At 39.1% G+C, this 72,089-nt stretch overlaps 1 protein-coding gene and 1 pseudogene across 1 annotated transcript; both read right to left on the bottom strand.

Moving 5' to 3' along the window:
* Positions 1-8,380: 8,380 nt before the first annotated feature.
* On the bottom strand, positions 8,381-8,480 carry LOC113362394 (annotated as a pseudogene).
* Positions 8,481-38,090: 29,610 nt separating this feature from the next.
* LOC113360602 (uncharacterized protein Mb2253c-like) lies at positions 38,091-38,531 on the bottom strand. The gene has a single exon (XM_026604098.1). It carries the CDS (start codon positions 38,529-38,531, stop codon positions 38,091-38,093), a length of 441 nt encoding a protein of 146 aa, XP_026459883.1.
* Positions 38,532-72,089: the final 33,558 nt, after the last annotated feature.

Genomic DNA, 72,089 nt, shown 5'->3' on the forward strand with positions numbered 1-72,089 from the left:
TTCTTAGTTTGTCTACGGAATGTCAACTGATAGTGCATGACTTTTCACGAAATCTCAAGGATGTGGTGCAGCAGCAACAAGTAACAACTTCTGTAACTGAACGATTATTGGTGCACAACATTTTGCAGCAGCTGTTGTTGCTTAAATGGTTTTTTCCGTAAACTAAGCATCTCCTCTTGATGGTGATGGGCACGAAAGGTTTGTGTTTGCCTGGGATTCTCATCACTGATACCAGCAAGTCAATGGTGAGCAGTTACACGATTCCAAATTCGAATCAGCACAGTTGCATACTAGGGTGAATGTTCTCATATACATCTTAATCTTTTTAGAGTGTGTTTTGGAAACTCCACTTTTGTAACAAACATCTATATCACTGCCATTTTTTGAATATGTTTAAGACTAGCAGGTTAACTTGAATGAATGTAAATGTGTTACACTGGTACGTTAATGCGAATGCGAATTCGGTTTCGGCCCTAAATTTTTTTCTTCAAAATAGTATTATGCACACAACTCCAAACAAAAGTTGTATTTTCGTATTCATCTACTGAAAACAGAAGTTGTTACTTTAAATATTACAATCCTTAAAGGTGTTGTGTTAGACATTATGACTATACTGGTAATTGTTGTTGCATATGTTTCTACGATATGCTACTTATGTTGTCCACGATTGTTCTACAATACAAGCAAGAGTTGTGTTAGGTTATCAAAAAAAATCGAAAGAGAATCACAACATTGACAAACTATTGTCGAACCATGAATCACATCACCCTTTACAACACTTGTCAACCATTGTAGAAAAACTTGGACTTTCTACAATACCCCCGTTCCACAATGCATGAAATGGAGTTGTCGTAGGGGTACTGCAACTCTTATCATGTGTCGTCAATGATGATTTTTCCCGTAGTGATAGCATCATCACCTTGAGTTCTACCTGCAATTCGCGTCCCTCATCACCAGACCATCATCAGGCAGCTGCAGTCCGCCAACAGTCCTCTACAAAGTCATTATCACCAGCAAGTGCATCTTTTCTACAATACCAGCGTAATACCACCAGCACTTCATACCAACCACCAACTGGAACCATACAACCACAGTCCACCTGCTCTATGTTTCGGTTTGCTTAAGTGGTTTTAAAAGCTTTGTTTCTCCTTTAATCATCCATATCATGAACTCCAGTAGCTAAGCATATTGATTAGGGACGATTTCGACGTCCGAACATGAATTTAAGTTGATATTTAAAAAGCCTGTTTTCTCGCAATTATTTCGTTATTGCCAATTTCTACAGCGCTAATATTATTTATGGATTATTTATTAACTGTTTAAGTTCGAAATTAAATTGTTAATTCATAATTTTATTGCTAGTTTTCGTTTTCTTCAACCGGTAATTATCTAGAGAATATAAACAGAAGTAGCAATATATGGGTATTGATGATGGGACTTTGTTAAGTACCCATATGTAGAAATTGACATTATCAGGTAATTCAAGCCTTTGATTTTATCATAGGAACAATCTTATTTCATAAAACTTAGAGCACTTGTTTAAGTCCACCTAGAGAGCGTACTTCTAGGAAACTTGATAAGTAGAATTTGGTAGTCGAGCGCTTCTGTATCAGGTGAACTTATGAGATAATAACGGAATAGTTGAGCATATTAATTATTTTAGGGTTGTTAGTAACAATATACTTTGCAGAAACTATCTATATCAATAAGATTTACGTTTTGTAACTGAGAAATAGTCCTTGATCATTCTCATCCTCATATTTGCATTTATTTGTGTTAATTGTCTTGCATTATTCTTATTACGAAATTGAATTGACAATTTTATCTCAACTCCCTTGGGACGAACCTGCTTATCTGTATACTTCTAGTTAGTTTAAAGAGAAGTAAGGAATATATTATTTGCGAGTTGACACCTCGTCAAAATTGGTGCCACCGTCAGGGAACAGTCAGTAGTTTGAGTTGTTAATTGATTTTCTGTTTTTGCATCTAGTTTTCCTAGCATTTTTAGGGGCGACCCCGAAGGAATTAGGGGAGACTTTTTTATTCCCATCCCATAGGTGTGGTTATGGGATGTTGATGAGAACGAAAGTGCGACACATTTTCACCCATAAATATATTAGCTGGGACTCATTTTATCACTAATAAACTTGTTTATGGGTATTTTTAGGAAATAAACGTTTTTGGAAGAATCGGCTCGAAAAACTGCTAAGGGTACCCCCGAAGGACATTTACTAAGCGGACTCCAATTTTGGCTAAGGGGCACCCAGTTACTAAGGGGCACCCCTAATTTCTATTCGTACACCGGACTCAGATAAGTGGCACCCATCTTCTTCTTCGTTTGAATCTGAAATTGGTGGGAATAATTGAGCTTCACGAACCAGAATTAAGGTTTGTAAGTTGGAGTTGTTAGAGGGAGACTAAAGCGCTAAAACTTTTTGGGTTTTCTTTCCTAAGCCAAACAGGGCTGGTAAGGTCGTTGGAATCGATTCAGTTTGGCTGGTTAGTCGTGTGAAAGAAAAACAGGGAACTTTGAAAACCCGAGACTACTGATGGACTTTTTGGAAGAGTTTCAGTGAGACTCAATCACTGATTCGATTGGATGAAATTGAGAGGCCCAAACAATGTTGGTATGGTTGTTCGAACGAGCCTAATTGGGATGGATAATGGTATGGAGGCAAAACAGAGGTAAGAAACTCGGATTCTTCTGAATTCAAGTCCTGAGGATTTGCCGAGTGTTTTTAGGGATTTTCTCATACATGTTGATTGTGTTGACCCTATTTCGTCTAAAAAGGGAAGGTATGTGGGTTAGTTTCGAAGAAAAAGGAATGAAACGTGCGATAATGAGAAAACAGATTGGAAGAGATACACGGGGTTCTGTTGGGGTTGTTTTGGAAAGTTTGAGCATGTTTACAGCGTGTTGACTCACTTTTGAATGTTAACCGAGTATAATGGAGTGCGTCTGCAGCAATTGAACGCATGAAGGAGGAAAGAAAGGGAAGAAAATATCTCGAGGATATATTCTTTTACTGCCGAGTAATGGAGGAATATTTGGAGTGATTGAGCGAGATATTTTGGTGCTGCTGGCTATATAAAGGGTGTTGGTGCTGTATAGAAGGGTATCGAGTGATAGGGGTAAAGAACAGAGGGTTGCATAGCATATTTCTCTACTGCTGCAGAGAAGAAGAAGAAGAAAAAGAAGAATAACAATTGACGTCCACTGACTGTCGCAGAGAACTGTCGTTAATAAACAATACTCGTAATTGTCAGTTTGGCACGCTTAATTTGAATTTGCAACAACTCTTGTAACGGTGATTTCTGTAACGATCTTACAGCGCTGCAGATTCATTGTACTATTAGTTTTCTTTAATAAAAGCATCATTTGATCTATGAATTATATTTTGAATGTGTTCTTATCATGAGAAGCTAAACCCCGACACTGGGTCGACGGAGGAAGATGAATTTCATACATGGGTGAGAATTTATTTTATTCTCTATTTGACTTTTACACTAATTAAAATAGAATTATGATTTTGATTAATTAGTTATCATTTTATTTGATGGGTCATGCTTGCTTAAATGTTTGATATCCCATGCTTATGATTTATAACTAATATTTTGAGAATCTACCTTGGAAAAATCAGAGTTGATGTTGTTTTATTTGTTGAGCAATAATTGTTGAGAATAAATAATTGATCCTTATGATATGAATTTGGTGGAATCCTTGACCCAGTAACTCTCCTTTTATTGTTAAATCTTTAAATTTAATCTTCACAAGTCTTAGAGTTCGATTCTTATTTACTACAACAACAAATCAAAAATTACATCATTTTGGCGCCGCCGACGCAGATTTGTTTTTAGATTAATTTTTAGGTTTATTTTTACTTATTTTGTACAATATTTTCATTTCATTTTAGATTTTATTATTCTTTTTATGCGTTTCTTTTAGTGTTTGTTTTTAGGGACTTTTTGAGGATGATGACTTCTTCCGAGGAGACGTCACCTAAGATGACGCTGGCGGAATATAAGCATAGAAAGTCAAATTATCGGGCAACCTCATCTGAGATAACGCTTGGTGAATATATGCATAGGCAACGGTATGGAGTTTTTGCTCCACAAATGGTAAGTGAAGAATCTCCTCTAATTATATATGAGAAGTATTACAAATACACACCACCTAGTTTGGAACAAAGATTGTGAATTCTGGAATGCCAAAAATTATTTAATGATGATGATGATCAGTCTTGTAGTGACACTCTGTTCCAGACAGAATTTGTAGATGAGCCTGTGGATGATTGCGTAGATGATTTTCCTAATTCGATAGATGAATCTATCTCACAAGATAATTCACCAAACTTAGAGGTTGTTTCTAGTCCCCTAGACTTCCAAAAGTTACCTAATTAGGGTTAGAATTATGTGCTTCTAAATTTTGTTGGAGTACTTTGCATCTAAATACCCAGAGGATTTGCCTATTTCTGAAATCGTGCATGAACCAATTGATGTTTACCTAGTCCCCATAGAATCCCTATATTATGTTCTTTACACACTTCCATGTGTTGTAAAAACTAGGTTCGGGGGTAATTCTCTATTTCTGACAGTTTCAGTGTCACCATATTTTCATAGCATAATTGTGAAGCTGTCGTCTGTAAATATTGTATTTTGGGTTGATCCCCAAATTTTCAGAATGTTAGTTTATGGGGATCCTTTTTGTACATTCCAGTAGGTGTATTTTTATTTTGTTTATTTTTATATTTTCGTTTACTTTTTGCATCTTATAAATTTCCCATCTTAAGTTTTGCGTTGGATGACTCAATTACATTGAGGAAAATGTAATGTTTAAGTGTGGGGGAGTGGTTAACTTTTTACTTTACTGTTTCAGGATTTTTTCTTGCAAATTATGATCAGCTATGTAGTGGGTCTAAAAAAAATAAAAATTTGTTGTTAGGGTTATGACCAGCTGTGTAGCGGGTCTTGGAAAAAAAAATTACTATGATTGTTAGGGTTATGACCAGCTGTGTAGCGGGTCTTTTCTCTTTTCTTGCATGTTATTGATAGACACATTTTTGTCTCTGATATAATCTCAATTGTATATATTGTTAGTGCTCGATTTTGTATTTATTTTGGCTTTTTATGTCTTTGTAGGTGTTTTTGGAAAAATAAGATTTTGCGGCGAAATTGGCTCGAAAAGTGTTTTTGCGTTCATGGGAAGACATTTGCTATTCAGACCCTCACTTTGGATAAGGGGTAACTTAATTTCTAAGGGGCATCCCATTTCCAGACAGCTGCTAATCGCGCCCCTACTCTGGATAGGGGGCGACCATCTTCGACATTTGAATTATCAGTTTTGGCGGGAAAATGAACCATCACACATGCAGATTAGGGTTCGAGATTCAAGCGATATTTAAAGAGATTCAAGGGCAGATTATTGTTGGGATGATCCTGCTAGAGTATAATGGAGCTGGTAAGGGTGTTTTGAATGACCATAATTGGCAGCATGATCGTGTTGGAGCAGAACGGAGAGGAACTATCACGGACATCCTGATTCGGTAGAAGGTGGAGTTATATTCAGATTTGGTTGTCGGGTTGGATTGGTAGGAACCTATTTTGATTAAACAGGGAAGGTAAGGCGGCCATATTTGAGAAAAGATGAGTAGTTATCGATTTGCATCAAAACAGAGAGTTGCATATATTCTCAGCAATTTTTAGATTATTCCGGGAAAGATACAGGTAGATAAGGAAATAGGATTCTATGTTGAAGTTAAGACTATCTTTGAGAGAGTCTGGGACGTTGGATTTGGTTTGGAAGACGCGTGAGAAGCAAAACAGGGAGTGTTTGAAGCCACGTATGAATATGGAAATAATAGATAAAACCCGTAACTTTGGAAAAAAGAAAAAGGAGATTTCTTGGAGATTAAATCGACCTGTGGGCTATAAAAGGAGTTGGGATAGCTCATAGAAGACTTACGAATCCTTTCAGAGAAGTTTAGAACACCACAGAGCTCCAGAGATCGAGTTGCAGGAAAATACCTTATTCTGCTGTTGCTGCTGAAGAGGAAGAACACGAAGAACATTGACGCACAAGCAACTATCGCAGAAAACTATCATTGTTTCACAGCAGAACCTATGTGTCGTTCATCACAGCAGTTGCATTAGATCTTTAGCTACTATTTTATCCCTGTAACAGTGATTCTGCAACACCAACAAACTGTTGCGAATCGTCTGTATTATCACTTTTCATCTTTTTAATCATCTTTTGAGCCATAAACAAATATTTTGAGATCATGATTAATATGAGGAGCTAAACCCCATTGCTGAGGCGATATAGGAAGCTATTTTTCCAACAAAAAGTGGTATATTCTTATTTATTTATTTATCGCAATTATTTTTATGATTGTTTTTCCTTGAGTGAAAATTGTTTGAATGATTCTTGTTAAGCAATTGTTATTTCTTTTGATAGAGCATGCTTGGACCTAGGTTTTTGATGTTCTATGCTTCGGATTTACACTTGTTATTTTGAGAATCTACTTGTTGCAATAGTTTAGAATCAAATTGAACGAAAAAAATTGCATGAATATAAATATTGGATTAAATCACTTCGAATTTGGAAAATAGCGGAATCTTAGCCTCGGTGTTCTTTTAATATTGATATCAACTTTGATTGAGTTTGCTATAATTTTTAGTGAGTTTTCTATTTTAATATTAGAATTTAAGTCTAATTGATATCCTTCACAAGTCTGAGAATCGAACCACTTTTACCACTATCTACAAATCACATAAATTTTTGGCGCCGCCGACGCGGACTTGTTTTTAGGGTTTTAGATTTTTTTTTTTTTTTTTGTTCTTTTTTATGTTTTTGGGTATTTATCTTGTGTCAACAGGTTCTGGATCATAAAGAAAATTGAGCCAAAGAGTTTGGTGATTTCATAAAGACTTGGAGCTAAAGATTAAAGCAAAAAGAACAGAAAAGAAGACAATTTTATTTTAGACAATTTTAGTTTAGGGTTTGTTTATTTTCTTTTAGGAAAAAAAAAAACTGTATTAGGGTTTATTATTTTTGTAATTTTTCTTTACTTTTTGGACTTTTGGACTTTGGGACATTATTTTTTTTATTACCCTATGGAAGGGTACTTTAAATATAAACTGTTTGCAGAGAAGGAGGACAATTACGATATTGTCTCTGCACCTTGGGTTCGTACACTAGACATCGGAGTCAGTGGCCCGAGTCGACTACAACCGATTCATCTCCCGTCTGGAACGGGAGGTAAGATTCTAAACACTCGTGAATCCCCTGTCAGCGAGTTACTGGACTCCTTCGTATGCATATATGTTGATGACTGAATACGGACATTTATTTTTCTAGCAAAGGGAAAGGCCTGGCCATACAGGATAAGGGTTCGGATTTCATCACCGTTCATTTCTTGCCCGCTTTAGGAACACGTAACCTACGCGAACCTAAGCCTAAAATTTTGACTAGAACGAGACCGATAGGGTAACGAGCTTAACAGGAAAGTCATTCGAAAAATATTGGTTACTCTTTTAAGCATACTTCGAAGTTCTTGACGGTTTCTGTAAGTTGAATGCGTGACTGCACCGCCTTGTAATACCGGTGAGGCCTTGGGTATCAAAGCTCCACCGAGATTCCCTCGCCTCTATTCAACATACGTTAACTCGGATTGATTCCATAGGGGTTTGCTTAAATTGTAATGAATTCCCGTTCGAAGGATTAGAAGCTGGTCTAGAAACAATCTAAGTGGAGCCATCATGCTTTTTGTTTGCTAGAAATCAATAGGTTTGATTTGGTTGAGTCGGCCTTGATCTGTGTTTGCTTACCCTTCCAATTTAGAAAATTCTATTGTATGCCTGAACGTAAAAGAGACGCACTAGGTAGATTTGTTAAAGAGAAACCTAGTAGTTCGAAGTGTCTCGATTACCTTAATCTAGAGAGTTCGAATTTTGAAGAGTCTGTTTTTGAACGTCCTTTGATTGAGGAGAGAATCCCTGTGCTCCGATAGCGCCAGAAATGGCAACTTTGAAAGCTTTGTTGAATCCAACTAGGACTACTCGTCCTTCGTGTATTAAGTTAGCTGAAACGGAGGCACCCTATGAACTGAAACCTGGGACCTTACAGATGCTCCCAATCTTTTTAGGGAAACAAAATGAAAACCCTTATTACCATGTTAGGGATTTTGAGGAAATTTATAGTACTCTAAGATTTAGAGGCTTAGATGATGATGCTTTGAAACTTAGGTTATTCCCATTTTCCCTGAAAGATAAGGCCAAGTCGTGGCTATATAGTTTGGACTCCGAGTCAATTGAGACATATGAACAACTTACATCTGCCTTTTCAATAAGTTTTTCCCTAGGCAAAAAACATCATCTATTAGGACGCAAATATGCACATTTTCACAACAAGAGGGAGAATCTTTATATAGGTATTTGGAAAGGTTCAATGATTTATTATCCCAGTGTCCTCATCATGGTTTAGAAAAGGTTAGGCTAGTTCAGATCCTTTATGAGGGTTTAGATTATTCCACAACGACCATGGTTGAGTCTCTATGCACTGGTGGATTTGAAAACCAAACTGTTGATGCGGCGATGGAATTTTTTAATGAAATCGCCGAAAAAACCCAGCAATGGGAAAATAGTAGGGCACCCCAGAAAACAATTCTTTTAAGTAGAGGAAACGTTAATAGGGTAGAAGGAGGCTATGAATCAGATGCCAAAATTGCTGCTATAACAAAAAGGTTAGAAGCTTTAGAAGTGGGCCAGACTAGTGGTAGAGTGGAGCCTTTTTTGGAAGGCCAGAATATTGAAGAGCAAGCCAATGCTCTTTATAATAACACTAGATTTGATAACCATCAAAATATTGACCCATATTCAGAAACCTATAGTCCTGGTTGGAGAAACCATCCGAACCTTTCGTGGTCTAAGGGCCAAAGTCAAGGTCAGTTTAGTAATTCTAATGCTCCCCCAGGTTTGGCTATACTAAGAATCCTTCAGGACTAGCTCAGTTTCAGAATCAGTCAGATAAGAAAATCCTAAGTTTAGAGGAATCTCTCGCCTTGTTAACTCAGCAAACTGCAAAATTTCAGTTATCCGTAGAACAATGTCTACACGCTAGTAACAGGATAGGACAAGAAAATAGTCAGGCTATTTCCGAGTTAAAAACCCAGGTTGGTCTGATAAGTGATTCTTTGAGAGAAAAATGTAAGTTTCCTAGTCAAACCCAACCCAACCCTAAAGGAGTTCATGAATTAGGTGCAAAACCATCGAATCAATTGAATGCTGTTAGAACCCTTAGGAGTGGTAGAGTTGTAGACAATAAGGTAACCATGCCCGATAGTGAACATAGTTCACCCCTCAGAATCTCACCTCTCAGGACCAGTAGCTGAGGAGACTGATAAAGTTTATGATGATGTGAATTTGGTTCCTGAAAGGTCTGATTTTATGCCTAGAGTCCCATTTCCTCAGCTATTAGTACCAACAAAGAAGGAATCGAACTTTAATGACATAGTGGAGGTTTTTAAGCAAGTTACCATAAACCGTCCTTTATTAGATGCAATTAGGCAAATTCCTGCTTATGCCAAGTTCCTTAAGGATATGTGTACGCGAAAGCGAAAACTTAGCGTCCATAAGAAAACCTTTTTAGCTAGTCACGTAAGTTCAATCATTCAGAACACCACAACTCCAAAGTACAAAGACCCAGGTTCTCCTACCATTGCTTGCACAATAGGTAACTTCCGGGTAGAAAAAGCTTTACTTGACTTAGGAGCCAGTGTGAACTTACTGCCATTCCATGTATACTTACAGCTAGGACTTGGTGAAATCAAACCTACTCAGATGACACTGCAGTTAGCTGATAGGTCTGTTAAAATCCCTCGAGGTGTTATCGAGGATGTTCTTATTGAGGTCGACAAGTTTATTTATTCAGTGGATTTCGTGGTCCTAGATACCCAACCTGTCACTGAACCATAGAACCAGATACCTGTGATTTTAGGTCGCCCATTTTTAGCTACGTCTAATGCGATCATTAACTGTCGAAATGGTGTGATGAGTTTATCTTTTGGTAATATGACTATGGAGATGAACATTTTTAATGTCAGTAAGCAACCTCATGAGCTAGATGACACATGTGTTGAAGAGGTGAACATGATAGAAGCCTTAGTTCAGGAGTCATTACCAAACATTTTGTCTGAAGACCCATTAGAAAGTTGTCTATCCCATTTTGGTTTAGATTTTGACGACGATGACATTATTGAACAGGTGAATGCTCTATTAGATTCTACCCCTGTGTTAGACACTGATAGATGGAAAGCTAGGTTCGAACCGTTACCAGTTTCTGAGACTACCCTAATTCCTTCTTTAGAAGAGCCCCCAAAGTTGGACCTTAAACCACTACTCGATACTCTAAAGTATGTGGTTTTAGGCCCATCTGAGACTTTACCTGTGATTGTAGCTTCCGATTTGGATAGTGATCAGGAAAGTAGGCTAGTAAATGTACTTCAATACAATGAGGAAGCTTTAGGGTGGACTATAGCAGACATTAAGGGTATAAGTCCTACTGTGTGTATGCATCAGATTCATTTAGAGGAAGACTCCAAACCTTCTAGGGAGATGCAACGTCGACCGAACCCTAACATGAAAGTGGTAGTTCGAAAAGAGGTGCTTAAGTTGTTAGATGCGGGTATTATTTACCCAATTTCAGACAGTAAGTGGGTCAGCCCTGTTCAGGTTGTCCCCAAGAAATCAGGTATCACTGTAGTCCAGAATGATAATAATGAATTAATCCCAACCCGAGTGACCATGGGATGGCGTGTGTGTATTGACTATAGGAAATTGAACAAGGTCACAAGGAAGGATCACTTTCCCCTTACTTTTATCGACCAAATGCTAGAGCGATTAGCTGGACATAGTCACTATTGCTTCTTAAATGGCTACTCCGGTTATAATCAGATCGTTATTTCCCCAGAAGACCAAGAGAAAACCACTTTTACCTGTCCCTTTGGTACCTTTGCGTATAGACGCATGCCTTTCGGGCTATGTAATGCCCCTGCAACTTTTCAGCGTTGTATGATGAGCATATTTTCTGATATGGTAGAACGGTTCTTAGAGGTCTTTATGGATGATTTTTCAGTGTTTGGTTCATCTTTCGATGAGTGCTTGCATCATTTGACATTAGTGTTGACTAGGTGTAAGGAAAAAAATTTAGTGCTTGATTGGGAAAAATGCCATTTCATGGTTAAACCAGGAATTGTCTTAGGGCACATCGTTTCTTCAAAGGGTATAGAGGTAGACAAAGCCAAAGTTGACCTTATTAAGACTCTACAGATCCTAAAAACCGTAAAAGATATTAGGTCATTCTAAGGGCATGCATGTTTTTACCGTCGATTCATTAAGGATTTTAGCTTGATTTCTAGACCTCTTTGCAATTTGCTTGCTAAGGATGTTAAGTTTGTCTTTGATGATGCTTGTTTAGAGGCTTTTGAGAAGCTTAAAACTTTACTCACTACTGCCTCGATAGTCCAGGCACCTAACTGGAACCTACCCTTTGAAATTATGTGTGATGCTTCATATTATGCTATAGGCGTTGTGCTAGGTCAGCGAGAAAACAAATTACTCCATGTGATTTACTATGCTAGCAAAACTCTGAATGATGCCCAAATGAACTATACAACTACCGAGAAGGAATTTCTAGCCATCGTGTTTGCCTTGGATAAGTTTAGATCCTATTTATTAGGTTCTAAGATCGTAATCTATACTGATCATGCTGCTTTGAAATACCTTTTGTCTAAGAAGGATACCAAACCTAGATTGATTAGATGGATCCTTTACAAGAATTTTGTCCAGACATTAGAGACAAAAGGGGTGCATAGAATGTAGTAGCAGACCACTTGTCTAGGCTAGTTGTTAGTTCCCCTAATAATTCCCTTCCTATAAGGGACAGTTTTCCTGATGAACAATTGTTCTCTGTTTCCCAATCACATTGGTATGCAAATATAGTGAATTATCTTGTTACTGGTCGAATGCCTCAACATTGGGGTAAGCAAGATCGTTCTAGGTTTTTAGACGAGGTTAAGCATTTCTTTTGGGACGATCCTTATCTGTTTAAGTATTGTCCGGACCAGATTATTAGGAGATGTGTATCTGAGAGTGACCAGTCTAGTATTATCTTCTTTTTTCATGAACATTCATGTGGGGGTCATTTTAGTGCTAAGAAGACTGTTGCTAAGATTTTACAGTGTGGATTTTACTAGCCTTCATTGTTTAAAGATTCCCATAGTCATTGTGTTTCTTGTGAGCGTTGCCAGAAGTTATGAACCATTTCCCGTAGAAATATGATACCTTTGAACCCTATTTTAGTGATTGATGTATTTGATGTGTGGGGCATTGATTTTATGGGTCCATTTCCTATTTCGTTTGGTTATCTTTACATACTTGTCGCTGTAGACTATGTGTCTTAGTGGGTTGAGGCGGTTCCGTGTAAAATGAATGACCACAGGGTCGTAGTACAGTTTTTGAAAGAGAATATACTTACACGTTTTGGTACGCCGCGAGCTATAATTAGTGATGGAGGTTCACACTTTTGTAATAGACCGTTTTCTCTTTTAATGAAACACTACGGTATTACCCATAAAGTAGCAACCCCATATCACCCTCAAACTAGTGGTCAGGTAGAGGTTTCCAATAGGGAAATTAAACGTATTCTAGAGAAAACAGTTAATCCAAACAGGAAAGACTGGACGTCGAGGCTTACTGATGCCTTATGGGCTTACCATACTGCGTTTAAGACACCCATTGGAATGTCACCTTATCGTTTAGTGTTTGGCAAGGCATGTCACCTGCCTGTTGAGTTAGAGCATCGAGCCTATTGGGCTATTAAGAACTTAAACTTTTCACTTGACAAGGCAGGATCTCAAAGAAAGCTCCAGCTCAATGAGTTGGACGAGATTCGTAGAGATGCATACGATAGTGCTAAGGAGTATAAGAACAAAATGAAACTTGTGCATGATAGGAATATTTTACGAAAGTCATTTTCTCCAGGTCAAAAAGTTCTTCTGTATGACACTCGTTTGCATCTATTCCCCGGGAAGTTGCGCTCTTGGTGGACCGGTCCTTTTGTGGTCCGTACTGTTTTTCCTCATGGTGCTGTTGAGATTGAGACACCAGATGGTAGTAGTTCTTCGAAGGTTAACGGTCAGTGATTGAAGCCCTTTGTAGAGCCTTTTCCTACAGCTGATGTTGAGGAGGTCCCTCTGGAGGACACTGTTTACCTTGATTGACCATCGAGGCGATTTTGTATGTTGTATAATATTTTTGTAGGTTTTTTGTTACACTTCACCCAGGTACTATCTTTCCGACTTTTCTCTTTCCTATTTCCTCATGTTACTTATATTTTTGGTACTGTTCTTTAGTTAGAAACATTGAGGACAATGTTAGATTTAAGTTTGGGGGTGGGGTAGAACTTTTTGTTACCTTTTCGTTGCAATAAATAAACTCCAAAGCCTAGAAATTTATCCCTATTAAGGATGGCACTAACTAATCTAAGTGGATGGAAGCATTTTGGTTGTAGGAGTTGAGGAACCAATCTGACTAGATGGAAACATCTAAAGAGTCTATTCATAAAAGCATGGAGCTCAGGTGTTAGAAATAACATGATAGTTTCACCATATCTCTTTGAGTCCTTTTCACTTTTGTTTTTATTTTGTTTTGTTTTTAAACTATGTTTCTCTAAGTGATTAGGTGGGGCTCACGATTCAAGTTGTTACCAATGCTAGGGTGAATTAGAGTGATTGAGATACAAAAGGGAAAAAAAAAAAAACTGAGACCAGACCATCAGACCAACTGGAATAAATTCAATAAAGTCGACCACTGGAACCCTTGTATATGCCAGTTGTGTTGACCTAGAGTTAGGATTATCAATCACTGGTTCCCTTGTATATGACAGTGTGTTGATATTAGTCAGACCAGTATCTCAGTCCATTAGGATAGGTTCATTTTGGTGGAGGCCTTCAGACAGATATGAGAAACATCGTTCACCTAGTAAACATCAAAACCATCTATGTTTTTCTCTATATCCATCTTCTTGATCTATCCATGTGATTAGTTTTGACTCCGGATATTGATGTCCATAGTGCGACTATCTGAGTAGAGCTCTGTCACTTATATATGAATTTTAATATGCTTGAGTGCAAACTCGTGTACAACAATTGGAATTTCGCATCAGGGTACTTGCTCCTATAGTCAATAAGTATGCCAACCAAGGAGATTCTTTAGTTCCTTCCAAGGTTCTGTATAGATAGCTAGGGTCTGGAGTATAAAGGTTTTGTGGGTATACCTCTGGTAAGCCCTCCGGAGACAACACTCCGCCACTAGAGACACCTAGGGGTTTAAAGGCTTATTGCATACGCTAAATGCAATCAACGATGCCTGCGACAGTGAGTTAGGATTTTTTTCTATTTTATTTTTTCTCGAGGACTAGCAAATAAAAGGTTTGGGGGTATTTGATAGACACATTTTTGTGTCTGATATAATCTCAATTGTATATATTGTTAGTGCTCGATTTTGTATTTATTTTGGCTTTTTATGTCTTTGTAGGTGTTTTTGGAAAAATAAGATTTTGCGGCGAAATTGGCTCGAAAAGTGTTTTTTGCGTTAATGGGAGGACATTTGCTATTCGGACCCTCACTTTGGACAAGGGGTAACTTAATTACTAAGGGGCATCCCATTTCCAGACAGCTGCTAATCGCGCCCCTACTCTGGATAGGGGGCGACCATCTTCGACATTTGAATTATCAGTTTTGGCGGGAAAATGAACCATCAAACCTGCAGATTAGGGTTCGAGATTCAAGCGATATTTAAAGAGATTCAAGGGCAGATTATTGTTGGGATGATCCTGCTAGAGTATAATGGAGCTGGTAAGGGTGTTTTGGTCGACCATAATTGGCAGCATGATCGTGTTGGAGCAGAATGGAGAGGAACTATCACGGACATCCTGATTCGATAGAAGGTGGAGTTATATTCGGATTTGGTTGTCGGGTTGGATTGGTAGGAACCTATTTTGATTAAACAGGAAAGGTAAGGCGTCCAGATTTGAGAAAAGATGAGTAGTTATCGATTTGCATCAAAACAGAGAGTTGCATATATTCTCGACAATTTTTAGATTATTCCGGGAAAGATACAGGTAGATAAGGAAATAGGATTCTCTGTTGAAGTTAAGACTATCTTTGAGAGTGTATGGGACGTTGGATTTGGTTTGGAAGACGCGTGAGAAGCAAAACAGGGAGTGCTTGAAGCCGCGTATGAATATGGAAAGAATCGATAAAACCCGTAACTTTGGCAAAAATAAAAAGGAGATTTCTTGGAGATTAAATCGACCCGTGTGCTATAAAAGGAGTTGGGATAGCTCATAGAAGACTTACGAATCCTTTCAGAGAAGTTTAGAACACCACATAGCTCCAAAGATCGAGTTGCAGGAAAATACCTTATTCTGCTGCTGCTGCTGAAGAGGAAGAACACGAAGAACATTGACGCACAAGCAACTGTCGCAGAAAACTATCGTTGTTTCACAGCACAACCTATGTGTCGTTCATCACAGCAGTTGCATTAGGTCTTTAGCTACTATTTCTCCCTGTAACAGTGATTCTGCAACACCAACAAACTGTTGCGAATCCTCTGTATTATCACTTTTAATCTTTTTAATCATCTTTTGAGCCATAAACAAATATTTTGAGATCATGATTAATATGAGGAGGTAAACCCCATTGCTGAGGCGATAGAGGAAGCTATTTTTCCAACAAAAAGTGGTATATTCTTATTTATTTATTTATCGCAATTATTTTTATGATTGTTTTGTCTTGAGTGAAAATTGTTTGAATGATTCTTGTTAAGCAATTGCTATTTGTTTTGATAGAGCATGCTTGGACCTAGGTTTTTGATGTTCTATGCTTCGGATTTACACTTGTTATTTTGAGAATCTACTTGTTGCAATAGTTTAGAATCAAATTGAACGAAAAAAATTGCATGAATATAAATATTGGATTAAATCACTTCGAATTTGGAAAATAGCGGAATCTTAGCCTCAGTGTTCTTTTAATATTGATATCAACTTTGATTGAGTTTCCTATAATTTTTAGTGAGTTTTCTATTTTAATATTAGAATTTAAGTCTAATTAATATCCTTTACAAGTCTGAGAATCGAACCACTTTTTCCATTATCTAAAAATCATATCAGTTATAACCAGCTGTGTAGCGGGTCTAAAATAAATAAATAAATAATAATAATAATATTTATATGACCAGCTGTGTAGCAGGTCAATTTTCTGTTTTTCTCGAGGACTAGCAAAATGTAAGTGTGGGGGAATTTGATGAGCACGAAAGTGCGACACATTTTCACCCATAAATATATTAGCTGGGACTCATTTTATCACTAATAAACTTGTTTGTGGGTATTTTTAGGAAATAAACGTTTTTGGAAGAATCGGCTCGAAAAACTGCTAAGGGCACCCCCGAAGGACATTTGCTAAGCGGACTCCAATTTTGGCTAAGGGGAACCCAGTTACTAAGGGGAACCCCTAATTTCTATTCGTACATCGGACTCAGATAAGGGGCACCCATCTTCTTCTTCATTTGAATCTGAAATTGGCGGGAATAATTGAGCTTCACGAACCAGAATTAGGGTTTGTAAATTGGAGTTGTTAGAGGGAGACTAAAGCGCTGAAACTTTTTGGGTTTTCTTTCCTAAGCCAAACAGGGCTGGTAAGGTCGTTGGAATCGATTCAGTTTGGCTGGTTAGTCGTGTGGAAGAAAAACAGGGAACTTTGAAAACCCGAGACTACTGATGGAATTTTTGGAAGAGTTTCAGTGAGACTCAATCACTGATTTCGATTGGGATGAAATTGAGAGGCCCAAACAATGCTGGTATGGTTGTTCGAACGAGCCTAATTAGGCTGGATGATGGTATGGAGGCAAAACAGAGGGAATAAACTCGGATTCTTCTGAATTCAAGTCCTGAGGATTTGCCGAGTGTTTTTAGGGATTTTCTCATACATGTTGATTGTGTTGACCCTGTTTCGTCTAAACATGGAAGGTATGTGGGTTAGTTTCGAAGAAAAAGGAATGAAACATGCGATAATGAGAAAACATATTGGAAGAGATACACGGGGTTCTGTTGGGGTTGTTTTGGAAAGTTTGAGCATGTTTACAGCGTGTTGGCTCACTTTTGAACGTTAACCGAGTATAATGGAGTGTGTCTGCAGCAATTGAACGCATGAAGGAGGCAAGAAAGGGAAGAAAATATCTCGAGGATATATTCTTTTACTGCCGAGTAATGGAGGAATATTTGGAGTGATTGAGCGAGATTTCTTGGTGTTGCTGGCTATATAAAGAGTGTTGGTGCTGCATAGAAGGGTATCGAGTGATAGTGGTAAAGAACAGAGGGTTGCATAGCAGATTTCTCTACTGCTGCAGAGAAGAAGAATAAGAATAAGTAGAACAATTGACGTCCACTGACTGTCGCAGAGAACTGTCGTTGATAAACAGTACTCGTAACAGTCAGTTTGGCACGCTTAATTTGAATTTGCTACAACTCTTGTAACGGTGATTTCTGTAACGATCTTACAGCGCTGCAGATTCATTGTATTATTAGTTTTCTTTAATAAAAACACCATTTGAGCTATGAATTATAATTTTGAGTGTGTTCTTATCATGAGAATCTAAACCCCGACACTGGGTCGACGGAGGAAGACGAATTTCATACATGGGTGAGAATTTATTTTATTCTCTATTTGACTTTTGCACTAATTAAAATAGAATTATGATTTTGATTAATTAGTTATCATTTTATTTGATGGGTCATGCTTGCTTAAATGTTTGATGTCCCATGCTTGCGATTTATAACTAATATTTTGAGAATCTACCTTGGGAAAATCAGAGTTGATGTTGTTTTATTTGTTGAGCGATAATTGTTGAGATAAATAATTGATCCTTATGATATGAATTTGGTGGAATCCTAGACCCGGTAATTCTCCTTTTATTATTAAATATTTAAATTTAATCTTCACAAGTCTTAGAGTTCGAATCTTATTTACTACAACAACAAATTAAAAACTTACATCAGATGTCCTAATGGTTAGAAAATACTTATATGCACTTTTATAACCGGTAGTCTAGTTTTGATTTTATCTACCGATTATGACTTTTCTTCTATTCTTTGATTTGTTTCGAAAAAATTAAATTTGGGGATACTATCACAATCGGTAAATAATAAACATCATGAAACTACCGATTGTGAAAATAAAGAAATTCAAAATTCCATTGGTTTTTGAAAATTCAATTAACATAATCGTTAATTAACATCAAGAAACTACCAATTGTACAATCAGTAGGCAATTAACATCAAGAAGCTACCGATTGTGAAAACATAGAAATGTAAAATTACACTAGTTTTTGAAAATTTTGAATTTGGAGCTACTACCACAATCGGTAGATAATGAACATTATGAAACTACCGATTGTGAATATAGAGAAATGCAAAATTCCACTAGTTTCTGAAAATTTTGAATTTGGGGCTACTACTACAATCGATATAGATAATGAACATCACGAAACTACCAACTGCATAATCGGTAGATAATAAATATTACCAAACTACCGATTGTGAAAATAGCGAAATGCAAACTTCCACTAGTTTTTGAAATTTTTGAATTTGGGGATACTACCACAATCGGTAGGTAATGAACATCACGAAGCTACCGATTGTACAATCGGTAGATAATAAATATTACCAAACTACCGATTCTGAAAATAGCGAAATGCAAAAATTCCACTAGTTTTTGAAAATTTTAAATTTGGGGCTACTACCACAATCGGTAGATAATGACCATCATGAGACAACCGATTGTACAATCGGTAGATAATGAACATCACGAGACTATCGATTGTGCTTTTCTATTTGAACAGAAAGGTATAATCGGTAGATAAAGTACTATATTATCTACCGATTCTGAGACGTTAATGGTGTTGAATGTATTCAATCGTCTCTCAAATTAGTATTGAACCTTCAACATGATATTTACATGATGTTTCTAACCTTCTTCTTCATAAATATCCATGTTTGTTGTTGATTTAAGAAAAAAATGGTTTTCACCCATTTCTTCTTCTACAAAACTAAAATAAATTTCGTCTATATAAAAAAAAATCCTGATTGTAAACTAAACTATCGATTGTCAAGGGTAAAATCGGAAATATGAAAAATAAGAGATAAGGGGTGACTTCATTTTAGGTTTGGGTGACCCTATTTTGTTTTATTAGTCACCCCTAATTCTTTCGTGGTCACCCCTAAAAATGCAAGGCTAGTCTTCATTCTTAGATTTTACTAATTTATCTTTTTAAAATCTTATTTTTCAGGTACCATTAATCATTCCTTTTGCGTATGCACAGTTGGTAACAAGAGGTAAGCCTCTAAATGAGTTGTTTGCATAATTTTTCAAAATGTATCCTTTCAGAAACAACATATATAGTTCACAAGACCATGCATATTATGGTAATAATTCTGATTTTCAGTCTCAATCTCACAATAGCTTCCAACCATATGTGGGATCCAATCAAAACCAATATTTGGGCTATGATGACTATTATATAAGACCTTGTGTTTATTCTCATACATCGCAGCAACCTTACGGTAGTTATGTAAGTGAAAAATCACAAGGATGGGTGGATAATTATATTTCTCATGCGTTCCAATCTAGCTTATTGCAGATGCTTAATGAATTCAAGGATTTGCGACGTACATGGAAGCAGACGTGTCAAATTTCGTACCCGTTGATGGTGGTTTTTAGTTCATGCCTGAAATTGTAAAACCAGTATTTAATGCGCTATCACCCTGCAAGGGGTAAAGCCATTCAAAAAGTGACGAGTGCAAAAAACCTCCTCGCTCATGGAGCAATTCTATATATATATATATATATATATATATATATATATATATGAAATTCACTCACAATGGTGCATGCAGTACCAATCCCAAATATTCTGTGATTTCTATTTTATATCAGCATTGTTAATTAATGCATGATTTGCCTAGTATTTTTCCGTGATATGTTCTCAGCAGAACTTTGATCATTGACATGACATGACGATTAAGTGTTCACTCTCAGCAGAGTAGCATGAATCTCCTGAAGTGCCAGTATTCAGATCTGCATGAAAATACCCACACAGGCTATGTCACTCTCTGACAAGGAGAATCTCGTATCGACGTAATTTTAATTAAAGATAGCTCGGTAGAATATGTTTAAATTCCTTAAGAAAAATCTAGATTGTTAATATCAGTCTCAGGAACGATCACGGCCAAACAATTTGGCCGCGCGTTTCAGCAAGCCTAGACCACTCCTGGCCGAATTAGGCAGTCATCACATTGACCACCGGCAGGCTCATTAATACCCCAAACTGGTCGAACTCTGTTTAGCATGCTCGAGCGTTGTCAAACGCCAAACCCAAGTGTAGTGGTCGCGCTGTTGAAGAATAGCTCCAATGAGCTAAGATTGGTCACGACAGTCTTAAAATTCATCACATCCGTCCAATATGGCTAGCATAGATGAACGATTTGGATCTTCCTTAGAGTGATCAAACAGATCCGGCACACTCACCGGCGGCCCCACTTCTTTCCTGCTCAATCGAATTGCTTGTATCAAGTCCAGAGGGTACCAAATCGCTTGCCAAAACTAGGGAAAACATGTTATTCTAAAACCCTAAATTCGAGTTGTGGCAGTATACAACTATAGTAAATCAATCACGACCATCCAACTTAGCCAGCCTAATTGGACGTCTTAGATCACGTTTCAAACGATCGAGGAAGTATCAGTGCATTCACCGCCGGTCCAATATTATTCCTGCTCGATCGACTTACCCGTGGGAAGTCAATGATGCATCAAATTGCTTGATCGAACTAGGGATGGTGCGGCTGCTTTAAAACCCTAATTTGTGTTTACGACAATATGTTACTGTCGCAAATCGATCACGACCGCCCATCTTCGTCGGACGAAACGGATGGCTTAGATCTAATTTTATATGGCCTAGGAGATGTTGGCGTGCAAGCCAATGGCCCGTCTTCACGCATGGCCGATCGGCCTGCTCTAATTAGCACCCAGCGCTCACGTTCGACTAGCCAAACTAGGGTTGGATGTACGGTTTCCAAACCTTAATTTGAATCAACAGCGGAAAACATCTGCCGCAAATCATCTCGTCCGTCCAACTTTGCTAGCTTGGTCGGACGTCTTGGATCAAATATTAGGCGATCAATGAGGTACCTCAATGATCACCGGCCACCCCTCCTCCACATAGAGTGATCGACCAAAAGGTGGATCATCCATAAGGTTCTCAAACGATCACCTAAAGGTGGTCGGACATGCCACCTTTTTAAGACGCTCAATCCGCGACTCATTCAATCAAGCTTTAAAACAACGATGCATCATGCACATCGATTATTTTGAGCTTCTTGATTAAAAGCGATGCTTCACATGCATCGAATACATACGATATTTTATAAATATCAGCTTCATAAATAACTTAGTTATTTAACCTAATAGCGCCATGTGTTATTCTTTGCGGAAAGTCCTACGACTTGACCCACCTACTCGAGACATCAAACATGTCACAAACTGGGGGATACTTACCGGGGTATTGGTATGGTAATTTATAGCGTGCGGCGTACAACGCGCCCATTATGACAACGTGTCAGGAAAAGATGGACGGTTAATAACGATGAGAGTAGTGGACGAAGATGTGACCACGTGATGATCACCACTTCTTACACGGCCCCACTACTCTACTATTTAACTTCCTCCACTTCCTACGAGATCAGCATGGCGCTCAAATGACTTGTATAAATAGGTTTTTCAACCTATTTCGACAACAGAACAAGTTGTCATCATAGTATCCAGAAAACACCCAGAACAGATAGCTTACATTATGCAAGCCAGTTCCACATTCTGATACAAGTCATAAAAAGCCAAACCTTCATAATTCAATATTTTGATCTCAAACACCTTCTTCGCTTCCCTCCCTAAGATCAAACCCATTTCCTTCACTTTGTGACCGAATTGAGTCTGGAACGACCATTTATTGGTTTAGTCCAGAGTCTTACAGATTGATCTCTCGAATCTGAAAGTACTCCCGTGCAGTGCGTTGTTTAGGGTTTGAATTTGTTCCTCATCAACACACCCAAAATTACCAAAAACAGAAGAACCAGTTTTTACCCTCAAACAACTGGCGACCACAGTGGGAGATTAATCTCTCAGTTGCAATCTCAATCTTTTACGAAGATGGTTGGTCTCAGGGTTAATTCAACCACATCGGATCCCAGCTAGAATCCCACGAATGGTAATATTTCTTACCCTCCTTTGAGAAATTCCGTTTACAATGGACTTTCATATTTCAATACCCTCTTTATCTCTGTCAATTTAACCGATGGAGAAATCCCAACTCTGGCTGAGCTAATGTGAAGACAAGAAGTTTTGTCAAGGAACGTAGACCGTCTAAAAGGGGCAATTGATAACCTGTTCACCTGCTTGGTGCACGTGACAAGAATTTTAGGAGCAGAGATTGTGGAAGGCCCAACGGATGATCGTCCTCAAGTCAACTGTTTCACCACCAATTGTAGGCAAGTGGACCAGGAAGAAGCCTCCTTAGTGTAAAGTTTATGTGAACTTTTACACCTTTCAAGAGAATAGCGAACGGAGACGTTTGTTTCAATCAATCCAATATCCCTGGATGCGCGTTTGGATCCCTCATGTCCAGAGACTTCAAGAATTTCTAAGATGTCCATCAACAATGTTAAATTTACTGAAGACGACATGATGGCAGAAGAAGGTCATAACAGAGCCTTACACGTCACTGCACGCATCAAGGATTCAAAATTTAAGTGGGATCTCATAGATACCGGAACATCCTCAAATGTTATCACCCTTATAACACTCAGGACAGCCAAGGTACGGCCAGGCAAGATAGTACGACAACCTACCATGATGACATATTTTGAAGGAAACCAAACCAGCACGTATGGATACATCAGCCTGAATCTGTCAGTGGGACCCGTCCAATCAAATGTGAAATTCTAAGTGATGGAGAAGGAGCCAGACTACCACATGATACTGGGAAGACCGTTGCTCCATGATAATAGGATCATCCCTTCAATGTATCACCAATGCCTGAAAACCTTGCTGAACGAAGAGGTTGTCCGCATTCCTGCATCATTGTCTACTCCCCCCTTGTTTTTATTGAAAGGGTGTTGGGTGGGGTGGGCGTTAGTGATACGTGCCTACTCCCCCCTCTTCTGGATTTGTCAGTCGATAGAGCGCCTCTGGGAGACCTGAGACCTTTTGTAGATTTGTCAGTTGATCAGGCGACTTTGGCTATCCTGAGACCTTTTGTAGACGTGTCATTCGATCAGGCGCCCTTGGATAACCTGAGACCTTTTGTAGATTTGTCAGTTGATTAGGCGCCTTTGGCTAACCTGAGACCTTTCGTAGATTTGTCAGTCAACCAGGCGCCTTTGGATGACCTGAGACCTTTTGTATATTTGTCAGTCGATCAGGTGCCTTTGGCTAACCTGAGACATTTTGTAGATTTGTCAGTCAACCAGGCGCCTTTGGATGTCCTGGGACCTTTTGTAGATTTGTCAGTCGATCAGGCGCCTTTGGCTAACCTGAGACCTTTTGTAGATTTGTCAGTCAATCAGGCGCCTTTGGCTGACCTGAGACATTTTGTAGATTTGTCAGTCAACCAGGCGCCTTTGGCTGTCCTGGGACCTTTTGTAGATTTGTCATTCGATCAGGCACCTTTGGCTAACCTGAGACCTTTTGTAGATTTGTCAGTCAATCAGGCGCCTTTGGCTGACCTAAGACCTTTGGTAGATTTGTCATTCAATCAGGCGCATTTGGCTGACCTTAGACCTTTTGTAGCTTTTGAAAAGGCGAGGGTACCCAAATATACCTCAAGCTAAAACTTTTCCTACCTATAAGTCCTTTCTTCGAAAGTGATTGTCTATGGACTGAGTCGAGACAATACAACTAATCTGTTCACACTTCGTGTGGTGGTCTATGGATACAAGATCGAGACAATACGACAACGAAGTATGTTTACTTGATACAAAGGTTCGGACTTAATCAAACACAATAAGATTGCTTATCAAGTAAATAGGAATTAACGTTTGTGTAATTTACTTTAATTTTAATAAAACAATTATAATGCGGAAAATAAAAGTAAATGACACAACAATATTTTGTTAACGAGGAAACCGCAAATGCAGAAAAATCCCGGGACCTAGTCCAGAATTGAATACTCTCAGGATTAAGCCGCTACACAAAATTACACTAACTTCGTATAGTTGAGACCAAGTAACTAAACCTATAACTCACCTAGTTCCTTCTGTATTCCCACGCCTCCAACTTATAAACAAGTCACGTACTTGGAACAATTCCTTTGGTTCGTATTCCAAACATTAAAGGAACAAAAAATTTGTTTGGTATCAACTCTATTCAACCAAGTGATATGAGTCGGACAAAGGCTCTTTCGTTTATCTCAACACAAACTCCTTCGTCGGGTCCTTAGATTTATCTTATATTCAATCACCCAAAGGTAATCAATTAAGATTAAGCCAACAACACCTTTAATCCGAAGAACCGTGTTGATGCCGATCTACTGAATTAATCAATCCAATCTACCACAAGGATAAACCTATTATTAATTGGCTCCTCTTTTATCGAAACAAGTATTGTGCACACCAAAGATTATAAAACCCAAGTCAGAACTTCAATATCTTCTTTGTCTTCAAATCTTCTTAAATCTTCAATAAAAACTTGCACACAATCACTTGAATCTCTTGTGATCAATCACGCACGGAAAGGAGTCTGTTAACAATGGATTATCACAAGATCGTCTTTAGAACTAACAACAGTCTAAAGATCCCCGTCGAAACTCTGAACTAGTTTGAGTGAATCTTATATCAGAAGAGAAGATTCTAAAGAATAAACAAACTAGGTGCAATCAGATTTCAACAACCGTTAGTCAATCAAATCAATCGAAAACAAATGATAAACCGCAATTATCTAGTTTCCCACCAACGGGTCGCGCTAGAGCTTCTCAATCCCAAAGAAGAATTTAAACTGAGCGGTCGTAAGAGATATCGCCTAATTAGGTTACTCTCCTCTATGAATAGGAGGCTACACCAGTAACAACAACAAAAGAGTAAATTTGTTATTACGAAGGATTAGTTTGCTAGAAATGCAAACTTCAAGTATTTATAGACAAGGAAGTTTGGACACCAAGGAATTTCCAAAACCGAAAATATTCTCAATATATTCATTAAAGCACAAATTCGGTTTCCATAATTCCTGGAAATGCTCTGTCCAAAAATAACGATCGAAATCTCTCGGAAAATCTTTAATTAGTAAATGCACATTACTAATTTTGTAATTTCCCTACAAAATGAAATTAATAACCTTAATTAAAAGATTCTTAACTTACTTATGTTTCGATCTTGGGATTCTCTTCCCTTATCCGTTAAGGAATATCTTTGAACAATTAAAGAAATAAACATTCACAGCACGTGTTCAAAGTTTGTCGACATCTTAACTTTGTAAGTTCTCTTTCACACTTACAACCTTGAAACCGATTTTCCACACTTCCAAACAAGTTTAGAATTGGTTCATCCGACTTTCAATAACTACGTGATTGATCAAACCAGCATTCAATCACAATCATGGGTTTACGGTTTTACCAAAACAAGTTTCGGTTCTACCTCCATGTGAGTACTGTGCATAGTCACACTAGCTTTCCAAAAATTCGGTTGAATAGCTACTAGGATCGGTTCCCCACATATATATGGTATCTAACTTATATGTGTTGCACATGTCCATAGGATCGGTTCCCCTTTGCCTAAAAACGTGTTGCACATGTCCATAGGATTGGTTCCCCTTTCTGCTATAAACCTTGCTGCACCCCATACAAGGATCGGTTCCCCCTTTCGAAAAGTTATCATACATACAAACCCGATCATACCTCAGGTGATTACTTAATATCGGTTTTACTAATAAAAGTTATACCAATACATAAGTCAGGCCTTTGTGAATAGTTCTACCAAGAACACAACAAGTTGTGAGCAGTTATACTCTATCACACATATTGGTTTTTCATAAGATAAGCAATGAATAACAAAACCAATAACACCTGGAAATTTCCTTTTCGGTTCACAAACAAGTTTATGAACTTACTTACTTAGAACACATGTAAACATTGTTCCCTAGGATGAAATCCTCACCTCATACCCATACATAATCACAATAGCATTCAAATGATTATGGAGATGTCTTATGTACAAAGTTTAATGGTTAAGCAATAAACCTCGTATTGTATTCCTTAATACTATGTATATCTAGAGTTCACATATGCTTCGCAGTCATGTTTTCAATATGCACGACTTGAAAGATACGTTAGGGAATGAAACGGTTCAAGTCAAATATCACTAACCTCAAGTGGAAGGATGATTGTTGTCGTTGTAGCTCCTTGCTTCTTCACATCTTCAAGACTTCACAATACTTGTAATGTCTCATATCCTTATACTTTCAAGCTAACCCATACGTAGTTGACTCTAGTACATAATCAAGCGACTCTTAACATGAGTTTGATTCACTAAAATATGACAACCAAACTTGACATACCAACGCTTGGTGGGTTCAACCGAGCAATGCTCTAACAGCTTTGTCAATCAATCAGGCGCCTTTGGCTTACCTGAGACCTTTTGTGAATTTGTCAGTCGATCAGGCGCCTTTTGAGGACCTGAGACCTTTTGTAGATTCACGCCACTTTTTACAACTTACTTTTATTGCTTGAAGCGGATGTTTATACATTGAGGAGTTCAGGTGTGAAACGTTTTCAACCATTTACCGTTGATGGGGTGTTTTGACCTTGGTCCCATCCATGCGCCTAAGCTTATAGTATCTGCTTTCTGTTACTTTTTTTATTTTTAATGGGCCTTCCCAGTTGGCGGAAAACTTACCGGCACTGGCATTTCTTTGTATGTGAGGGGAGATTTTCAATACCAAGTCGTCCACTTTGAAGGTTCTCTCCTTCACGCTCTGGTTATAATAGTTGGTTGCACGCTTATTGTAAGCTTCTGCGAATCGTTCCGCTCGTGCCCTCCGTTCTTCTATTGTATCCAGGTGGGAGAAACGACTTATCTCATCTGGCGTGTTGTGGCTGGCCATCGCTACTCTTGTGGATGGAATCGCTATCTCTTCCGGCACTATCACGTCTTCTATGTAGACTAGTGAATAGGGTGATGCTCCGGCGGAGCTATGCTTCGAGATTCTGTATGCCCAGAGCGCCAACGGCAACTGTTCATGCCACTCTCTATGGTGATCATGCACCGTCCTGCTGAGGATTCAGATGAGTGTCTTGTTTGTCACCTCAGCTTTCCCATTTCCCTTTGGGTAGTTGTTGATGGTGGTTTTTAATATAGGGCGAAAACTGTAAAAGTCTATCTACCTGACCCATCATAAGATGTAGTAGACATTGATATGTCGCAGGGAATTTGGAGAATATATCAAAATCTGATGAGTGCTTGTGTCTCTCTTCATATTATATTGAAACTCAAGATCCTAGATGAATTGTTCACTAGTATAGAGCCTAATGAGTATATAATCTCCTAGCTTCATTACTCACTAATCCCGGAGCCTGCCGAGTATTTTTCTATGTTATGTTCCCCGGCTGAACCCTTAATATTGATATGGCATGACAATTTGTGTTCACTCGCAGCAGAGTAGCGCGGATTTCCAGGTATCGAGGTTAAGGTCCTTGCATAAAAGTACTCAATCAGAAAGCATACGGCTCTCTGGAAATAAACTTAAAGAAGTCTGTGTCAACACCTAGAATTCAATCAATTTCGTGATAATTCATAAGATTCAAATATTACCCTGATTAATTTGCAGAAATTAGGGTTTTGCGCCCTGCGCAGTATATTAGACCTTGCATTTCGAAATTAAGCCTAGGCGAACTAGGCAATCAATCCGCCATGGATTAGTACGTGCAAAATCCTACCCACAATCAGAAAACAAGGAATAAAAGGAGCCGCGGAATAGGAGCAGCAACAAAAGGAGGTGTGGCCATGCCACAGACCATCCGGCGCCACTTGCAAGTGGCCACACCCCATGCTGCCCGAACCGGCCCCTAGTCCTGCCACACGCACATGAGTTGTGGCTGGGCCCATACTTGTCGGCCCTATTTTCCATCGACCAATCAGGTCGCTTTAAATCTGCCACACGCACACTAGAAGTGTGGCCACACTCATACTTGGACGCCCCCTCTTTTAATCGACCAATCAGGTCGCTCTAAACCTGCCACGGTATTAAAAGACGCAAGGTTGCGCCAGATAATCACAATGCCAAATTGGATTTCCCAAAGTCACGCCAATACGCTAATTAGCATGCCAACATGCCACTCCACTGTGCCACCATGCCAATGGCATGCCAAACGTGTCGTTCCGCTCCACATGCTAATGGCATGACCAAACCTGTCATGCCGCAGCAGCATGCCGAACGTGCCAACGTGCCATAAATATCGCGCCTACGTGCACACCCACCTTCTGTTTGTGGCCAACGCCATAACAGACTTCAATATGGTTATCCTAACCAGAAACACGACCTTGCTCTAGTGGCGATGGTCGAAACCCTAATTTCCAGTCGTGGCACAAATTATGTCACTTCGGGCCCCACAACATGCCACGAGGCATGCGGGACCAAGGAAACCCTAATAAAGACGCCATATCATAGCCACTCGTGGAAATCATTGCTCATGTGGTCATTTTCACATGATGGCCTGGCTATGGTTCCTTTGGCATGTCTATGGCACCGTTTGCGCAAAACGTCGATGCGCCATGGCCACATGCCATATGTCGCATGTTGTATGCGCTAATTAGGGTTTCGGCATGCCAAACCCTAATTTAGGAAAAGTTGCTACGCCAACCAAGCCAAGTAATGATTCCCAGAGCATTGGGATTGCTATGGCAACTGGAACTGATGTTGCCACGCCACATTTGGGTCTAATACCAATGTGCCAAAAGCTAGCGGCTATGGCTACGCCAGGCGCTACTTGCACAATCGTGCCATTGGAATGCGCTAACTATGCCACTAGCATGCCGCTATATGCCACTACTCCATTGGCATGTGCTAATAACGTCACTGTGCTACCATCAGGCGCCAACATAATGTGGCCATAATCAATGGCCACCCTTTATCATGAGTTACGATCTCATCCGTCCAAATTCGCCACAGAACTGACAAGCCTGTGGCAAGTTTTGGGAGACCAACCAAGACAATCCAAATAGCATCACGTGTTATTCTCCTGTGGAAAGTCTCCTAACTTTGACTTTCCACACATAGCAACCTTCTACACGTTTTCCACGAAAACACTCGAGACATCAAACATGTCACAAACTGGGGGATGCTCATCAGGGTATTGGTCGGGCGGTTTACAGCGTGCGGTGTGCAACACGCCCATTATAAGAAAGTGTCATAAAACAGGGCAGTTAGTGGCGGTAAGAAGTAGTGGGTGTAAACTAACCATTTTCTTACATGATGGGAACGTGGTCTCTGGCATTTACACATAATCCCACTTCTCCATTACTCAATCACTCCCACTCTCTACGAGATCAGGGTGCGTTCAATATGACTTGTATAAATATGTTTTATCTATTTTCCACAAAACAACAAGTTTTGGTGAGAACAACAACACAGTATCCAGAAAAATACCAAAGGACTGATAGCTTTCATTCCGCAAGCCAGTTCCAAATTCTGATACAAGTCATAAAAAGCCACACCTTCATAATTAACCATTCTGATCTCAACACCTTCTTCACTTCCCTCCCTAAGACCAACCCTTCTCCTTCACTTTGTGACCGAAGCAATACTGGAACGGCCATTTCTTGGTTTAGGCCAGGATTGTACAGATTGATTTCTCGAATCTAAAGTACTCCTGCGCAGTGCATTTGTTGAAGGTTTAGACTCATTTCTCATCCACACACCCAAATTTACCAAAACCAGTAGAAACAGTTTTTACCCATAAACAATTAGCGACCACAGTGGGAGATTATTCTCTCGATTGCAAAAATCATTTTCCCTATTCCATTTTTAATTCCCTAAACTTCTCAAGATGGTTGATCTTAGCAATGGTTCAGACCACCTCAATCCCAATTTTACTTCTCCTAGCACTGAAAATACTTCACATGTTATCCCTGAATCCGTTCTTTCATTCAAAACCCTTGTCGAGGCTATGGAGTCTCGATACTTAAAAACTATTCACGATTTGACGAAAATCCTGAATGATATTTTCGGGAATCAAGCTACCATTGTCAAGACGCAGGACGGAGTATTTACGCTTTTGAAAGCGCTCACGGATCAACTATTAAAGGAACCAACACGTGTTCATTCTGGAGGAAACACCATCAATAATTCATTTTGGATCAATGTTGATGGTAGTATTCTTTCTTCCGAGATTCATATTCCTAATCCTAGTGAGGAGGATAAATTCTATGGTCACGCTGAATGGAATGGTATCCACCAACCTAACTTGTATGCTCATGGAGATCAAGAGATGTTTCCTCAAGATCAGAAAGAAGACTCGTGGGACTTATCACGTTCTCATCAGGGTCCTCGCAATAAAAAGGTGATTTCATTATGTGCGCCCTTCTTTGAAAACATCAATTCCCATATTACATCAGAAGTTGCTAAGAGATCCACTGGTGTTTTACTCAGTCGATCCGAACTGTTCCAGAATGTAGAAGCTCGTAAAGACATTCAGGAAATCAGGCGTACTTCCAATAAAATATCCAACCTCCAGTCAATCGCTAATGAAGGAAGAAAGAGAAAAGCTTCAGCAGTGGAACAACAACCCAAACGTGTGACACCAGCGCGTCAAACGGCTTCACCCCGGAAGGTCGCGGCTAAGATTCCTGCGCAACAACAAGAAATTGGAGATGCTTCTCCAAACTTCACGTTCCTGATCGAGGAAGTAATTGAACTCCTGGAAGTATGGATTCAAGACGATGCCATCAAACTGCTTACTGTTAGGCGCCTACCAAATGAGGAACAAACGGCAAATCCCAAGTATTGCCACTATCACAGGTTTATTCATTATCCTACCAACTAATACAACGCTCTGAAGCGCACTGTCCAGGAAAAGATTGATTCAGGGGAATTACGCTTGGGGACTGGAGGTTCTCCGCCTTGCCGCGGATCAACATAGAGATTTTACAGAGACAATAAAGAATGACTGGGGACTTCTTGCGGCCAGGATTGCGTCACACAATAAACTCTGATTTGCAACCTGAAAATTCAGTTTTGTGGAGAGACCCCTAGCGAATAAAGTATGTGGTCGTATCGGACGAGAGAAAAAAAGGAATGGACAACACCAATGTACCATTCGCAAGCGCAGTCAACGCGTCCCATGGCGTTACATCCTCTACCACCAACACCAGCAGCACCAGAAGCATCCCCTCTGACGTGAAGCCTCTTATTACCAGAGCCAGAGCTTCCGCTACTCCTAATATTTCTTCGAGCATGACGCCTCCAATCATCACCAGGGCTTCCACCACTTCTTCGTCAGGACGAGAGACATGAAGTTATTACCAAAACTCAGACGGACATGGCCACAACTCAGAAGGAGCCTCTTCAACGTTTCGCTCTAGAAGCCACTCCGCTTCAACGTTTAGATCCAAGGGTCGCTTCAACATTTCCCTCCAGGAGCCACTCTGCTTCAACGTTTCTCTCCAGAAGTCATTTCAACGTTCTCTCCAGAAGTCATTTCAACGTTCTCTCCAGAAGTCGCTACTCCTCCCTGCCAAGGATCGTGTCGTAGCCGCCACACTTCTCCCTGCCAAGGATCATGCCGTAGCCGCCACACTCCTTCCTATCAAGGATCGTGATCACAGCCAGCTAAGGTTCGTAGTTGTGGCCACTTTTTGATCTGTATCGCCAAAGCTCGTGGTCGTGGATAGTTTACTCGCCTACGCATCCAGCCAATCCCTTTGCATCCATGGACGCCCATGCAATCCCATACAACCTATTTTGGTTCCCACGACAATGCAATCTCTTCTACTGCCAAGAACTGTTGATGTTCGTTTGTTGATACCAGCCAAAGCTTTACCATAGCAACAACCCATACTTCTCCATATTTTAGTTTCACATGGAAGAAGTGTCACCAGTACGGATGCAAGATGATATCTTTATCACGGTCAACTCACCGACCATACAAGATAGAAACATGTAAACCAAACTTGGGGACTGAGGCTCTACACGGAATCCCTTCACTGTCAAAGCTCAGGAGACAGGGTCAACCCAAAGGTCATAGCCACGACAGGGTCATCTACTCTTAAAAGGTGTAACGTAAGGATATCATCACCTCTTCGTCTAGAAGGCGCATGCAACAATTTACGAGGCTCACGACGGATCCCAAGCCTACTCAGAGAAAACGACTTCAGTAACCGAAGAGAGGTACGACTGGGGACTGCTCATCACGGTCCATCCCCGACAACAATAAAGCATTCGTGAGATAACTCCAGAGACGCGTCTGAAACATTTTTCTTGAAAAGACATAGGGGGCCACGATTAACGACATAACTCTCTCACTTCTACCTCTCCGTTATCCAGAATGTTTCGTCCATGTGATGTTCCAAGCATCCCAGCATCACATCCAGGAAAGTAAAATAATCTTGTATCAAATCCCATAGGCGTAGATTCAGGGCGATGCAATTAAAGTAGGCTACACTTGGGGACTGAAGCCACCTTCAGGTTTAGAAGTTTAAACGCAGTCACCACCTTACTATTGAATGCAGTAGAAGCACATATTCCGCGGGAAAATAGGCTCAGGATAATTATACATGGGTACTACCAGCATGGGATGCCTTCACTTCCCTCAGCCAGGTTATTTCTGATTTCAACATAATTACTGTCGAAGCTTTACGAGCCGCAGGAATTTTTCAACATGAATCCATACACCTGCATCAAAGACTCCAAAAGCACGCCACAGAGATGCATTCACATATCCGGCCACGCCACTGTATAACTTGGGACTACTCATCGCATCTCATTCCATACAATAGTCCAAGATTCAGAAGATGGTTCAAAGGATGTCGCTTGGAGCGAAGTCCTTGAAGACTTGATAGCAGCACATCGGCAATGGAACGCCTCTCAACTCATCTATTTCACCCAATGGCTTCGGAAGATTTCGACCATACAAGCATCCATAGCAGATCATCATCGTAATCAGAAAGTCCAGGCACCAAATAACCTAAAGTCAAGGATGGACCAACAACGCAACCACAATCTCCAAGATAATCCCTGACATGATCATTGTCGAGCATATATTTCATCCATCCATCCCAAGAGTGCAATGGAGTTTGGTAAATTTTGAAATCCACTGGAGAGGTTAGATACTCATTCTTCTGGAGTCAGAACCTTATTACACATTCTGGAGAAGATCGATGGTACAATTGGGTGGCTACATGCGCAAAATAGGAGAGAGCACCTAACTTGAGTTCTCCTGGCTCGCCTTGCTGCTGATTATAACTATTGGAGATTGCTTTGTTACCGTTAATGATCGCTCCACCACCGCTAACAAATGACGAAGAGGAGCCAGACGTTGCAGACGAAAGCACGAAGCCGGACGAGCAACAAAAACATAAGAGGGTCGATACCCCTTTTCATACGAATGGAGTTTCTAGAGTTTGAACAGAAAAAGGATTCCTTCTTGCTCCATGAACGGGAATAGATGACTGGGCAAACCACACTCATGCTTCATATCCGAACAAGCAGCACGCCAAGATCACCGCTCCATAGCCGCGCACGAAGATCGCCGCGGAAAGACCTAACTAGCAGCGTGCCAAGATCACCAGCCACTCAGACTTGTAGCGCTCCACAGCAACAGCATCATGTATCCAAACTAGAAGCACGCCAACGCTCCATAGCATCAACACCCTGTGGCCAAGCCAGAAGTACTCCAAGCGCCAGTGCCGAAGCAAATCCAGAGGTATGCCAATCGCCAACACTCTATAACACCAGTACTCCATGGCCAAGCCAGAGACGCGTTGACACAAAGATCACGTACTGCTCATGCCTCTTTCCAAAGGTCACCCAGATTTTTTCCTGGTAACCTCTTCATGTCCTTCCATTTCGATTTGTTATCCTTGAATGTCTCCATCTCATGCTTACCCCGCAACAATGCCACTGTTACATGCTAAGCAGGGGACTTAATGTTGATGGTGGTTTTTAGTATAGGGCAAAAATTGCAAAAGTCTATCTACCTGACCCGGCATCAGATGTAGTAGACATTGATATGTCTATATTCCGCAGGGAATTTGGAGAATATATAAAAATATGATGAGTGTCTATTCTCTCTTCACATTATATTGAAACTCAAGCTCCTAGATGAATTGTTCACTAGTATAGAGCCTAATGAGTATATAATCTCCTAGCTGCATTACCCACTAATGCCGGAGCCTGCCGAGTATTTTTCCTATGCTATGTTTCCCGGCTGAACCCTTAATATTGATATGGCATGACAATTTGTGTTCACTCGCAGCAGAGTAGCGCGGATTTCTAAGTATCGAGGTAAAGGTCCTTGCATAAAAGTACTCAATCAGAAAGCATACGGCTCTCTGGAAATAAACTTAAAGAACTATGTGTAAATACATAAAATTCAATCAATTTTGTGATAATTCATAAGATTCAAATATTATCCTGATTAATTTGCAGAAATTAGGATTTTGCGCCCTACGCAGTATATTAGACCTTACCTGTCGAAATTAAGCCTGGGCGAACTAGGAAGTTAATCCGCCATGAATTAGTAGGTGCAAAATCCTACCCATAATCATAAAACAAGGAATAAAAGGAGTCGCGGAATAGGAGCACCAACAAAAGGAGGTGTGGCCATGCCACAAGCCAGCCGGCGCCACTTGCAAGTGGCCACACCCCATGCTGCCCAAGCCGTCCCCTATTCCCGGCACACGCACATGAGTTGTGGTTTGTCCCATACTTCCCACCCTATTTCCCATCGACCAATCAGGTCGCTTTAAATCCGCCACACGCACACTAGAAGTGTGGCCACACTCATACTTGGACATCCCCTCTTTTAATCGACCAATCAGGTCGCTCTAAACCTGCCACGGTATTAAAAGACGCAAGGTTGCTCCAGATAATCACAATGCAAAATTGGCTTTCCCAAAGACGCGCCAATACGCTAATTAGCATGCCAACATGCCACTCCACTACGCCACCATTCCAATGGCATGCCAAACGTGCACGCCAAACGTGTCATTCCGCTTCACATGCTAATGGCATGACTAAACCTGTAATGCCGCATTAAGGTACTAAACGTGCATGCCAAACACGCCACTTTTCCGCAGCAGCATGCTGAACGTGCCAACGTGCCATAAATAGCGCGCCTACGTGCTAACCCACCTTCTGTTTGTGGCCAACGCCATAACAGACTTCAATATGGTTTTCCTAACCAGAAACTAGACCTTGCTCTAGTGGCAATGGTCGAAACCCTAATTTCCAGTCGTGGCACAAATTATGTCACTTCGAGCCCCACAACATGCCACGATCCATGCGGGACCCGGGAAACCCTAATAAAGACGCCATATCATAGCCACTCGTGGAAATCATTGCTCCTGTGGTCCTTTTCACATGATGGCCTGACTATGGTTCCTTTGGCATGGCTATGGCACCGTTTGCGCAAAACGTCGCTGCGCCACGGCCACATGCCGTATGCGCTAATTAGGGTTTCGACATGCCAAACCGTAATTTAGGCAAAGTTGCTACGCCAACCAAGTCAAGTAATGAATTCCCAGAGCATTGGGATTGCTGTGGCAACTGGACTGATGTTGCCACTCCACATTTGGGTCTAACACCAATGTGCCAAAAGCTAGCGGCTATGGATACGCCAGGCGCTATTTTCACCATCGTGCCATTGGCATGCGCTAATTATGCCACTAGCATGCCGATGTATGCCACTACGCCATTGGCATGTGCTAGTATCGTCACTGTGCTACCATCAGGCGCCAACAGAATGTGGCCATAATCAATGGCCACCCTTTATTATGAGTTACGATCTCAACCGTCCAAATTCGCCACATAACTGACAAGCCTGTGGCAAGTTTTGGGCGACCAACCAAGACAAGCCAAATAGCATCACGTGTTATTATCCTTTGACAAGTCTCCTAACTTTGACTTTCCACACATAATAATCTGCTACACATTTTCCACGAAAACACTCGAGACATCGAACATGTCACAAACTGGGGGATGTTTATCAAGGTATTGGTCTGACAGTTTACAGCGTGCGGGGTGCAACACGCCCATTATTAGAAAGTGTCAGAAAGCAGGGCAGTTTGTGGTGGTAAGAAGTAGTGGGTCTAAACTAACCAGTTTCCTACATGATAGGAACGTGGTCTCTGGCATTTACACATAATCCCACTTCTCCATTACTCAATCACTCCCACTTTCTACGAGATCATGGTGCGTTCAATATGACTTGTATAAATAGGTTTTACCTATTTTCCACAAAACAACAAGTTTTAGTGAGAATAACAACACAGTATCCAGAGAAATACCAAATGACTGATAGCTTTCATTCCGCAAGCCAGTTTCAAATTCTGATACAAGTCATAAAAAGCCACACCTTTAGAATTAATCATTTTGATCTCAACACCTTCTTCGCTTCCCTCCCTAAGACCAACCCTTCTCCTTCACTTTGTGATCGAAGCAAGACTGGAACAGCCATTTCTTGGTTTAGGCCAGGATTGTACATATTGATCTCTCGAATCTAAAGTACTCCCGTGCAGTGCATTTGTTGAAGGTTTAGACTCGTTTATCATCCACACACCCAAATTTACCAAAACCAGTAGAAACAGTTTTTACCCATAAACAGTAGTAAGGGGTCGATTTATGAAGTCTTATGTTGTATTGGCGGAGCAGATCGAGCACATCCTTGTTTATAAAAGACTTGGCATTATCTGCTCTAATTATCATGGGCGCGCCGAACCTATAAATGATATGTTCTTTGATGAACGCGACTACAGTTGCTCCAGCGTAGTCTTTGAGAGGTATTGCTTCTACCCATTTCGATGCGTACTCGGTGGACGTTATTATGTATTTATGGCGCTTTGATGACGTCGGGATGATTGGGCCTATAAGGTCTAGCCCCAAGTTATGAAATGTCCATGGTTTCACTATGTTGTATAGCTGTGTGTGAGGCGCTTGGATCAGATTTTCGTGCGTTTGGCAACTTAAGCACTTTCGGACATGTTCTGCAGTATCGTTTTCCATGGTTGGCCAGTAAAATCTGCCTTCATAAAGCTGGAGGAGAAGATTCTGCATTCCTTGATGCTTAGCATCATGTGAACGCGCGCATTACCTCTGTTGCTTCCTGTTATGATAAGCATCGTAATATAGCCCCTCTTTAGCTTCTGCGATAAAGGTTACCGTCATGTACGAAGAAACGTGCTGATTTCTTATGGATTTTCATAGCCGCTTTCCTTTCACCGGGAGACTTTCCATGTTGGATGAAATCTATGTAGGGCTGTCTCCAATCTACTCCTTCGGCTGTGCAGACTTCCGCGGGTTGTGGTGGAGACTGACAGTCGGCGCAACTATCTTGGAGGGTTGCTGCTTGTGCGGACATGCTTGGCCAGTATACCCCAAATTTCTGAAGTTCTCGGTAGAGGTGAACAGCGCAGGTTTGTCCACAAGTCTCTGTGTGCAATTCCTGGAGTAATTTCTCTGCCTCCCTTTTATTCACACATCTTGCAAGTGATCCTCAAGAGGGTTTATACTAAAACTCCCCTTGGATTATCACAAACTTTTTCAAGGCTTGGGTGGGCATTACCCGATCTTCGTCCATCCGGGTAAGGTCTTTAATGTATACTCGCCTCCGGTCGTCGACTTCCTCGAATGCCAAATCTTATTTCCATGTGCTGGGAAGCTCTTTTATCCGTATTGTAACTGTACCTTCTTATTCACCATTTAATTGCACTTTGCTCGCTAAGGTTGCTAAGGCGTCACGTGTTTATTCCCGTCTCTTCCGGTATGGTCTAGTGTCGACTTTGTTTGGTTCATCAACCTTTGAGCCTCTGCACGGTAGGGTGCCAGGTGTGATTCTTTGACGTAAAAATGGCCATTTACTTGGTTTATCACAAGCTTTGAATCGCCTTTGACTTCCATGCTCCCTAGGTTAAGTTCCTTTGCCATTTGGAGTCCCAGGATTAACGCTTCATACTCAGCGACGTTATTACTGCACGGGAAATCCAGTTTAGACGAGTACGATGGTAACTCGCCTTGTGGGGATTCAAACACTACACCTGATCCTCCGACGGTACCATATGATGACCCATCAAAAAACATGGTCCACGGTTTGTCAGCATCCGCGACTGCCACCTCTCCGGGTAGATATTCATGTACCTCATCGTCCCCTTCTCCCGGAAACATAGTCATTAAGTCGGCGATTGCTTGTCCTCTTACTGCGTTTGGTCATTTATATTTAAGTTCGAATTCAAACAACTGTAGCAACCATCGAGCAGTTCTTCCAGTCATGACAGGTTTGGACGCCAGATAAGCTATGGGGTTTGTCGCGGCTACCACGATGGTCTCATGCGCTAAGAGATAAGGCCGTATCTTCTGTGTTGCGTAGATGAAGGCTAGGAATGCTTGTTCCACGCGTGGATATCTCAACTCTGCATCTCTTAAGACTCGGCTGACGTAATAAATAGGCGATAACTCCTCCCCTCCCATGTCTTGCGCAAGGACTGCGCCTATTCCTGAATCGGTAAACGTCGTATAAATATAGATGGGAACTCCTTTAACCGGAGGTCTGAGAACCTTAGGGCTTGTGAGGCACTTCTTCAATTTCTCGAATGCGGCACACTGCACCTCACCCCATACGAAGGTCACCCCCTTCTTTAGTAAAGGAAGGAACGCGGTCATTAGTTGCAGTAAACCCGGCACAAAGCGTCGTATGTATGATATCCGCCCAATAAAGGATTGTAATTCCTTCGCATTTTCTAGGGGCGCCATGGTCATGATCGCCTCGACCTTATTCAGATCTACTTGGATTCCTTCGTTGGTTACCACAAAACCCATGATCGCAGTCGTATGCGTCAAAAATAATTCACTTTCTTACTTAATGAAATATAAATGAAGTACAAGGAAATGAAGAGTTCATTCCCACGGAGAGGACTAAGGTTGTCAAGTTGTTTCGGTTTCCTATAATAACAATTGGGAGGTTTTCTGATTTTTAATAAACTAAGTTATACTAAAAACAAATAAAGCAAGGCAAACACGCAAATCAAGATGTAAAGATATTGGTTAAGGATTTCGTTTTCATTCACAAACATGTTCTTGTCTTAATAACTAGAATTGATATTTAATATCTCATTATCAAAAGCCCTAGAATACCTTGTCGAAAGGATATCCCGCTAATTTCCTCTTGTCATCAACAAACACATTAAAAGATGTGAATATGAATTCTATCTTAGAGAACAACCTAACGTGTACAAGCACTAATCAAGTTTAATTCGCTAGATGCATTAAGTTATATGAAATCAAGCCAATCAAAGCAATCGAACGTGTAAAAGCACTAATCCGATTTAACAAAGGTTATAATTCACTTGTGACTACTAGGATGTATCACTACAAGCAATACTCACAATTATGCTACTTGCAATCAGAAATTTATCACTTTTGCGTATAATAAACTCTAATATAGCAATAAAGATGAAAGCAAATTCAATCGATTCGTGACTCGACTAAACAAGCATTCAAATCATGTAACAATATTAATGGTGAATCATAAACGATAATATTGAGACAAAACTAATATATCAAACAAGGATTCATGTTATGTGATATCCAACTAATCCATAACCAAAAATAATAATCTATCTCATGTGCATGGAGTTCATAACAAGAAGAAAAAGAAAAGCTTTCATGTTGTAAAACCCTAAAACAAAAGTAGAGCCAGAGATAATCCTTCACAAAAGTAGAAGTAGAGATCTTATATAGCATCCCTGTGTGTGAGTAGGTTCCAAAAACTCGACCAAAGCCTAACGACATTCCATCCCATTAGCAGCCATAGACCGTTCAATACAGATCCAAGCCTTATCTGCCAACTCGAGCTAACTCACTGAGTCAACTCAGTGATAACCGATTCATGCCTAGTTCTGACTGTTTTCTGGCCATTTTAAGTTATTCTTCCCTTCCATAATTCATACACAATATTCATATCATACCCATTCATTCACTCAAACAAACCCAGGCCTGCAACTCGTACAATATCAATCTCTGCATCATTTCCTTGCCTTATCTTCAATTGCATCCACAGTTTCGTTGCCTCTTTGTTCTACTGGACAATTCCAGCACCACCATCATTTTCTTCCATCTCCATTCTTCATCACCAGCAATACCTTCTTATCTTCATCTCAGTCATAACTCTCTTAGTGTTAACACAGTATATGGTCCGTGTGTGAAATAACACACGGTAGCTTCTTAGGCAAGTAGTCATGTCTCTTGTATATTAGGAAATAAGAATTTGTTTAGGAAATTAATTTCCCTACGGTTCAAGGAACCGTGTATATAAATATTATATGAAATTCACAATTATATTGTATCTTAATATCAATAAAATTCAGTTACAGTTATATCTTCTTCTTCTATTATCTTCTTTAATCTCAATCAAAACCTAAGAAGTTCTAGCTTGGTATCAGCTAGGTTAGTCGATCCTCAACAAACATGTTTACCGAATCCTATACTATGTCTTCTACAATCCCTGCCATTATGTCATCTACTGCTCCTTCTTCTCAATCCTCAATCATGGCTTCTGTTCAATTTTCTCAACCTCATCATATCATCACTGTTAAATTAGATGAAAACAACTATTCCTTGTGGCACTCATAGTTTTTTTCGTATCTTCAGGGTTACGATCTTGATGGTTATGTTACTGGTACGAAACCCTTCCCAGCACCTCCTGTTGACAATGCAGCTCCTACTCCGTATTTTCTTTCATGGACAAAACAGGATAAAATCCTGGTAAGTTGGTTGTTCTCGTCTCTTACAACTGCTGTTTTTCGTCACGTCCATCGTCTTACAACTTCCAAAACAATCTGGTATTATCTTGAAGCTCAATAGGCTTATAAATCCGATGCACAAATACATCATCTTCACTGCGAGCTACGTGCTCTTAAAAAAGGGTCAAAAACTATGCGAATATACATCAATCATGCTCGAGACTTAGTGGATAGTCTTGCTGCTGCCAATACAACGGTTACCGACAAAGAATTTCTTCACTATCTTCTCTCCGGCCTTGACAGTTCGTACGATGCTATTGTTACATCCTTGACTACCACGATGAGTTCTCTAACTGTGGAAGATTTTTTTACCTTTCTTCTAACCTTTGAATTACGTATTGAGCATCAGAAAAAATCATTGCATGCTCAGCCTGTTGCTAACATGGCTGCTCCATCCCGTAATGCCTCTTCAACTTCCTCTCGGTTTTCTGTAGTTTACAACTCCGGCCCAACCCACTCCACTACAGCACCAGTTCGTCCCAACATTTCAGCGAACTCGTCCAGATTTCAAGCCAACAAAAATCGTTCTTCCACTTCTCAATCGCAACGCAACCGGTCGGAGATTCCCTGTCAACTTTGTGGTCGTCCAAATCATGAAGCTCCGGACTGTTGGAACCGGTTTGATCGCATCTTTCATCCTCCACGTCGTCAATTACCAGCTTCCGCACCGCGTTCCTATACTGCTCAAACTAGTTTATTGCCAACTCATCCATGGACTTCTGATAGTGGTGCTACAGATCATATAACAAATGATCTTTCTCGTCTTCATTTTTCGAATGAGTACACTGGTCCTGATCAAATTAAAATGGGTAATGGCTCTTCTATTCCAATTTCTAATGTTGGATCTTCTGTTTTGGGAACTCCCAACCATAAGTTACAGCTTCGTAATGTCCTTTTTGCATCACAAATTTCTCATAACTTATTGTCAGTATCTCGTCTTACAACTGATAATAATGTTTTATTTGAATTTCATCCAAATTTTTGTCTTGTAAAGGATCGATGTACCGGGAAGGTTTTAATTCGCGGCAGTAGGAGGGGTGGTCTCTATCAACTTGATGATTCGTCTAAATCTCCTACAGTTTGCATAGGTGAACGTGCTATCTTACAAGACTGGCACTCTAGATTGGGACATCCAATGATGCGTACATTTCGTAAAGTCGTCTCTTAGTTTTCCCTTCCGGTTTCTAGTCAGACTATTAAGTTTTGTTCATCTTGTGATGACCATAGGAGTCATAAGTTACCTTTTAATTCTAGTAAAACTACTTATTTGAATCCATTAGATTTAATTGTCTCAGATGTTTGGGGATCTTCTCATATTTTATCTAATGAAGGATACAGATATTATATCATTTTTATTGATGCTTTTAGTCGTTTTACTTGGATGTTTCCTATGTCTCAAAAGTCTGATGTTTTTTCTATATTTTTTTTTGTTTCAAAAGCATGTTGAAAATCTTTTTAATCGAAACATCAAAAATTTTCAATATGATAATGCACTAGAGTATCGCAAACTTACTCCGCATCTTCAGAAACCTGGTATTTTTCATAGATTTTCATGTCCACATACTTCTAAACAAAATGGTTTAGTGGAACGTCGTCATCGTCATATTCGTGAAAATGGTCTTATAATCCTAAACATGGATTCTGTACCATCCTCGTATTGGTATGATTCTTTTTACACTGCTTGTTATCTAATGAATCGTGTTCCCTCCACCTCTATTAATAATTCATCTCCATATGAAGCTCTTTTTGGTCTTCCACCAGATTACACCTCTCTTCATGTTCTTGGTTGTTTATGTTATCCTCATCTACATCTGTATCGATCTCATAAAATGGAACCTCTTTCATCTCCGTGTGTGTTTATTGGTTATAGTCCATCTCAAAAAGGTTACAAGTGCCTTCATATTCCTATGGGTCGTATTTATGTTAGTCGTCATGTCGTTTTTGATGAGACTACCTTTCCTTTTGCCTCCACATCATCACCTTCGCCGACGTCGATCAATTCTCAGGTACATACTTATTTACCCTTATCTATTTCATTACCACCAGTTTCGGTTGATGCACCTATCCAACAAGTTGGTATAGATTCTCTCGACTCTAGTGGCTCCAGACGCACTAAACAGTCTCAACAACTGTCTCCTCAACCTGTACAGCAACTTGTACAGTCTTCACTACCATCCGCAACGAATGTGTCCTCTTCAGCCAATGATTACTCTCTGACAATTCAGTCAGATGCTGTCGGTTTGCTTCCCACTCACGAGTCGTCAACTTCTTTGGATGCTGCTACAGAATCTTCTTTTTGCTCGGGTCTAGCACCAATCATTACCAGCCTGTTTCCAAGCACTACTTCAGCTACTACATCAACCACCACCTCGGGTACTGCACCAGCTTCAGTTTCCACTACAGAAACATCCTCATACTCGGGTACTTCACCAGCTTCTGTTTCTACTACAACATCAGTCTCCAACTCGACTTCTACTTCTATTCTTGGTACACATCCAATGGTGACTAGAGCAAAGGATGGAATTTTTAAACCCAAGGCTCTTAGTGCTTCTAAATATGCTCTAGTATGTGATTCTCTTAAAGAACCAACTTGTATTTCAGAAGCGCAGAAGGATCCAGATTGGCGCGTCTCATCAGATGATGAGATCAATTCCTTGCTCCGAAATGGTACGTGGACTTTAGTACCATATCATCCATCTATGAATGTTATTGGATGTAAATGGGTATTTCGTATCAAACGTAAGTCTAATGGTGAAATTGAACGTCGCAAGTCTCGCCTGATTGCTAAAGGGTACAATCAATAAGAAGGTATAGATTTTTCTGAAAAGTTTAGTCCAGTTGTTAAACCATGCACTATTCGTATTATTCTTACATTGGCTTTGACTTCTAATTGGTCTATTCATCAACTTGACGTACAAAATGCCTTATTACATGGTGAGCTTCAAGAAGAGGTCTACATGAAACAACCTCCAGGTTACGTTGATTCTCGGTTTCCTACACACGTCTGCAAGTTGCATCGTTCTCTTTATGGTCTTAAACAAGCTCCTCGTGCATGGTACCACATGCTCAGTACTTTTTTGTTACAAATTGGGTTTGTTACTTCAAATGTGACTCATCTTTGTTTATCTACAACGGTTCATATGGCACTATTTATCTGTTAGTGTATGTGGATGATATTATTGTTACATGATCCAATTCTGTTGGGATTAAATCTACTCTTGAACGTTTGCACAAGAATTTGCAATTAAGGATCTTGGATCTTTGTCTTATTTTCTTGGAATTGAAGCAATTTGCACTTCCTCCGGATTATTTCTTTCTCAACAAAGGTATGCTCATGATCTTCTTATTCGTGCAAAAATAGATGGTGGTAAACCTATTCAAACACCACTTAGTACTTCTGGTGATATCTCCTCTGATCGTAGTACCTTATTAATTGATGCTACTGAGTATCGTAGTATTGTTGGAGCCTTACAATATTTGACATTTACTCGTCCCGATCTGGAGTATGCTGTTAATTAGGTATGTCAGTTTATGCATGCAGCCACTGTTTTTCACTGGGGTCTGGTAAAGCGTATACTTCGTTATCTTAAAAATACACCTACCATTGGTATATATATGCGGCCATCTCCTTCTCTAAAGTTATCTTTCAGTGCGTATACTGATTCTGATTGGGCTGGTTCTCTTGATGATCGACGTTCTACTAGTGGTTATTGTATTTACTTGGGTGGTAATATTCTTTCTTGGAGTGCTCGTAAGCAGAAAACAGTGTCTCGTTCTAGTACTGAAGCAGAATATAGGGGACTTGCAATTGCTACTGCTGAAATTATGTGGATTCAGTCACTTCTTTCAGAACTTCGTGTTTCCACTCAATCCCCTCCTGTTCTATGGTGTGATAATCTTGGTGCTACTTATCTCACTGTTAATCATATTTTTCATGCAAGGACAAAGCATATTGAGATTGATTATCATTTTGTTCGTGATCAAGTTGCTTATAAACTTCTTGATGTCCGGTTTATATCTTCTAAGGATCAAATTGCGGATATATTTACAAAACCATTATCAAAGGATCGATTTTCTCTTTTAAGGTCAAGCTAACGGTTCAGGATAACCCGTTACGCTTGCGGGAGGGTGTTAACACGGTATATGGTCTGTGTGTGAAATAACATACGATAGCTTCTTAGGCAAGTAGTCCTGTCTCTTGTATATTAGGAAATAAGAATTTGTTTAGGCAATTAGTTTCCCTACGGTTCAAGGAATCGTGTATATAAATATTGTATGAAATTCACAATTGTATTGCATCTTAATATCAATAAAATTCAGTTACAGTTATCTCTTCTTCTTCTATTATCTTCTTTAATCTCAATCAAAACCCAAGTAGTTCTAGCTCTTAGTCTAGCCTCGCAATCAACAGCAGCACAGCGCTACCGATCCACTTCATTCCCACCTGCAATTCAGTTCATAACTGCAACATTAGCACCAACAACTCCACCTGCAGTATCAATCCCATTCACTGCTTATTTTGAACTCAATTTCTGTAGCAACAGCATCATCATCTACAACAATCATTTCTCTTGCCTGAACCCATTGCTCCATCTACAGCTTCTCTCTGACTTGCTCATTCACTTGCAATTGCAGCTGCATCTTCCCCAGCACCTCAACACATTCAATTTGAGCTTCACTTCAACTGTAATATCCATGGCCAGCAACCACCTCAGACAGCATCACTAACAATCTATAGCTTCATTTATCTCACTTGAACTGCAGCTGCAACCAATTCCTGTAATTCCATTCTTGCAACTTTGCATCTCCTGCCACAAACAAGACCACTTGCAATGCTTCCATTAGACTCTTCACCAGCTACATCACATCCAGAGCCATCCTTCCATTCTCAGTATCTAGCTCTCCCATTTTCTTCATTGCAACAGCATTTTATATTACAGCTGCACCTTCTCTGGCTCATCAAACTACACAAACCAACAGCAAACCTCATCTACTCCAGTTGCACATCTGTAGCTTCTGCTTGCAGTCCTGCCATCACAACCAATATCGCCTTCAATTTCCCTGCAACATCAATCTGTCCCCATCATCCTCTTGTCTGCATTTTAACAGCACCAGCACCTGTGTCTTCTTTGTCATGCATCCATAGCAAGCCTAAGACTCCAGCTCACTGAACCTTCTATCAACACAACTCCCATAACAACACCATTATCTCCATCACTGTCTTCATGGCATCCCGGTAGTCAACACCAGCTACCACCTCCTTCCTTCATCACCAGAAGCACCAACAAAACCAGCACAACTCACTCCATTTGAACTGCAATCTCACAGCTCCATCAAACCTTGTAAGTCTAGCCTGCAATTCCCTTGTTCACTGCAGCACCTACTCCTGATGCAAATTCAGAACCACGGGTACCTCTAGTTCAGTTAGTCTTGTAATTGCCACCAATTCCATTTTCTCCAATTTATGCTTCAAAACCTTGATTCGTCACACCAAACCAACAACAGCAAGCTCCGTTCATCTTGTTCGATTTCTTGTTCAATAAATCCCAGAATTCATCACACAAATCCCCGTCCTAATCATTCATCTAAATCTGCAATTCACGTTATCATTCAAACCCTAATCTCTGAAATCATTTCCTTCTTCATTTCTTCGAACAATCATCATCAACCGTAGCAGCAACGAGTCTTTATCGACCTAATCTGTAGCTTCAATTTCTCTCATCTATGTGAATCTCGACCACTTTCTTCTCTGGTTCACATCAACAGCATCAGTATTTTCTTCTTCTCTTAATCTCAGATTCAGAAACAAACCCAATCTTCTAATTCATCTGTTAAGCTTCAAACCCTAATTTCTTCATTAATCTTCCTTGCTGATCAGTTCTTCTCAAGATTAAAATCTCGAATCTCTCCATTTCTCTCTGAGTAGTGGTGCCGCCATCGGACAGAGACGTTAATGATGAGAAAAATACATTCCTCTCTGAATTCTAGGTTTCCTGTTGGAATATGCAAATGGAAATAGCCACACTGGTAGAGTAGATAAGGTCCAACCAACTGGCAGCCCATTTTGTCCACCTCTATGTTCCCAATAGCACTGCACATGGAACTATGCTTTTCCCTTCTTGTTCCAAATGAACGCTTTCTTTTTTTGTGAATTTTTCCATCAACATTATTTGTCTCTTATTTCTCAGATTCACTTCTTCTCTTCAATTTCTTTTCATTACTAAAACTGTCATGCTTTTCAGACATATAAATTTGCATCACTAAAGCCGACATGCTTTCAGATAAAGATGAAGAAATAAAATCAAATAATGAGAAATGATCCGCCTCCAACACTTTCGCCCTTTTAAGCAACGTTTCTTCTTCTTTTATTCCAAACGACTCCAAAGTACCTAAACACTCAAAAACAAACATAAGATACATAATTTACAAGAAAACTTAGCAAAGAAAGCATAAACAATAGATAAATATCAAGGTGTTTTAGGGACCTATCAGCCCAAGAATTTTCCTGATTTCACGTCGAAGGCGCACTTGAGGGGATTCATTTTAAGCTTGAACTTTCTGCACCTCTCGAAAGCCGTCTTTAGGTGGGAGACGCGGTCTTCGGTTGCTTGCGTTTTGACCACAATGTCATCGACGTAAACTTCCACTGTTTGATGCAGCAAATCGTGGGATATGGAGGTAATAGCGCGTTGGTAGGTGGCGCCCGCGTTTTTTAAACCGAATGGCATTACTACATAGTAGAAATTCCCATACGGAGTCTGGAAAGCAGTCTTCTTCGCGTCCGACGGGTCCATTTTTATCTGGTTATACCCACTGAAGCCGTCCATGAAGGAGAATCGCCACTTTCCTCCTCTTTCATCTAGCATCATATCGATATTAGGCAAGGGGAAGTCGTCTTTTGGGCGCGCTCGGTTTAGGTCCCTATAGTCGACACAACACCTGATCTTTCCGTTTTTCTTTGTCACGGGTATAATGTTGGCTAACAAAGTCGGATGCTGGATAGGCTTGATGAATTTAGCCTTCAACAATCGCTCCACCTCTTCCTTTATTGCAAGGGTTGTAGCCCTGGGTAATTCCCTACTCCTTTGATTTACTTGTTTAAACTCAGGTGACACTCTGAGGGTGTGAGCTACGAGCCCGCTATCGAGTCCTGGAATCTCATCATAGTCGAAACCGAATATATCCTTGTAGTCTCTTAGTAAAGTAACTAGTGTTTACCTCTCTTCTTTGTCCAAGCTCTTGCTTATCATGATGGGGCGCATGTCTCCTTTCGTTCCTATGTCAATTTCTTCTATTCCGTCCATAGTGAGGTCTCCGGGTGTTCGTTATTCTGTGGTTCTAGTGGTTGTGTCTGCGAGCTGATCTCGAAACTCCTCGTCGTTGATCGCACTATAAGGTAGCTCGGCCAAACTTTGCTCTGCGCTTTCAGAGGGAGTCTCCGTTTCGTTTCTTGATACTTCTGCGCAGTCGTGTTCGTCTGCGGACACTCCCTCAGTTAATTGCTATAATCGATACATGTATCCCCCATCCGGTTTAGAGAAGCGCTTGAACCTGGGTTGCTCCTCTTGCTTCCTCTTTTTTCCGTGGGGAATACCATCCTGGATGGGCTAAACACAGACTTGGCTAGCTTCGGCTCTTCTTCTTCTCCCTATTTAGGTAGCGGGATGAGTTGTACTTCAGGTACTTCGTCTGCTTCCTTTGGTTTATCGTAGAAGATCGCGTCCGCCATGTAAGCTTCCTCCGGATCAAAAGGGTTGTTGGTGGCTGGAATCCGGTACTGCTTGCCTCCTATGTTAGTCTTGATGCATTGGTGGTATGTTGACGCCACCACCTTGTGGTGGAGTATTTATCCTCGCCCCAGTAATACATGTAATGTAGTGTCGTATTCCAGCACATGGAACAGCGTGGGCGCTCGGATAGGGCCGATCTTCACAACCAGATTAACGATTCCAATAGTTGTATGAGCATGCCCTCCGAATCCTTTTACCGTTGTGACCCGTGTTCTGATTGCGGACCTTTGTACACCTAGAATGTCTAGTGTATGCGTAGAGATTAGGTTCAGGGACGCGCCCCCATCTATGAAATATCTCTTTAGTGGTTGATTTTTAATGTACGCCGTCAGGTATAAAGGTCTAAGGTGTTCCCCTGGGTAGCAGATGTCTTCATCTGTGAACATGATCGCCTCCTTGAGGAGAAGACCATAGGGTTTCCCTGCTGCGATGGCCGCTATAGCCTTGTATGCCTCTTTGATTTGATTTTCGCTGAAGCCGAGGGAGTCAAAAAACTATTGAGCCAATACGGTTTTGACAAACTGACTAGCTACACCCTATGTATTCGGGAATGCTGGGTTCTCTGCCTCGACTTCACATGCCTCCTCTTCGTTATCTTCACAAGGCTTCCAGACATCCCCGCTTGGATCATGAGAGAGCATCATGACTTGCTGTTGGATTTCTTTGCCATCCCCCGGATTGCCCATATCAATCTCGCCTATCTCTAGCTTCTTTTGGAACAGCCTCCGCAGATTGTAGCAGTCGATTGTAGGGTTTTGTATCATTCGGTGGAAGTGATATTACCTAGCATCGTTCTTGTCAATGGTGCTAGGGTCCGTCTTCGTCGGAGGCAGCTGGTCTCTTGATTTTCTATCCACTGCTTCAATAGACCCACGATCTGTTCCTTGCTGCAAGGTAGGGGTGGAAGAAGCAATTGGGTGCTCCAGACTTCTCGGTTATTATTGGCGCGAGTGTTTCTTGGTACGATTGATATACGGTGTTAATGGTGTTGTGCCAGATATAATCTGAATTATGTTCCTTGACACAATCAGCGATTCTTTCCGCCGCTTCTTCTATCTCCACGAACATTGGGAAGCGGAAATTGACCAGGCTTTTCTTAAAGGACGGAGTCATTCCACGCACACAGATTTCTACTAGTGCTTCCTCCTTAACGTCCTCATGGCAATATAGAGTGAGTAGTCGGGACCTGGTAATATATTTTCCTATTTCCTCGCCTGGGAGTTGGTTGCACTTGCTCGGATCTATGGTTGTAACCTTCCTTTTTCTGAATAAAACTTTCTGAGGAAGAGAGTGGACATGGTTGACCATGAGATAATGCTTCCCGGCTTTAGGTTATCGTACCAAGTAAATGTTGTATCAGTTAGCGACTTTGGTATCTCCCTCAAACATAACTTTCCATCGGTTGCATGATCATTCATGGTAGACAGGAATCGGCTAAGGTGTTCCCTCGCATTTCCTTGACCGTTGTAGACTTTGAATTTTTGTGAAGTATAATCCTCCGGGTACTGATACTCCGTGATTTCCGAGGAGTAGGGGCTTGCCATGAAATCGTAATTATCTTGCTTGACAACCCTATAGTTCATCTCCAAGTACTTAGCCATCGCTTCTTGCGTCATAGCTACGGGTCCTTCCTTCTCCTACGTAACCTCCGTCGCCTCTTTTATATTCTTCTCGGCGCTCGCCGTCTTCATAAGTTTTTTCAACTCTTGCTCTCTGCGTACGTGGTCTTCCAACTCCTTTAGCATCTCTTTGAGGAAAGGCTGAACAAGTGGTATTTCCTCGACTTCCTGTTGCTTATCCTTTTCGCGCGCGTCGTCTGGTTTTCTCGCTTGCGTGATGGGGTCCAATACTATCCCTACTCTTTCTCCTTCTGTGTTGAGTGGCGGAATGTTCGGCGGATTCTCTGTTGCGCTTGAGTTAGCGCCTCCTAAGTGTTTCATGGTTAGCTAGGCACGAGCTTCCGGGTGTGGTCGCCAAATGTTGAGGAGTGATTTTAGGTTTGAGGTTCTACCCGTCCTAGCTACCAAGTGACCTCACTTTACCAAGAATAGTAAGAGAGAGAGTTATATCTTCATTGTACCTTGTCCTGCTTTATATAGACTTTCCAAAAGCCCCTTCTTTTTATGACATTATGCCATGTGTCCTAAACCACTTTAATTACTTCTAATGTTATTCCTTCCTTAATATAACCTCTTCCTTATTCATTAATCCCTTCCTTGTCCTTCCTTCCAATAGGCACTTTCTTGTTGGACTTGGGCTTAGTCCCCATGTTTTCTACTTGACATAGCCACCTCCTTGAGGGTGCCCTACACCCGTTAAGGGATAATATTTTTCATGTATCAACAATGTACACAACCGATTTTAGAAAATAACCTACTCAAGTATGCAAACGAGTACGCATACCTAAGTAGCCGGACTGAGTTTGGTTACGCCAGTACGCGTACGGGTGCACATACCAATTCACACTTCCAAACTCCAACAGAAATTCACGGACGTGAAACTTCCATCAGTATGTGTACGGGTACGCATACTTGCCCAGACATCAGCAACCGCCAGTACGCGTATGGGTACGCATACTTCAGTCTCCCGGTTTTGGACTTATACACAAATGTGATAACACACTATGTTTATATCCAAACATGGTTACTTGATTCTAAACTCTTTATTTCAATCATTGAAACTTTCTTAGAGGATGACAATAGTCGTTTTCACATACTATTAGCATCAAAGCAATTTTCAAGTTATGAAATAATCATTATGAAACATTCCAAGTCTACACCAAATGATTGTATCACACAAACCATGTAAGATGTTACTCAGCATTTTTCACATGATCATATTCTTCCTTTTATCAAGAATGTAAGATGAACTTGGTCGAAGCGAAAGATTTCCAACACATATTCCGAGAAATATGTAAGCGAGTTAAAATCAGCTCGAAATCTCAAATGTTTATAATAGAAAACCATATTGTAACACGACTTGTGTCACAATATAGGAGATAGAGTAGAAATAGACTTTCCAAGTGATAGATGAATTTCAGTCTTCACATACCTTTTGTTGATGAAGTTCCACAATCTCCCCTTAGTAGTTCTTCGTCTTCAAATGATGAACACCGTGAAGTCTAATGCTCAACTACACAATCTATGTCCTAGTCCGAGACATCTACAAATAAGCTAGAAATCAAGAATTATATTTTTGATCACTAACATTGACAAACATGCTTGAGATAGCAAGGCATGCGAGTTCAACCGAGAAATTCTCTAACAATTCTCTTATTTAAAAGGAAGAAGTCGAGTCTAGAAACACTACAATTATTAATGGTAAGACTTATATTGTGTATGAGAGCGATAATGATTATGACTTCTTTGTGCATCCTACCCCAAATCCAGAGATAGTCGATACTTTGAATAAGAAGTCAACTTGTAATGAAGAACGTAAGGATTACGATAATTTGCTTGGGGAAGAAAATAATTTCTTTTTCGATGAAGATGACTTGGTTATAGAAGAAACCAGTGAATGTCTTATCAGGATTTTGAGTGAGAATGGTGATACTTTTGATGTGAAAATAGAAGTGTCTAGCAGTATCGAGGATCCCGTAGCACATGAGGTTTTGCAAGGTTTTTCTAACCCTTTACACGAATCTCCATCTAATGATGATCCTCCAAAACTTGAAGTAGTTTCTCATAGAGTTGGTAATCCATCTTTTAGGAAAATACCTCATTTGGTAATGGAGTTGTGTGCTTCAAAAGTTTTATCTGAATTTCTTGCTTCCAAGTATCCACCATATGTGTTTGAGTCTAACACCATGCAGGTTTGCCAAGAGGAACGTATAAAAATTCCTTTCATCTATGTTTTGTATACACTTTCTAGTGTAGAAAAAACTAAGTGTGGGGGTGACTCTCGTGGGATGATAGTTTCACTTTTCCCACCATTTACTAATATTCTTGTGAAGGTATTGCTATATATGCAGATTGTTTTATGGGTAGGTCCCCCAAATTTTCATATTCTTGATATATAGGGAATCTATTTTGAATATTACTCGTATGCGTCAATCTGCTGAATAATTCCAATTCTTACTTCCTCGTGTTTTTTTAAGTATTCCTCTTATTATTTTTGCAATGGTTTGAAACAATGAGGACAATGTTTAATTTAAGTGTGGGGGTAGGGTTCCATGAGAAAAAAATTGACGTATACAAAATTCTAACTTTTAGAGATTTTTGAACAATTTAGAATGAACACTAGCCTTTCTAAGCAGATGGAATTTTTTTTCGACGATGAGGTATATTTTAGCTGAGTTGGGATTAGATGCCAACTAAATAGCTTGTTTAGTGTTTATCCTCTATTGTTCAAAAGTATCTACGAGTTGGAGTATATGTTTTGTGGGTATATCTCTTGTAAACCCTCACGAGACTATAACTCGTCCGCTAGGGACACCTTGGGGTTTAAAGAATTGTCATCCATGCTAAGTATTCGTATCCTCAAAGAAACGGAGTTGTTGTATTTTAGTTCTATTTTTTCTCTCTCGAGGACTAGCAAAAATTAAGTGTGGGAGAATTTGATAGGTGCCTAAAATATATCATTTGAGTACCACTTTCTTATGCTTTTCTTAGTTATTTTTCTTGTATTAGTTGGATATTACACTTGTTTTTCATTTTGTAGGTGCTTTGGAGTCATGCGACAAGAAAGAAAGCAAATATGAGCTTAATACATTTCTTGGAGACATTGGGCGTTGGTGGAGTTGAAGTACATAAGCACCACGGCTTTAAAGTGTCAAAACAGAGGTTACTGGAGTACCAAGAACTTAGTACTCGAGGCATCCAGATGATTTCAGCTGAAGACTGAGATATACATGTTACAGTTCGTTAAGAGCAACCTGCCTCTACTTAAAACAATATCAGTTTGAATTAGGTTTATATCAGTTCATGTTGGTCGCTTGCAGCTACACCATTCCATTGCGAGTAGGTTGTCTGTCAAGTTTCCTGTAGCCAATTGTCATAGCTCATGTGAGTAATTTCCAAGGGTTAGTACATGTTTTGAACCCGATTTAAACAAGGTTGCAGTCGTTAATGGAGGAGATTAAAGGTGTTTTTAAGTGTCTGTGATGAATAAGAAGAGGGATTAATGTTGCATTCGAGTTTACTTTCAATGAAACTCGAGATTTGATGCCCAAAAACCAGTCAAGGAATGGAGTTCTCTGCAATTGAAAGTATGGATCGGTGTCCGTGACTGAGATGAAATCTAGAATATTGAATGAATGGGTTTCTGTAGATTTGTATTTTACAGGGAAGGAATCCATTTGAGTGGTCTCCAAGGTGCGACCATTATGCATTCTCATAAGTTTGCAAGAGTTGATAGACACGTTTTTGTGCCTGAGTTCTCCTCAATTTTCTGTATTGTTAATGCTCGATTTGTACTAATTTTGGTGTTTTGTGCGTGTGTAGATATTTTTTGGAAATAAACACTTTTGGAAAAATCGGGTCGAAAAATTACTCGGGGGCACACTCAGAGGATATTTGCTAAACAGAAACCTACTTTGGATAAGGGGAACCTCAATTGATAAAGGGCACCCACATGATATTCGCACCCAAGCAGATGGTCAAGGGGCACCTTCATCCTCTTCGTTCGAATTTCCAGTTTTGGCGGGAAATTGAGTTCATCACTAGCAGAGATTAGGGTTCGTATTTTTATTTAAGGAGACTCAATGGCTAAAATTGCATGGGATGACTTGACGGAGATTAACAGGCGTGTTATGAGCTTCATAATCAATTAGATTTGGCTGAAAAATTGTGTGGAAGCAAAATAGGTAAAGTGCAGCTTTTAAACCCGATTATTCCTGTTTTGATTTTGGAGGATTTTTAGGAAGATTCCAGTACTACAATAGATTGGATTTGGCCTGTTGCAGCTAAAGAGGACCGGTAATTCCATTAAATTCGAAGAAATTGGGCTGGGGAATCATAATTGAGCAAAACAGGGAGGATATATTTTCCCGGGTTTATTTCTGGGAAGTATGTGCTATAATTGGAGGTTTGCGTGTGGAATCAGGGGTTTTGGTGACTTATGGAACGTGTTTAATCATGTCTGGAGAATTACAGCTAAGGATGAATGCATGCAGGAGAAGAAAAAATAAATAAAATATTCTCGTGGCTGGCAGCGTTAATGAGGATGATTTCGGAGTTATTACAGTGATTTTGGTAGTCCTGAGAGTATATAAAGGTGATACGGGACTCAAAGAAGACTTACAGAGAGTTTGGAAAGGGGTTAGAGCATCAATGGAGCCAAAACAACTAGTTGCAGGGGAATAAAAGTGCACTGTTGAACATTAGACTCTATAAGACATTCCTTAAGCTACAGTGACAATGCACTTCATTTTTATCGTACTCTGTAAAAGTTAAGATTGTAACTAATATAAGTGTTACAAACCCGGTTTTATCATTTTTTTTCTCCCATTTCATTATTTGTGAGCAATGAATTCATATTTTGAGTGTGTTTCCATCATGATGAGTTAATTCTCGCGTGACCAAGGCAGTTGAGGAAGCTATTTATGCATGAATAATTGGTAACTATTTCAATTTCCCTAATTTATAATTCACTCAATAACTGCTATTGCAGGGTTCTAAATTGTTTGCACAATTTTCCGTAGTGTACTGATGTACAAATACAAGGTGATGAAGATGATAGTTAGCAGCAATCTACTTTCTCTTTGAAATTGGAGCCTAACTTTCAAGTTGAAAGTAAAATTGGTTTTTCATTGATGAATTCTGGGTTCTACTATGATTGGGTATTTAACAATCAATCGAGGAGATGGACATCAACGACCCTTAATACATCAAGAAAAGAAACAAGACTCTAGGAAATATAATTCTTACACAAATGACTAACTCATAACTGACTCAGCTAACTCGTTGTGGAACGGTAACCAACTCAGTGACTGACTCGGCCTAATAGTCATAGGTATATGACATTGCTTCCCTCTTTAAAGATCCTTGTTCTCAAGGATAAAATCTGGAAACTGACCTTTTATATGAGTTGTGTCTTCCCAAGTGGCATCGTCTGCAGTAGAGTTAGACCGATAGATGAAATTTTGAGGGACAGATTGGTTACCTCTGAGTGTGATACGAGTATCTAACAGAGCGACTGGTTCAACAACAAAGTGACCATGACTGTCCACCACTGGCAGGAGAGGCATAGTAGCAGCTTTGAGCCCAATTTGCTTCTTAAGTTGAGACACATGGAAGATTGGGTGGATTTTGGACCCTATTGGAAACTGTAATTTGTAAGCTACTAAGCCAATTCTTTTCATCACTGCAAAAGGACCAAAGTATTTGGCAGAGAGCTTGAGATTCTTTCGGATAGCCACCGAAGACTGTTTGTATGGATGAAGTTTCAAAAATACCATGTCTCCAACTGCAAATTATCTATCCAAATGTTTCTTGTCAGCGAAAAACTTCATTCTATCTTGTGCCTTATCTAAGTCCTCTTTCATAAGCTGCAAAATAACATCTCTCTCCTTCAAGTAACTCTCAACAGAAGCAACTGTAGTTGTAGCAAGAATTGGGAAGACGAGATGAGGAGGCTGGTAACCATACAAAGCCTGCAACGGTGACATCTTTAAACTAGTGTGATAATTGGTGTTGAATCACCGTTCAACAAGATCTAACCATTGAGTCCATTGTTTAGGGTTAGATCTAGTCATGCACCTGAGATGTTGCTCCACACATGCATTAGTTCTCTCAATTTGTCCATCTGTCTGTGAGTGATAGGCTGCACAAGACCCGCCCATCATTACCCAAACCCGCCCGTACTCGCTAAACCCGTGGGTTTTTAATCCGAACCCGCTCGTTGTGGGTGCGGGCTTGGTTATGAAAATAAAAACCCGCTGTCTATGGGTGTGAGGTTGGTTTTAGGTAATACCCGCCCAAATCCGCCCGAAAACGCCGCTAAATATACACCATTGATAAAATTAATCCTACCCGTCTGTTGTCAAAACCCTAGTCTATGACTTTATGCGAATCATTTGTTTACTTTATGGAAGACAAAACATGTAACAATCAGTGGGTGTATCATATGTTCAGGAAGATTTAGGAAAATGTCTTTGGGTGGAAAGATAGTTCTTGATAATCACGACCCAAAAACTTGTCACATCCCAATTTCTGTAGATTGCTTGTGTAGTGGCACGAATCAATGTTCACATAAGCTTTCGCTCAAAAATGTTCACACAGGACATGCACAAGCACAAGTAAATTTCTAAACTATGTAAACAATAACCGGAAGAACTGTACTAGTAATCACTTGAATCCAGTTCCAGGAAATCCAATTTGACAAGTCGATTAGGTTCTTTCTCTCATTTGGTTTTTGAGGCAAGAATGGTGTCCAACGTCCAACGTCCACTACCATATGGATCCAAATATATCTCAATAATTTAGGCACGTGATTACGATAGGATATTCCAAATTACGCTAATCAAATAGTTATTAAGAACTTAAATAAGTAGTTTATTTAAAGCGGGTTTAAGCGGGTTTAAACCCAAACCCGCCCAACCCGTAGCTGGCGGGTAACAAAAACCGTCCGTTGTTTATGGGTACGGGGTTGATTATGAAAATAAAAATTCGCAGTCTGTGGGTGTGAGGTTGATATTATCTAATAACCGTCCAAATCCGCCCATGTGCAGCCCTAGTGAGTGATAGGCAGTAGAGAGCTTGAGGGTAGTGCCTAAGGACTTGAACAAAGCCTGCCAAAATTCACTCACAAAGATCTTGTCTCTATCACCGACTATGAAGCTAGGTAGGCCATGAAACTTGAACATATGATTGAGAAATTCTTTGGCTACAGCTGTGAAAGGATGACTCAGTGGAAGGAAATGTCTGTATTTGGTAAGCCTGTCAAAACACCAAAATTGCTCTTCTTATTAGACATTGGTAGTCCTTCAATAAAATCCATGGAAATATCTTGCTAAGCTCTCTCTGAGATAGGTAAAGGTTGTAAGAGTCCACTAGGAAAAGAAGTACTGCCCTTGTTGCAATGACATACCTCACAAGTGGTTACAAATTTCATAATATCATGTTTCATTTTTACCAAAAAGAAATGTGATTTGGCTCTGTGATATGTACCTAGCATACCTGAGTGACCCCCAATAGCAGAAGAATATAAGGATTGAAGAATGGATTGTCTAACTTCATTACCTGAGCCAATATAGAGTATGTCCTTGAATCTCAAGATGCCATGGGAATAAGTAAACTTTGAATGACTTTAAGAAATAAGTGATTCTGCAATCTGTTGTTGAGCTACAGAGTCACCTTCATAACTAGATATTATGTCTTGTGTCCACTGGGGAATGCTCAGAGAAATAGCATTGCAGGCTGCAGATTGAGCTGGTAGTCTGGATAAGGCATAAACAGCTACATTGTCTTGGCCCTTCTTGTATTTTATAACATAATCAAATCCCGTCAACTTGATGAGCCACTTTTGTTGTATAGCAGTGGATATTCTTTGATCCATTAAGTATTGTAGACTCTGGTGGTCAGTATTGATAATAAATTGATTGTGAGAAAGATAATATTTCCATTTCTGGACAGCCATTACAATGGCCAAAAATTCCTTTTCATAAGTGGACAAGGCCAATGCTTTAGGACCCAAAGCCTTACTGTCGAAGGAAATTAACATGCCTTCTTTCATTAGGACTACTCCCACTCGTCTATCACATGCATCAGTCTCCAAGGTGAACTGCTTTGAAAAATCAAGTAGTGCAAACATTGGAGCCTTTGTCATTGCAGTTTTGAGATCAGTGAAAGTTGATGCAATGTGGGTGACCAATGAAAGGTATCTTTTTTCAGCATCTCAGTGAGGGGTTTAGAAATAGTTCCATAGCCCTTAATAAATTTTCTATAGTACCCTGTTAAGCCCAGAAATCCCCTTAATTGTCTCAAGTTGGTTGGTAGTGGCCAAGTTTGCATAGCTGAGATTTTGTCAGGGTCAGCAACTACTCCATCAGAAGAAATAAGATGCCCCAAATACTCCAACTGAGGTTCAGGAAAGATACATTTAGATAGCTTAGCATACAAGGAATGTTGTCTGAGAAGTGAGAATATCTGAAAAAGCGGGGGTCTAACAACCACACCCAATATTTCGCTTAGCAAACTGTATGGACAAACTCCAATATACTTTCTAGAGAATCAACTAGACAGTTAGACTCAATCAATAGAAAAGTATATCAAAGAGTTTTTATCTCTGTCTCTCGATTTAAATCTTACTCAAGCAAACTGCGAGGCTCAATTTAAATACAAGACAGATAAACTTGGATGGTACCAATGACCAATATCCAAGTGTCAATCAATTTAAATCAACAACCAAAAGGTCGGATATTCTAATTGATTGGACAACGCACAACCTGTATTATTTCAATTATATAAACAAATATAATGCGGAAAAGAAATAACACAGACACCAGAAATTTTGTTAACGAGGAAACCGCAAATGCAGAAAAATCCCAGGACCTAGTCCATATTGAACACAAATTGTATTAAGCCGCTACAGACACTAGCCTACTCCAAACTAACTTCGGGCTAGACTGTAGTTGAACCCCAACCAATCTCACACTGATCCAAGATACAGTTATGCTCCTACGTCTCTGATCCCAGCAGGATACTACGTACTTGATTCCCTTAGCTAATCTCACCCACAACTAAGAGTTGCTGCGACCCAAAGTCGAAGACTTTAATAAACAAATATGTATCACACAGAAAAGTCTACGATAATAGATAAATCCGTCTCCCACGAATATACCTACGAGTTTTGTTCCGTCTTTTGATAAATCAAGGTGAACAAGAACTAATTGATAAATCGGACTTATATTCCCGAAGAACAGCCTAGTATTATCAATCACCTCACAATAGTCTTAATCGACGCAGCGAAAAAAGATATTGTGGAATCACAAACGATGAGACGAATATGTTTGTGATTACTTTTTATCTTGCCTATCGGAGATAGAAATATCAAGCCAATTATTACAATTGTACTCGTACGATAGAAACATCAAGATAAGATCACACAACTACAAGAAAAGTAGTATCGGTCTGGCTTCACAATCCCAATGAAGTCTTTAAGTCGTTAACTTGGTTTATAAGAAGAAACCAAACGTTAAAGGAGAATCGACTCTAGCTTAGCTCAACTAGTATCACACAGAATATGTGGGGATTAGTTTTCCCAGTTGCTAGAGTTCTCCATTATATAGTCTTTCAAATCCGGGTTTGCAATCAATGTTAGCTTGGTAACAAAGCATTCAATATTCAATGTTAGATGAAAACCTGATTAGATTCAAGCTACTATTTATCAACCGTTAAATCGAAAACATAGCTTGTTATACACACATGAAATGTACGTTCCTGGGCTTGTGTAACCGTACCCAAACTTGTACATTAGTTGGTTCAACAATAGTTAACCAAATGGTTAGCCATATGATCACTTTCATATCAACCACATTCTTCTTCACCATAACTAGTTCAAATGACTCAAATGAACTAGTTAGAGAGTTGTTCAATTGCAAGGAAATCTCATGTACTACACAAGTCACAATTGAAGCAAAAACGATTTGATTCACATGAATCGGTTCATGAACTCTATAGCCACAGTTTGCAATTGAATTCCTTAGTTTATAAATATAATTTCACTAAACATCGTTTTTAGACATAACCTACTCAAGTTCGCGGACTTAAGTTCCCGGATGGAGTTCACAAACTCCAGCAGAAATTCTCGGGTTTGAGAACTTTGCCAGTTCGCGGACTGGGTTCGCGAACTAAGTTCACGGACTTAGCTCATGCACTTCTCCGGTTCACTTGATCAACAAAGTTCGCAAACTTTGGTTCAAGCAATAAGGAATTATACATATATGTGTTTCCACAACAATGTTTATATCCTCCAAATGGTTATATAGTCTAAACTCTCATTTCAATCATTGAAACATTCTCAGAGGACGTTGTATAGTTGTTATTCACAAACCATTTTTCGTCAGAGCAATTTTCAAAGTGATTGAAACATAACATGACTTTCGTCACTAGGTAAATATGAACTTGGCTAAAGCGAAAGCTTTACCAACACATATTTAGATAAATAGATAGGCGAGGTAAACTCGGCTCGAAATACCAAATGTGTATAATCTAAGTCTATATAGCAAAACGATTTTTGTATCAATATAGGAGATAAATAAACTTTTGAGTGATAGATAAGTTCAAGTCTCCACATACCTTTTAGTCGATGAAGATCCACCAGTTCCTTGAGTAGTCCTTCGTCTTGTATGATGATTGCCATGGAGTTCTTGAGCCCAACTACACTTTCTATCCTAATCCGAGACCTTAGATATAGTAGACTAGAAATCAAGACTTATAGTTTTGATCACTAACATTGACAAACATGCTTGAGATAGCAACGCATGCCCGTTCGACCGAGCAATGCTCTAACAATCTCCCCCTTTGTCAATTTTAGTGACAAAACCATCAATACATATGGAATACAAAAAATGTATAAATAAACTTTTGTAGCTCCTATTCCACATGCCTAATCTTCAACATTACTTGAAATATTTGTCACTTCCAAGTACTCCAATGATCCCAAAGGTTGTAAGTTTAGCATCATCGTTGTTGGAAATCCGTAGCTATAACAACGAGAAAACAAGAGTTCTCAATCATTGTTATACAGTGCCATAATATCATTATACAGCGTCAAAGTTCAATTGTATCACAACTTTAACAAAAATACTATGGTGATATGTCACTTCCCCTTAGTCAATACTTCATCTCACATGGAAACCACTCCCCCTTACATAATGATCCGAAAACCACATATATTTGTAGTGTGAACTACATATTAATTCTCCCCCTTTTTGTCAATAAAATTATCTAAGGTACAAGAACGGGATCCTAATGAAATTTCCAAAAGAGACATTTCATGACCAAAAGAAAGCATATATCATCTTATTTAGATGCAATCATAAAGCCGAAGCTAAATGCATTCATCAAGGAGTTTAAATATACAAGATAACCCCTATAATATTCCACAGCCGCACTCCCCACAAAGATTTGGCAATTAAGCACAAGTTCAATTAAGAACTCTCCCCCATAATATGTCATTCCCGAAAGAACAACAAGAGCGACCTTAATTTCAAAAAGAAAAGAAGGATTTCTTTGGACATAACAAATCACATAAAAGTATGAATTTGAATCCAAAAAACTCAATTAAATTAATCATAAGAGAACCCATGATTAACTTAATCGGAAATGCTCAACACAAGTAAACTTATGGAGACTTAAAAATACTCACTTAGATTAATCGCAAGAAAACTCATAATTAATCTAATCGAAATACACAACCAAACTAATCACAAAAGTAATTAATTTAATTGGTTATGCTCGACATAAGAAAACTTACGGAGCAACAACTAAATAACCAAACAAGATGATTAATTTAGTTGAAAATGCTCGACATAAAGTATCTCGCGGAACAACAACAAAGTTAATCATAAAAATTATCAACTTGGTCATTTAGTGCTCAACATTAGACACTTTAGGGAGCCTCACAGTAATACATAAAATATGGATCAGGGAAGATCAATACTGCTGAATAACACAAGGATTCATTCTATTTTCCATCATTATTCGCGTAACGACATTCAATAGACATAATCCTTGCAAACAAAAGATTTTAACCTATCTTCCATCAATAATTGACATAATAGGCTTAACTTTTGTATTTGTCAAAAGTCTATTCATTCTTTTATCAATACATGCATATCAACATACGAAAGACTTTACTTTTGACAAGGTATGGGACAATCATAGTTCACGGACGTAAACACACATATCCCATAACAATATTGCAATATATAAAACCATAAAGATTAATACTGCAAAAATCATCTCCCAAACAAATTTAGAATTTAAACCAATAAATCTAAAAACATGAAGATGAAATCGTTGGACATAGCTATGTGTAAACACAATAATGGCTATTCCAAACTCTAGTTATTCTTCTAAACAAAACAAGAAATAAATTCTCATCCGAAGATTTACTAGGCATCAAGACAAACTCGTAATGCACATATAATATGATTTGTCCTTAGAGGGTAGAATCAACCTTTTTCACCCGGATTCACACCAAGAATAGCTACCAAAGGCGTATAAAAGGTTTTCTTAACAAAGAAGAACATACAAAGTCATTAACGACTATGCACCGTATTTCACATAAAATGATTGTGAACATTCAAGAATTCCATAACAATGCGTACTACAACCCATTCTTAAAATTCCTTCTTTGTGATTCACAAAAAACATTCTTGTTAAGTCTACTAATGAGCGTAGAAGAGTAGTACTCCAAGAATCCAAGTGCCCAAGTCCAAGAGAATTGGAACAAGTGCGAAGAAATGGAGCAAAACACTTAGAACAAGAGACGGGACAACTACAAATCAAATAAATAATTCTCATCTCCATTTTGAAGAAAATTCAAATAGGAAGATAATGCAAAAATAATGAGTTCATTCCGAGTTCGGACGAAGAAGTTAAGGCCAAAACAAGTCGACCGAATGTCGACGTCTACAGGCAAATACGCATACGGGTTTGCAAACGAATTTTCAAAACCGCGAACTTAAACCCCTGGATTTTGATTTTAAAAGATGGTAAGCATATCAGGTATTTGTACCACGGAGTCCAAACATCCCGAACTACTATTTTCAAACCTAAATGTTTAAGAACCTTAATCACAGATCAAGTTGGGTAGAAATGAACAATAATCAAGGTACATGGATCAAAAAACACAAATCTTGCTCAGTTTTATAGACATACCTTTTTTAGAAGAATCCAGTCAAATTCTACAGCCTTACCGAATATAATATGTATGCCCCAATTCTCGTTCTTCCCTCACTGTATACATAACAGGGCATTCCTTGGTGAGGATGCACTTACAACACAATCAAGTTGTGTTGGGGTGAACGATGTCTTGCTCACCACAAGTTACCTTTGGATTATCATGAAAGAGATCGCTTTTATAACCTTTCACATTCAATTCCATTTTTCCAAAAAATTTGTTAAGTTCCAACATCATGGATATTGCCTTCTCCATAATCATGGAATTTTCTGGGAGATCATTCCTTTTCACACTCAAAACATCATCGACTTTCTTTGGTATCCACTTCTGACTGCGTTTAGGAATAATTGGAACCTTCTTCCGATTACTCTCTTCTAGAATTCTCGGAAGAGAATTGGATTGACTATTATTTTGCAAGTTAGTCAATAAGGACTTATACATATATGTGTTTCCACAACAATTCTTATATCCTCCAAATGGTTATATAGTCTAAACTCTCATTTCAATCATTGAAACATTCTCAGAGGACGTTGTATAGTTGTTATTCACAAACCATTTTTCGTCAGAGCAATTTTCAAAGTGATTGAAATATAACATGACTTTCGTTACTAGGTAAAGATGAACTTGGCTAAAGCGAAAGCTTTACCAACATATATTTCGATAAATAGATAGGCGAGGTAAACTCCGCTTGAAATACCAAATGTGTATAATCTAAGTCTATATAGCAAAACGACTTTTGTCTCAAGATAGGATATAAATAGACTTTTGAGTGATAGATAAGTTCAAGTCTCCTCATACCTTTTAGTCGATGAAGATCCACTAGTTCCTTGAGTAGCCCTTTGTCTTGTATGACGATTTCCATGGAGTTCTTGAGCTCAACTACACTTTCTATCCTAGTTCGAGACCTTAGCTATAGTAAACTAGAAATCAAGACTTATAGTTTTGATCACTAACATTGACAAACATGCTTGATATATCAACGCATGCGAGTTCGACCGAGCAATGCTCTAACAATATCTGTTGTAAGTGAAGAACATGTTCCTCCAAGGAAGAACTATATGTTAAGATATCATCAAAAAACACTAACACAAATTTTCTCAGAAAGGGTTGAAATCTATCATTTATAAGAGCTTGGAAGGTAGTAGGGGCATTGGTGAGTCCAAAGGGCATCACTCTAAATTCATAATGACCATGGTGAGTTCTAAAAGATGTTTTGAAGATATCTGGACCAAAAACTCTAATCTGGTGGTAGCAAAATCTTAAATCAATTTTAGTAAAAATAACAGTTCCTTTTATCTCATCTAGAAACTCATCAATTAAAGGAATGTGAAACTTATCCTTAATAGTCAGTTCATTAAGCTTCCTATAATCAACGCAAAACCTCCATTAGCCATCCTTTTTTCTCACAAGCAGAATGGGAGAAGCAAAAGGGTTATTAGTATGTTGAGTGAGGCCTGCAGATGACGTTTCTTGAACCATCTTTTCCATTACATATTTATAAAATGTAAAGGCATTTATAAGGTCTCTGAGAAGTGGGTGCATAATTGGGTTTCAGTGGAATTTTATGGTCTAAGTTTCTGGAAGGTGGGAGTGTAGTAGGTTCTGCAAAAACATCAGAGCAAGAATCCAAAACTGTAGAAATTTGGGGAGGTATAGTAGCTGAGGATGGAGTGAAGATAGAAAAAAACTGACCAATTAAGGTAGGAGTGTTACTTTTGATAAATTTTATCAATGAAGAACCAGAAATAAGACTAAGGGAGGATTTAGAAGAACTTTCCTGAAGTGTGATGTAGCTACCATGATGCATGAAAGATATCTTCAGTTGAGTAAAGCTAAAGGTGGTATCTTTTGATTGTTGTAACTAATCATCTCCCAAAACCATGTCATAACCTTATAAGGGTATAACTCTCAAGTCAGAAGCAAATTTATATCCCTGCATTTCCCATTGAAGATTATGACATAAACCATTACTAGTGATGTTATCCCCATTTGCCACTGTGACTAACATATGTCCTGTAGGAGAAGCATGAATACTGAAATTATCAACAATTTGAGAGTCTATGAAGCTGTGGGTACTACCAGTGTCAACAAGGACCATGATAGAATGTTTGTGCAAATGCCTTGAAATACAAATTGTATCATGAACAACATGGCCAGTTAAATCATGGAGAGAAATTTCAATAGGGGAATCACTAGTGGAAGGAGAAGTAACATTGGATTCCTCAAGGGGTAGTTGTTCTGGTTCTTCTATCTCTTCATGAAATATCAACATGAAGAGCTTTTGGGTTTTGCACTTGGGACCCTGCCTATAGAATTCATCACAATTATAACATAATTTTTTATCTTTCTTCACCTGCATCTGGGCATGAGTAAGTCTTTTAATTGGTGGGAATGAGTTGTCAAGTGAAGTTTTAGTAGGAGTGGTAGGGTATGTCACAATTGGAGTATTGAATGAAGTATTTGGTTTAATTTAAGTGGGTGTATAAGAAAAGAATGGTTTAGCAGTTGAGGGTGGATGAGAAACAGATAATGGGGTGGGAGTAAAAGGTCTAGAGAATGGCTTTGGATAATGGTGCATTGAAGCTTGTTGCATTTTGGGCAAGAAAAAAGCTTCAGATGTAGTTTCAGGTTTGAACATCTTCACAGTATTGTGTATATCATATTTCAAACCACTAATAAAGCTGAGAGTATAAAACTCTCTGGTAAAGAGGGATTGTCAGAAACCATAAAGCCTTTGTAGTGTTCCCACTTATCATAGTAGTCTTATCATACGATTATGTCGATGTCTTATATACAAAGTTTAATGGTTAAACAATAAACCTCGTATTGTATTCCTTAATACTATGTCTAACTAGAGTATCATACACAGCTTCGCAGTTATGTTTTCAATATGCACGACTTGTAAGATACATTAGGGAGTGAAACAGTTCAAGTCAAATATTACTAACCTCAAGAGGAAGGATGATGTCATCGTCGTAGCTCTTTACTTCTTCACATTCTTCAAGTCTTCACGTAATACTTGTAAGTCTCATAACCGACTCTTTTAAATGAGTTTTGGTTCACTAAAATATGACAACCAAACTTGACATACCAACGCTTGGTGGGTTCAACCGATCTATGCTCTAACAATCTCCCCCTTTGTCAATTTTAGTGACAAAACTCTTACATCATACGGCTAAACAAATTACAAGAATTCATTACACACATATGCTTGATTCCAAGTTCAACAACACAAAACCTGCATTAAATTCAATCCTTAAATGTCGTTGCTGACATTATAATAACAAAGCTAATACTCCCCTTAAAGGTAAGATAGGTAGATTTTCAATCCGCACGTCTTTGTTATTTCCATGTAGTTCCTCATAACTACATATCATATGATATGTGACTCCCCCCTAGTCTGTGTTGTCACTCTTTTCGTTAGATAAAAACGTTTTAGCACAAATGTCCTTTCCCTTAGTGATACCAACACAACATCAATATCACTTGTTTACTCCATATATTTCTCCCCCTTTTGTCACAAAATGACAAAGAAACAAAAAATAAAGGACAAACCTAAAGGATCTTACAAATCTCACAAAGAGAGTTTGCAAACCTATAAGAGTTAAGCACGAGGGTTTTGCATATCATTTTAGATAACCAATATCAAAACCAAAACTACAAGTAATTTGGTTTTAACATGTTATCTAGGAAACAATTGCCCGAAGCAATTTTCCCTAATAGTTTAGCAACTCAAAAATCGACTAAGCACTTTAGTCTTGTTGCTAAACCGATTGTACAAGTACAATCGCTTGTTCGATAAGACCAAAATAAAGATCAGAATTAACTTTATTTTTCTCATCAGGCTCTAATTATTCTCATCAATAACTTAGACCTTTTACTTTTAAACAAGACAAATACTAGGTTAGTTAACTAGTAATTCTTGTTAAGGCATTCAATTAGACTTGAATAACCGAAACCTCCACATTTGATAAGTCTAACTAAGATCTGAAAAACTTAGTTTCTCTTATCTGGAAAGCACTTGGACTAAACAAATGATCCCTAAACACTTTTGTTAAGCCATAAACAATTCATACAAACAAAATAAATCAACTTGCATAATCATTTATCTTAACCGGAGGCAACTGAAACAAACATAGACATTATAGCACCGTAATTGCACCGAAATTTTGTAAGCCTAAACAATTGATACCAAACAATAACGAAAGATAACAATAGTTTTTCTTAACCGGAAACAATTGAATCACATTCAAACATCGATACACAAATTGTGGAATAAACATCAATTGTACCGAAATTTTTTAAGCAAAAGCAATAAAAATATGTAATAAAATCATGTTTTTCTTAAACAGGAAAACAATTAACTAACAAGATAGTTACCTCAAGTTGAGCATCCTTTTCTTCCTAAATCTTCGCGTTTTTTCCAGGGAGAATTGATACCAAAATATCACTATGTTGTCATCCTCTTGAAAAACAAAAGAACAATAACAACCAACCTTTACCAGAGAAAGGTTGAAAACCGGTTTTAACTTATGCAAAGCAAAAACCCCGAAACACATATGCTTTTATGCTAAACCAAGGACGATTCAACATATTGTGACTTTTTCACATATTGTTTCTATCGGAACCCACCATGATCCTTTGATAAGGCCTACCAACATGTGATAGAACTCAATCCCGCTAAATAAAAAAGTCACCCAAACCATAAGGGTTCACACATTATGAGATCGAATATCAAGGTAATAAAAACGAAATCAAACATCTCATGAACATACATAGCAATAAAATAAAGCATTCAAGCACAGGCTATGTAACCGAAAACTATCACATGAAAAATTATAAACCAAATAATTTTATTCATAAATATAATAAGATATTTTTATTCAAAATAGACTTTACAATTATTGAAAGAAATCAAAAACTGAAGTCTATTTTCCTGAATTAAGAATTACAGCATGTATCTTAATCTCTAGATGATCTCTCTTTATTTACCGAAGATTCCTCGGTGTTCTGATTCTTGAGCCTTCTCTTTTTTTTCTTCAGATGATTGAGTCTTTGTTTCAGAAGGTTCAATTCCATAATCAACTTCAAGAGGTTTGACTCGAGCAGTTTTTCATTCAAGAGTGCAGTTTCCAAAAGATCACAAGCTACTTCAAAATCTCCCATCAACATAAGCATAAGCTCAAAAGAAATATGATTCTTCTTATGTTCGTTTGAGAAGTAGCATTTGAACTCATCTGGAAAGGTTTCAAGTTTTCGAAGTTGAGATTCAATGTCAATAGTATTTTCACCTATCTCTGACCGCAAACAGAACATAGAGAAGTATCGGTCCTATAGATGGTTTATATTCAAACTTGGTTTCCAAGATTGAGATACCTAATCAAGGTATATTATTTGTGAAAATATACACTTTCGGAAACAATACATGAATTTTTCATAAACGGTATGATTGAGAGGATTCGAAAATATTTTTCTCAAATTTTCTCATGAACTTTCCAAAGATCGAAAGTATTTTTCAAAAAAATAGAAAAGGTATTCCAACCATAGAGAAACACTTCCGACGTTCATAGATAGACTGTAATATATACAACCTTCATATTCTTGTGCTCCTTTTAAGAACTTCCCATTTTATTTGAGTTGAGCACATCTAGGGAAATTCCGATTACCAACATCAGTTGTTGAGGTGAGCTAGTGATAGCTCAGATTTCGTGGAACATGATCCATCATGATATTTTCGAATATCTTTCCTCATGGGATTCTTCCAAGAATAAACTTCTTTAACTGTGTCACATCTGGATGGATCCGATTTAACATAATGATCAGTTTGATGAACATGATCATAAGCACGACTTGAAGTTTTTTGAGTTTTGATATAACCAGGACTCTTATATCTACCCAGGAATTTCTTAGAATATGACAACATCATTTGATGAGATTGTTTCCTGGATTTTATTTTAGACAGTTGATCGACAACAAAACAGCATGATCTGAAATCATTTGATTTTGTGTACTTCAGTTGATCTTTTTCTCTGTCTAAGAGATAATTATTGTCATTATGAATGACATAAGGTTCTGACCGGATACTAGTCATAGGATTATCCCTTAAAACACATCTATTTTGATTCTTGTAGGTGATTATCCTGTTAGAATCACGATGTTGTATATTATTTAAGAGATTCTGGATATTAGAATCACATATCCTTGTTTTAACTAATATACCCTTTTTGGCTTGTACAAATTTAAGTCCTTTAGATTCAGCATCTTCATGAATCAAAGATTCTTTGACGATCTTCTCGGCAGATGGATAATATGTATTATCTTTTAGGTTATATTTTTCTGCAAGCTTTATGAAAAATTTAATCTCATTACTATCATCTGAATCTGACTTGTTTGTCACAAGTATTTGTTTTCTTATTAACTCGTCATGGTTAATATTTCCTGAGATGTGTTTCATTAGAGAACTAACAGTGCTGAGCTGTTTTTCAGGTTTAGAAAACAAACATCCTTTCTGAAGTATATCATCTTCTTGCTCTACGTTAACTGAATATGACATAGATTCAGTTTCTTATAGGTTGGATCGCACCAAACACAGATTGTTAGATATTTTCATGTTTGCATGCTCTGATACCAATTGAAAAGACGAGGGTACCCAAATATACCTCAATCTAAAACTTTTCCACCTATAAGTCCTTTCTCCGAAAGTGATTGTCTATGGACTAAGTCGATACAATGCAACAAATCGGTTCACACTTTGTGCGATCGTCTATGGATACGAGATCGAGACAATACAACAACAAAGTGTGTTTACTTGATAAAAGGTTCGGACTTAACCAAACACAATAAGATTGCTATTAAGTAAAATAGGAATAAACGTTTGTGTGATTTACTTTAAATTATAATAACAACAATTATAATTGCGGAAAATAAAAGTAAATGACACAACAAGATTTTGTTAATGAGGAAACTGCAAGTGCAAAAAAACCCCGGGACCTTGTCCAGAATTGAATACTCTCAGGATTAATCCGCTATACAAAATAAACCAACTTCGTATAGTTGATACCAAGCAACTAAATCTATAGTTCACCTAGTTCCGTTTGTATTCCCACGCCTCCAACTTATAAATAAGTCACGTACTTGGAACAATTCATTTGGTTCGTATTCCAAACATTAAAGGAACAACAAATCTGTTCGGTAGCAACTCTTTTCAAACAAAGTGATATGAGTCTGACAAAAGCTCTTCCGTTTAACCAATAAACTCCTTTGTCGGGTCCTTAGATCAATATCTTAACAACTACCAAAGTAATTGTTTAGACTTATGAAATCAATACTATTAATCACAAAGAAGTGTATTGATGCCGATCTACTCAAATAATCAATCTAATCTATCACAAGGATAAACCGATTATAGTTGGATCCCTTTCCAGCCGAATGAAGTATTGTGCACACCAAAGATTATGAACCCAAATCAGAAATCTTCAAAGTCTTTTTTGTCTTCAAATCTTCTTAGATCTTCAATCAACACCTGCACACAATCAACTTAAATCTTTTGTGGTCAATCACACACAGAACGGAGTCTGTTGATAGACACATTTTTGTGTCTAAATTTTCCTCAATGTCTATATTGTTGGAACTCTATTTTTGTACTAATGTTGTTTTTTATGTATTTTTAGGTATTTTTGGAAAATAAATATTGTTGGAAAATTCGGCTCGAAAAGTTGCTCGGAGCACCCCGGAGGACATTTGCTATACGGACCCCCATTTTTGCTAACTGTCACCCACGGCTATATGTAGCCTATTTTTGTACAATTCACCCATTTTTGTCCACAGCACCCATCTTTTTCAAATTCAAATATAAATTTTGGCGGGGAAAATATTCACAGATTTTCAGTTCGTGATTTGGAGGGGTTGTAGTGTGATTCAATGGCTGAAACTTCATGGGAAGACTTTATTTAGCTTAACAGGCGTGGTAGGGTCGTTGGAATTGATCCAGTTTGGATGGATAATCATTGGGAAGAAAACAGAGGTGTGTGTGCAAAGGGAGGAGATATTCACGGGATTTGCATGAGTTGGAGAGAGTTTGCGCATGCTGGGAAGACTCTAACAACTGTTGGAAGCGTGTACGAGGTAAAAAAGGAGAAGTTGACATCCACAGACGCGTGAAGGAACCAAGAATCGAAAGAAAATATTCCAGAAAATATTTTCTTCACTGCCGGATATATGAAGATCATTTTGAGTTATTACGGAGGATTTTCTTCACCTGTTGGATATAAATATGTTGCTGAGGTTGCGAGGAA

The sequence above is a fragment of the Papaver somniferum genome, chromosome 3 (assembly GCF_003573695.1).
Source record: "Papaver somniferum cultivar HN1 chromosome 3, ASM357369v1, whole genome shotgun sequence".
In the NCBI taxonomy this organism is placed as follows: domain Eukaryota; kingdom Viridiplantae; phylum Streptophyta; class Magnoliopsida; order Ranunculales; family Papaveraceae; genus Papaver; species Papaver somniferum.

Bases quoted from the DNA above. Each gene is read 5' to 3' on its own strand.
- LOC113360602 (XM_026604098.1), bottom strand. From the start codon at position 38,531: ATGACTATGTTTCCGGGAGAAGGGGACGATGAGGTACATGAATATCTA.